At 35.9% G+C, this 72089-nt stretch overlaps 2 protein-coding genes across 2 annotated transcripts; one reads left to right on the top strand and one right to left on the bottom strand.

The window, feature by feature from the left end:
• The first annotated feature begins 12546 nt into the window (after positions 1 to 12546).
• Positions 12547 to 23324, top strand: LOC110683046 (casein kinase 1-like protein 2). The gene is made up of 14 exons (XM_021859384.1): positions 12547 to 13057; positions 13154 to 13194; positions 17696 to 17765; positions 17880 to 18028; positions 18113 to 18208; positions 18703 to 18773; positions 20546 to 20607; positions 20707 to 20770; positions 20847 to 20931; positions 21022 to 21148; positions 21302 to 21384; positions 21496 to 21562; positions 21731 to 21876; positions 22669 to 23324. Exons 1-14 carry the CDS (start codon positions 12982 to 12984, stop codon positions 22957 to 22959), a joined length of 1428 nt encoding a protein of 475 aa, XP_021715076.1. The 5' UTR covers positions 12547 to 12981; the 3' UTR covers positions 22960 to 23324.
• An 18580-nt stretch (positions 23325 to 41904) lies between these two features.
• LOC110683045 (diacylglycerol O-acyltransferase 1A-like) lies at positions 41905 to 58935 on the bottom strand. The gene is made up of 16 exons (XM_021859383.1): positions 57753 to 58935; positions 54382 to 54462; positions 54195 to 54268; positions 54011 to 54086; positions 53688 to 53755; positions 52325 to 52448; positions 51887 to 51973; positions 50595 to 50696; positions 50353 to 50489; positions 48775 to 48856; positions 48630 to 48650; positions 44574 to 44636; positions 44193 to 44240; positions 43137 to 43199; positions 42938 to 42991; positions 41905 to 42540 (listed from the first exon to the last, which is right to left on the bottom strand). Exons 1-16 carry the CDS (start codon positions 58143 to 58145, stop codon positions 42436 to 42438), a joined length of 1578 nt encoding a protein of 525 aa, XP_021715075.1. The 5' UTR covers positions 58146 to 58935; the 3' UTR covers positions 41905 to 42435.
• Positions 58936 to 72089: the final 13154 nt, after the last annotated feature.

Raw genomic sequence — 72089 nt, 5'->3', positions numbered from 1 at the left:
TTTACCAAATCTCTAGAGAATATCACTTACAGCCAAACATGAGTTTTCAGTATCCTTGAAGAAGAGCATGGCATCATCCGCAAAGAAGAGATGAGAGATAGTCGGTGATCTCCTTGAAACCTTCAAGCCTTTTATTTGGTTTATATCCTCAGCCAGGGTAAGCATTCTAGATAAGATGTCCATATTAAAGAGAAAGAGATAAGGGGAGAGGGGATCTCTCTTAATCCACACTTAGGGAGGAACGGGTTGGAAGTGCACCTGTTAATGACTGTTTTGTAGCTTACTGTTGAAACGCACTGAGAGATTAATCTTATCCACTTATCTGAAAACCCGTACAATTGAAGAACCTTAGTGAGAAAAGTCCAGTCAACCCTGTCGTAAGCCTTAGACATGTCAATCTTGACTGCTGTAAAGTTCGAGTTTTTCCTGGAATTTATCAAATTGATGAGCTCGTGACTCAAAAGAATATTGTCTTCCATATATCTCCCTGGGATGAAAGCATGCTGGTAGTCCGAAATTATGCCAGGGAGAATTCTTTTGAGCCGGTTTACCAGGCACTTAGAAATACACTTGTAGACTGTATTGCAGAGACTTATCGGTCTAAAGTGACTAGCAATTTCTGGAACCTTAACCTTTGGAATGAGGACGAGAAGTGTTTGGTTCCATTCTTTAAGCATATTACCCGATTTCATGAATTGTTGTACGCTTTCAACTACAAGTTGGCCCACTTCTTCCCAGTAGAGCTGGAAAAAATCAGCGGTAAACCCGTCCGGACCTGGAGATTTTGTTTTATGCATATCGAACATAGCTTTCCTTATTTCTTGGGTAGTGAAGGGCCTGTCAAGCCAATCACTATCCGTCTTATCTATAGGCTGGATATGAAGTTGCCGAAGTAATAAGTTCACATTCTCCTCATGATTATCCTCCACCTTGGGATTGAAGATCTCTTTAACCAAGTTGAGAACCAATATCCTCCACTTCATTCTGCCCTTCGATCCAAACCTCTTCACTATTCTTTAAGGTAAGAATTTCCTTTTGCAATTGCTTTTGTTTTTCCCTTCTATACATAAGACGAGTGGGGCAATCACCAAATTTGATCCACTTAGATTTCATTCGTTGTTTCCAATACTCAAAACTTACTTTGCATTCTGGGATGATGGAATTAATTTGGTCGATGTAGTATTTCCCTCCTTGTAGGGACTCAATGTTGTCTCCCACCGTACTCAAATCCTTAGAAATATTTCTTCAGTTTATGCCCCAAAATTTTTTGTTATCTAAACACCAACGTTGAAGGTACATTCTCACCTTACTTAGCTTTGTTGTGAGCCTATACATAGGAGAACCCTGGACCTCTCTTCTCCAACAATCTTGAACAATTCCTTTAACTTCCGAGTAATGGAGGCACCAATTCTCGATTTGGTATGGTCTATTAGCTTTCCTAGACATAGGGTTGGAATAGTAGGTGATTGCAGCGTGATCTGAAACTAGAATTGGCTCATGAACAACTCTTCCATCCGGGGTGTGATTGAACCAATCTCCGGTAATGTAAGCACGATCAAGTCTTTCGAGAATGAGTTCCTGTTGCATTCTTTTATTACTCCAAGTAAAGCGAGGACCCGAAAAAGGAACCTCAGTGGCGTCACTACTTAGTCTCCAATCAAGGAAGGCTTCACTTCCTCTAATAACACTTGCACCTCCAAGTTTATCATTTCCACTTTCAATTTGATTAAAATCACCTATAACCAGGACATTTTTGTACTCCTCTAAAAATAACCGAAGGAGTTCCCATACTACTTTTCGATTTTCCACTTGAGGCTCACCGTAGAGGAAAAGCACATACTTAATAGTTCCATTAATTTCTGATATCTTACAAAAGATAAAGTTTTTGGACGAGTACATGCAATCCACTACATCATTAGACCAACTTAGCACTAAAAGACCACCACTACTACTATCCGAGTCAAAACCAAAAACTGAAGTAGGTCTTAAACAAGCTAATTTACTAGCGACTTTAATATGAGCCATTTTTGTTTCTGATACAAACATAAACATAGGATTTTTAAAACTATAGAGCCACACTAGATATGGGATTGCAAGGGCGTGCGGGTCATTTAAACCCCTGCAATTCCAAGCAACTATATTCATGGGCCTTTTGGGGGTTGTTCTGGTACAGCCACCACACCTTTTGCCAAACTACTTGTTGATTCTATCACATCCACTTGTAAATCAATATCCATGTCCTCCTGGATTTCTCTAGGAGTTGAAGTAACTTCTTCACTCTTTTGTCTCTTGCATGACTCAGAAGAGGATGAAGAGAGTTCCTATGGCCTTTTCAGTTTGGCCCTTCGAGCTATGTCCTCATCAATCTCGATGCCAAACTCCCTCGCCATATTAGAATCAGAAATGGCCTTTGAAGCAAATCTTTTGAGCCCATTTTTGTCCCTTAACCATATGTTGAACCCTCCCCTTTCCGACCATCAATGCAGCCTTCTCAATCTCCTTCTCTCCACCCATGACTAGTCTAATCCACTTTGCCTAATAGAGTCACCATCACAGGAGTGCGGATTGTGCTTTATTGCCTCACGTATTCTCTTTCTAGAGTTAGCACTATCATCATAATTAAATAACTCAGTGAAGTTAAAGGAGCTAAAAGGAGATACCGGAGTGTTTGGAGGATCGAACTCTGTAAGTGGGAGGTTCGGTAGCCCCGTCAAATCAGCACTAGAAAGTCTCAGGAAAGGCTGGGAAGATGCTCTTGGCACAGGTGTTATGTTCCTTGGATCGTTGTCACGTGCATTTCGGATTCCCAAAGATAGAATTGTGCTTGCCTCAATCACGCAAGCATATTCCCTGTCATTCAAGTGCTCAGATTCCAGCCTACTGGTAGCCATTATTGATGAAGTTAACATCCCAGGTTGTGGGAGAGAAGAAGGGGGTGGAGCTTGAAGCCTGTTACCCGGACAGTTCGGGTTGTTGATGGCGTATGAAGCCGGTGTAGCAGCCCATTCAGAGATCCCCAGAGTATGAATGAGTGTTCTTGGTCCTCCCCCTTGTGGTTGAACTTGATTCCCTGCCGATGGTTCTCCAATTCTAAAGAGTGATCCTTCGAACCCACGTCTGTGTTGGGCAGCAGAAGTTTCTCCCACCTCATAAGTGCAGACCTTGTAATTGGGTCTTGTTTGGGGTGGGGGAGGAGCCTCTCCTCTATGACTTTGTAGTTGGCCAGAGAGTGAATCCAGATCCCTCTCATCTGAGAACTCAGCATATGGGTCCTCACCCAGTCCTAACCTCCTTCCTGGAGATAGGGTGAGATCCATTCTAGTGGGAGCGATTTCCATTTCCGCAATTTCCGAGTCTTCAGAAAAATCCTCTTCTCCAGTGTGAAAGCGTTCGTTGTTATCACTTTCAGGAGAGTATGGTGGATTTTCATGAAAACGAGCATCGTCAAAATCCATATTTTCATTTGGCATTCTGCGATATATGGTGTTATCTTCCGATTCTTCTAGAGTTCTCAAGTCAGCACTAGTGTTGCGGAACCTATAAGTGTCAGGCAAGCCATGAATGTAGTTAGTATAAAAAGGATATTTGTATGGGCCGTATAATACCCTTATGCCATCTTCCTCCACTTCGTCTAGCCTTCTCCTGACTCTTCTCCTTGCTGTTGTTGAGTGTAGAGTGCACCTAGCTGTAGAATGGCCTGCACACCCGCATAATTTTCAAAACTTGAACACTCCCTCGTACCTTAGGTAGACCCATATGACCCGGCCTCCTTCGAGTGGGATGAAGCAACCCGGAATGAGGGGGAGAGAGATATCTATGAGCATTCTTGCCCTTAGCTCAGCATGGATAGGAAGATTTACACCATCATGGTCCAACTCTTCTATATAGCCCACGTGCCGAAAAATCTGACGAGCCCACCCAATGGTCAAGTAAGCCAGGGGAAGCCCATAGACCCTCACCCATAGTCTTGTCATGGTGAAGCTCATCTGGTGGGGGACACAGCCAGAATGGTGTCTTCTAAAATTAATGATTCTGCCGTCAATGATTGTAGAGTTAAGGCGGATGAGGCCCTCTTGGTCTTCCCTATTCAGACATTCGAACAAGAAGTACGGCCCAGAATTGTAGACCCTAATAACACCTCTTCTAATCCATCGAGCATTAACGATATGTTGTACATATACCTCTGATGGTGGGTGTGAACCAACAAAAGATCCGATGACACAAGCATTGAAGTTAATAGAGTTCCAAGCTAGATTAAATTCAGGAGGAGGAGGTATGAGTGCCCCCCCCCCCTTAGATCCAGGTTATTGTAAGTATTTTGTGGAGAGTTTCTGTTGTGATTGCTCATATTTAGAGAGCACCAAAGAGTAATAAAGAAGGTTGACAGGTGAAGAAAGAAAGAGACAGAAATGGCAGGAGAATAAAACAGAAGGAGTATGAGTAATAGGGAAAGAACTGATGAGGTTTAGAAGAATCCTGGAGGACTCTTCGAATTTATAGCGTATTGGGTAGCCTTGGAAGCATAACTTAAGCAGGCATGGGGAGCAAGAGCATTGTAACTAACAAATAATTAAGAACGTAGCTGCAGTCTAGAAAAGGAACTGACGGCTAAGACATTTAGTTTGGCAGCTCAAGAAGGATGGGGATTGGCTTCTTTAATGAGCAACCCCAAAAATACTACAGCTAAGATGGGGCATTCGAGGGGATAAGAAAGGTTTATAACTTTTAAAGAAACCTGTTCGAATTCCGAGTAACAACGAGAGGCTTTGGAAGAAGAAAAGCAAAGCTAATCTTGGATAATGGAAAAGAGGATTTTATCCAAAATAGAAGCAAAGAAACCCTATCAAACCTAGGGGGAGCTTGAGGAGAACATAAATCTACGAGCTCCAGGGAAGAAGAAAGGCGGGGTACTACTGGAGACAAGATCACACACTGTTGCTTTGCAAAAACCCTAGATTAGCTAAGGGGGGAAACTCACCTTTGGTGAGGAAAGCTCACTTTCTAGTGAGATGAGCTCTCGTTTAGAGAGAGAAAGAAATACCAACCATTTAATATTTCATGACTACATACTTACCTTATTTCTTCATTACTTAATCACCATAATCTAGACTTTCCATAATTCTTTAGCTCTCTTCTCCAAGTAATTTCCTTAAACCAATTTACCATAATTCTTCCTATATTCTCCTACCATAATTCTTGCATGAGCTAGCATATAAATACCCCCTCATACCTCTCATATTATTCACACCAAAAACTCAATTCTCTTCTTCTCTCTTACTCTTCTTTTCCCTCAACCTTTTCCTACTTTTCTTCTCCTCTTTTCTAAAAGAAAATCAGCCCATATATTTTTAGAGCCAATTTTCGGGCACTTATGGTCTGTTTTGGGGTTTTTATATTTCACAAAAGTTGTTCCTCTCAAAAAAATCCTTGAGGTTAGGCTCAAGAATCACCCAATTCAGAGTTATATCGAAGGAGTTATGGCCTCTGTAAGTTTTGCCAATTCATTCCAATGCAAATCCAATTCTCTTTAATCCTATTCCTTTATTTTTTTCATGGTTAGTTTTATAAAATATAAATACTTATTTCAAATCTATAATTTTATATTAAAGTATTATTTTAAAAGAGTTTTATAGTCCATGCACATTAGATTTGGGTTTATGTTTAAAGATGTTGTGATAACCTTATAGTTATGTTAATTGCAAGGTGTATTCGTGATTGAACTTTGAAAGTGCGAAGTGTTGAATGATATTCGGAATCAAGGTACGTTTAGTTGGCTAGATACCTTTGAAATTGATTGGATTGAATAAGCATGTTTTACATGATTTTTATGATGATTGAATTAAATTGATTTAAATTATGATTTATGAAATAAAGCATGTTTTAAAATTGGTTTTGATAAATGAATTGGAGAATTGATTTTATATCATGTTTTGAAATTATTATTTTTAAAGGAGCTTGGTTTTAAAAGTATGTTGGATCGTTTTAAAAGAGTTTTTTTTTTTAAAAAAAAAAATAGATTTGATTTTAAAAGCTTGTTGAATTAAATACAAAAGGAGTTTTTGAAAAGTTTGATTTTATTCAAAGAGGAACTTAAAGAGGGTTTTATTAAAAAACTTTACAAGCATGATTATTATATTAATCCACACTATGCAGATTCATTGAAGACTATGGACTTTGTATGATCTGGTCTTTCCTCAAGATCAAGAATAGCCTTAAAATAGTAGGAGACTAGCTTGGGGGGTGTGCACACTTAGAGAGAAGATTGAGTTTTCGAAAATAATTGATTTTACTAATCATTATTATTGAGTTATTGAGTTTTCGAAAATAATTGATTTTACTAATCATTATTATTGAGTTTTTGAGTTTTTGGAATTATTGAAAATTGGTTTTCAAGAGAGGAATTGAAAAGAGGAAATTGGTTTTATAAATCGTTTTATCGAATTATTGAATTATTGGAATTGGTTTTGAATCATGAGTTTTGGAATTCATTGGATTAATTATTAGAATTGGTTTTAAAAGCATGTTTGCAAATAAATTGAATTTACTTATCTTGCACTTATAGTACTTAGCATATTTTGCTAATTCGTATTTCCTATTTGTTTTGGTTCGCCCTGTTTACCTTAATGGTAAGCACTGTTGACTATTTTCAGGTGGAGTCAATATTTGAGCAGATGGGTGTCCGGGATGTTCTTCACCTAGATTAGTAATGTTGGTCTTTATGAGTACTCTTGACAATGGTTTCCATTTATGTTTATTATTAATAAAGAAAGAGTTTGAGTTTCTGCTGCAAAGTATTGGTTTTGGTTAGTGGTTTTGGTAGCCTTGCGTAATCACGCGGCGGTAATACGCCTAAGTCTATCTCTATGGTATAATTATACGTATTATACTAGTATTTTCGTGGAGGGAGATTTGGGGGTGTTACAAATATGCTTCCTCACCTAAAAAAACTTCTCTTTACTTTGTCCCCACTACTCGCCATTAGAAATGGGTCGTCGTAGGGCCAAGACAAAGACAAGGCCAAACAAACATACAAACACACAATCAGCAATGCTGAGTACATAGCGTAAATGAAACACACTAACATGCTTACATCCTAGCATCACACAACTTCCCTTGTTACACCTGTTTACAAGCATAAATACAACATACAACTCAATCAATAGATTATTAAATTGCTTATTTAATTTGATTACGCATCAAACGTATAACCCACCAAATCCCTGCCCCAAATAAATTAAGGTGAACTACTCCGAGAGCTAATTGGGTAGGCATAAATGTCACTTGTGAGTGACGGACATCGTGCACATAAAATAAAAAGGAAAATACAGCGTCCTGTACTTTCAGTAGAAGTTATGATCAAATATAAAGTCACATAACTCCTCCCCCCTCCCCCATATGTTCATACTCGAGGTATATATGTTCCAAGAGTTTTGGTGCACAATCTCTTTCACTTTACGTTGTTTACATATTTTAGACTTGGTGATGACTCTCAATCCGCAGCATGCACAATCAATCAATACAATTCATTCAAGTAACCAAACATTCCAATTTAATACTTGAATAATTAGTGATCACCGATAATTTAATATTGAATTATTTTTAAACTACCTCGGCATTAAATAAACACCTTAAGCGCATAATGCACCGCAAATCCGATCCCTCGGTGTTTAGAACACCTTAAGTGCACTTAGGCATCACAATATATTTTATTCCTGTGTACTAAGACACTTAATAGCTCCAACCCCATGCTTAAAGCATCAATAAAAATTATATGAATCATAATAAAATTCCCTTTTTATATTCCAAATCAAATTAAACATTTAGTTTGATCAAATAAGCCTTTAAACATGTCAATAATAAAAGTATGGTTCAACAACAATATTCCAACATCACCAATTCCAGTAAATAAATTATTTCAACCAATCATGCTTCACACATATTTCACCAAAACCATTCCAAATCAATCAATCCAATTCCATTTACCAATTCCAACAATAAATACCGAGCATGATACTAATCTAAAATCATTAAAATAAATCCTAGCATACTTCTACACGCTTAAATAATATCGAGTACGTGTACGTACCTTGAATATGATCTCAAGATCGCCACGACTACACGAAATCACTCGCTTGGAAGTCTCCTACAACCCACAAATACCAAGAGACATTAATACCTATTCACATTAAATTTCCAGCAAAATGTACACTCTTTAAAACACTTTTAAACCTTCTAAAACATGCTGAAAATTAATTAAAACTACCTACTTTTGTTCGCAATTAATGGGTAATTAAAATCCTTTCAAGAACACTTTATTCTAGCCTCTACATAAAAATTCCAGCAATATAAAAACCCTTAAACTTGTTGTCATTTAGTTTAAAAATATTAATTTCAATAGTTTTAATCAATTACAGTTAAATTCCTTCAACAAACATCAATTTAGAAACCTAGGGTTTAAACAATTTGGGGCTTTTTCATACAAAACCAAATCTGAAAATTATGTACATATTAATCTTCATTAAAACATCATAATTTCATCACACACACCCAAAACAATAATTAATCAAAGCTAATTAAATTTTAAAACAAGAAGTTTTTTTTTGTTCGAACCGAACGCACACAGGGGAAGGGGAGGACGGTTGTCGCCACCTCCAACTCCCCACAGCTGCTACTGCTACTGGCGAGTGCTGGTGGCGGCCGACTGGTGGTAGTGGTGGTAGTCGAAAATCGTGTGGTGGTTGTGTGTGTGTGTGTGTGTGAGCAAAGGGAGAGGGGGAAAATTAAGGGAGAGAGAAAAATTAGAGGAGAGAGAGAAAGAGAGTTTACCTTTGGATATTCTCCACCTTGGGCAAAGTCTAAATTTGCTCATAGATGGGTATTTATACTCCCTCTCAAAACCCTCCTAACTTAACTTCTCCTTTTACCCTTAATGATTCTCACTTCTATTTAAAGTAGTCATTTGACTTTATTTAAAGTTCTTTTGACTTTAAAATTATTTTATAAATCAAATATGCCCTAAAGTTTCTAAATAATAAAATAAAATATTTCCTAAACCATATAAATAAATAATAAATTGGGTTTTCAAGTAAAATATACCTTTTTAAATATTAAAATGTTATAAATAATTCATTTCAAATTATTTTAATATGTCATAAAATACTTCCTCCGTTTTTAAATACTTGCTCATTTCTCCATGTGCGGAGTTTTAGGAGAAATTGGAGAATATAATTAAATATGGAGGTAGTGGGGTGGGTGGAATAATAAAAAAATTGTAAAAAACAAAAGTAGTTGAGAGAATTGGAGGAGAGAGACTATGAAATTAATAAAATATGATTTATGTTGGGTCCACTAGTTGAGAGAAATGAATTAAATATTATAAAAACTTTCAAAATAAAGAAATGGAACAAGTATTTAAAAACGCCCGGAAATGAAAAGTGGAGCAAGTATTTAAAAACGGAGGGAGTAATACTTTAAATTAATATACGTATAAAATACGGAGTATTACACGTGTCGTTCCCGGTGCCTGTTTTAGTATTATATTATTGATTGATAATCTCATTATGCTGTCAGTTTGCCTTCAATGGTGCCAATAACTGGTAACCTGCTGAAAGGGATTTTTTTTTGTGTGTTTTAATAGCCACGTGTCAACACATGATTGGTCAAAACTAAAAAAAACATAAGTAAAATAAAAAAAAAAGTAAAAAAAAACCCAAAATTCCCACCCACCCTTTTCCCCACCGTCAAACCCTAACCCCACCCTCTAACCTCAATGGAAACCACCGACCACCACCCCTTAACCATGGAAATCAGCCGGCTGGCCCTCTACCACCCATCTGACCCACCCTTGACCCCCCGAAACCACCCACCCAGCCCACCCTGACCCCCCAAAGCAACCCACCCCGACCCTCAAAACATGCCCTCTCCTTTCCTCTGATGCAAAAACCGCCCCTCCTTCCTTTCCCCACCCTCGAAATCGGTCGTTTCGACGGTGGGGAAGGGAGGAGGAGCGATTTTAGCGGCGGAGGAAGGTAGAGGGTCTGGTTTCGAGGGTCGAGTAGGGTTAGGTTGGTGGTTTTTGGGGGTCAGGGTAGGCTGGGTGGGTGGTTTCGGGGGTCGAGTTGGGTCTGATGGGTGGTAGAGGGCCAATTGGCTGATTTCGGTGGTTAGGGGAGGAGGTCGGTTTCCGGTGAGATTAGGGTTTGGCAGTAGGGGAAAGGGTGGCTAATAATTTTGGGTTTTTTTTTATTGGATCAATCACGTGTTAACACGTGTCATGGTTACATGTTATAACGGGTTGTTGATGGATTGAGACCATTGGAGGCAAACTGACAACATAGTTGGGATTATTAGATAATAAACTTTAGTTGGGATTATTAGAAGTAAATCGCCGATAGTTGGGATTATTAAATTGTATATTTCCTTTTAATAATTAAGAACCTAAATCGACAAAAAAAAAAAGGTTTGATGATATGTAACATAATTTTTGAAAGTGGGTACCGTTAAAAAATACTATGTACTACGAAGTACATAAAAACGAGACACAAATAAGTTCCAAGGCTTATCAAAGTCCATCAAGTCCAATCATGTGTAAAATAAGGTGAACATCACGGCTAATAAAGTCAGTCTATACGTATGTTTGAGTGAATAGAATGTAGAACCAATTGGTTGACGCAGTTCGACATCCAAATGAAAATTAAAATCATTGTACACTTTGGTGAATTCAAGTAACAACAATACAAGTAGGAGCATCAATTGATTATTATCGAAAAACAAACATCGATTCAATATGATTGTGAATATGTACAAATAACAATTTACAATCCAAATCCATAAATTGAATAAGCCTAAAATTAGAAAGTGAATTAAGAAATTAAAATTGATGGTAAATAATAAAAGAGGGAAATTAGGGAAGAAATACAAACCCTTGATTAATTAAAAAAAAGACGCAAATAATTGTTGGTTGATCTCCTAATCATCCATAATTCCATTTAACTCATCATCTTTGTCCTTCTTGATCTTCTCCACCATCCCCCTCTCTCTCTCTCTTTCATCCTCTTCTTCAACAATGTTCCTTTGAACCTACATCCCCTTCATTAGCATATGCTTTTTCCTCTCTTTCTCCATGACAAAACGAAAACAATGATAAAGGGAATTATCTACTTTGAGAAAATACAAATTTAGCTCTATATGACAAACTTGTAAATATATCGCAAGGGTATTCTAGTCATTTCTCACGTAAAAAAGGGGTATTTTTAAGAAGAGAAGCTAGCTCTAAAGCAACTTCAATGGAGATTAGAGAATTCATAAATGAAGAAGCTCACGAGCTCCATCAATGGTGAACACCAATGGGGGGGGGGAATCACACAAGCAAACGACAAACACTTTCCCTTTAAGGTTAACTGTACCATTCCCTTTATTTCTATATTTTTCTTAGGGTTTTGTTGGATTTGGCGATGAAGCCGCTGAAAATGGGGGTATTGAGGTTTAATGTTCTTTAATGCAGCGGCTCGAAGAAGAAAACGAAGAAGATGGATGTGTATGGGAATCGGAGGAGGAAGAAGAAGATGAAAGGTGGGTGGAAATCAGATTGAAGGGAGAAAAAGATGAAACCATGGAGTGGGTCACAATCAGCTTGGAAGTCGTTGTAGAAACTACAATTTTGAGCAACCAAAAACTATTATTGTGCGAAGGATCTTGCTAACGAACGCTCCTAAAAACGTTAGATAACCATTTAAAATATTTCCTATGATAGTATTAATTTAGGAATGCATGCCTAATTTATGTGTCGATCAGTGTAATTAATGTTCATTTCAAGTTAATATTTCTACTTTTAGTTATTTTAGGAAAGGCCTAGTTTATCATCATGATAAGCAAAAATAGTTTATTTAGTGGCATTATAAACAAAAATCGTTTATTTAGTGGCATTTTTGTAAATAAATCAACAAAATATCCCACTTAATACGACATTTTCGTAAATAAATCAACAAAAAAATTTTAGTCAGCATAACATATTCGTAAATACTTAATCATTTGTGGGACCCCCGTTTAATAAAAAGTTGTTGATTATTTATGAAAATGCCACTAGATAAATATTTTTTGTTTATCATGATGATAAATTTGTATTTTCCCGTTATTTTATCCAACACCCCCAAGACGTTCATTAGATTTTTCCTTGTGCAACTATCATTTTAACTCATTTATTTATAAAAAATTTCCCATCAGGTACTCCAAATGAGTTATGACTTTATTAATTTGTAACAAATTAATTCTTTATTTTCAAGAATATTGTTATTTGCCAGCATCAAAAATCAGATGTCGCCATAAGTTTTATAAAACTTAACCACACTACCAATGAGATCATAACCTATTGGTTGAGTCTACTGTCGATCATAAATTCAAATTCCTTCATATTATTTTTATGATTCATCTAGATAAAAAAGAAAAAAACTGTCACCACTGTCGACAAGAAGACCACGTATTGAACGCAGTATTCATTTTGCATCATTTTATCCAAACCACACTACTCTAAAAACTTTAGAGTAGAGAGAAAGAAACAATTTTCAATAATCTACATCACCTCTCCACCCACCCCACCCTTTCCTAATTCCAAAACTATCATTAATCTAACCCTAACCCAAATATTTATCAACTTTAAGTACAATTACTCTTATTCTACTAATACTATTACTAAATTTACTATTACTAATACTAATACATTTTTCTCTCTCTTCCTTTCTCCTTCCTCAAAGTAGTTGATTGATTGATTGTTCGTTCTTCACATACATTCTACTACTATGTTCATATTCTTTTCTCTCTTCAATCTTAGGGTTTTTCATCTTCTCAATTTCTATTCCCAATTTCGTTGATTTCTTCCTCTTTATCTTCCTTTTCTTATTCTTCATTTTCCCCCAATTTTCCCCTATTTTTTTTGCTGGTTTTGAGTTGAATTAGGGTTTGTTCGTTGCTTTTCTGTTGATTTTAATGGAGCCTCGTGTTGGGAATAAGTTTCGTCTTGGTCGTAAGATCGGAAGTGGTTCTTTTGGAGAGATCTATCTCGGTTTGCTTGTTCTTAATCTTCACTTTTTTTTTTTTGTTTTTTAGCAATTTAATTCTCAATTTTAGTTTTTTTTGACGTTTTGTTTGTTTTTTGCAGGGACTAATATTCAAACTAATGAAGAAGTGGCAATTAAGCTTGTAAGTTGTTCATTATATTTTGTTTTAATTGAATTTTGACTGCCTTTATTAATTTTTATATGATTCTTATTTTGAAGCTGATGCTTAATTTAATTGGAAGTAATTTTGGGATTACAGGGAAAAAATATTTAGAATTGAATTGGGTTTTAAAACTTTCTTTTTATATGATTGTGTAAATGTTTTGGGATGATGATTGATTTTGGAGCTGGGAAATGGAATTATTTGTAATTTGCTTATTTGTAAAACTTGTGTTTGCGTTGGTGTTAATGGAAATGATGCTAATTTAAAATGTTTAACTTTGAATTGTTTTGTAATATGAGAGAATTGTGTATGGCAGATTTTGGTTGATGTTTGATAGCTTCTAATTTAGTTAAATATGTATGAATCTGTTGTTTAGGTATTGATGTTTTCAAGTAATTGAGTGTGTCCTACTTTGGGTATTCATGCATGATATTAATTAGCATTGCTTTGCTTAGAATCATGATCCTCTCAAAGTTGTAGAACTACTCCTATGTTCTGGTGGGAAATGTTTGGTATGACCCTCTTTGCTTTTCGAAGAATGATTTTGGATACATCTTGCCCGCGGTGGATTGTTACCACTTATGACATACCAAACTTCTCATTTTGCACTTGGAGTTTCTGATTGTGACTTGATTTGCTTTGCAAGTACAGTTATGTATCATGCTTACTTTTTTTTACTTGTCCTCCGTAGGGTATAGGCTGGATACAGTGTGAATTTCAATGTACAATTAATTGATTAAGTGTAGGGTGTTATCCTTTTCCTTTACTTTTTTTTTTATTACACTTTTTTGAGAAAAAGAGCTAGATAATCAGCAAAAATCAATAATTGAAACCTTAGTCTTTGGGCTTTGGTTCCTCGGAAAGCATTTGGAGGCAAAATATGATAGAAGAAATTTGTGAAGAAAGAGTATAACAATTAAAAGGGATGATATGAATAAGGACTTCTACTTTTTTGGTTTATGCCTTGCTATCACTGAAACGGGTTTGAATTTTGAAAGAGGGCTGGTGCTTCTCACACTGTCGCACATATTATTTCCAGTTTAGGGATTGCTGATCCAACCTCTCAGTACCACAAAGATGAAATTATAAATTAGAATGTAAGTATCAAGAGCCTATCTAGTAGTTTATCTTCTCATACAAATTTCCTGGTCAAGCTGCTGTTACTGAGTACTCGAGGTCTGCATGGTGGGATAGTAAAAATAGGAAAAGGTTAAAAAGATGATATGAATTGAAATTAAGAGTATAGTTCATGTCCAGTTATTTTGTGCTCAGCTTAATCTTGTAGCTTCTGTGCCGAATTATTTAGCTCATGAATAAAATGGTAATAATAAATGGAAATGGTCAATTTTGTAAAAACATAGAGAAGAAGGGGAAGCATTGATTAAAAAACGTTGTCTTTATCTTTATCTTTATTTTCTTAATGAGAAACCAACTTTGTTTAATGAGATTAAAAGAAAAAACACTGAAGAATTCAAAAACCATCCCTACCCTTGATTAGTCTTTACACGCACAAATGGTATCTCTAATCCCATCCCGTGCATGTTTCTCTGCCACAAGAACCTATTTGTCAATGGGTATATAATATATTAATGTGAGAAACATTTTTGCCATTGATTTATTGACCAAAACTTCTTTGGTTTCATTATTTTCAAGAACTGATGTCTTATTTTTTAGGCCAATAATAATGTGCTGATAAAAGTAAAAGCAAATATTCAACATTAAGGGGAGCACGAGATGAAAGAATAATGATTTCTTACAAAATATTGTGACCGATAGATTACAGCAGTGTAATGCAAAGCTCCTGGAAGATGTGACTGCCAAAGGTCTTTCAGTGTAGGTTTCCAATGGCTAGATCTCTGTCAATGTGGCCATCGTGATTGGAGTGTGAGAGAGAGGGGCAGGGGGTTGGATCAAAAAACATATATTGGAGTCTCCTCTTCTTTTGAGGTTTTCAGGGCACAAAACATATATTGGAGTCTCCTACAAATTAAAAAATATTGAGCTAGACAATGTTTCCTGGTTTTCAAGAGCTTTGAATGTTACATGAGTTACCAGGTGTTTTGTGGTGTTTCATGTCCATTCTCCAGCTCTTCAAAAATGCCAAAACACCTATTGCTGGGCTTTTCTATGCTTCACAGGCACTTAATGTTGAGCTACTTGGATTATAAAATACTTATGCACGTAAAGGGAACAACTTGCCTAGAGGTTAAGCTTGGGTTTTTTTTTTTTTTTTTTTTTTTTTTTTTTTTTATATATATAAATTTATTTATTTATTTATTTTTTATGTGAAGGGAATAATCTTCAAAGAGTTTTAGCTTGTGAATAGGGTTTTATGTGATTGGGCGCCTCTACACTATTGATAGTCTATTCACCAAGAGATTTAGTAGCATTCTTTCTTGCTATATGAATTTCAGCTTTTTATGGGTACATTAGGCTAATTAAATATAAGAATGCTTTTCATATGCTATTAACTGGGTTCTTTCTTGTGTGAAACTTCCTCCGTTCCCCTAATATTGCAACAAGGGTGGGGCACACGGATTTTATGAAGAGGAAAGAGATAGAGAGGAATAAAGATATGGACCCATGTGATGAGGTTAGAGAAGGAGAGAAAACATGTGCCAATAGGGAAATGTTGCAATATTTGTGAAACTTCCTAAAATAGTAATTGTTGCAATATTTGTAGAATGGAGGAAGTATTATTCTTTTTTTTATTTTTTTTATTTTATTAAATAAAATATACTATTTGATTTCAAAAGGGTTATTTAGTAGGACATGGTGTCCTCACAAAGTAACTCAAAATGAATTACCCCTCTGTTTCGTAATATGTGTGGCACTAGGTGTTGCACATAGTTTTACACTTTGTTTGGATAGAAGGAAATGGAAGGAAAGAGAAAGGGTGGGGGACAAACTCTCTTGTTTGGGTAAAGGATTGGGGGAAGGAAGGCAAAGGAGAGAGAGGGTTCCATTTTCCCTCTCTCTTTAATAAGCATAATCCCTCCAAATTTGGAGAGATTTGGAGGGAAAATGGAGCTCACCTCTCCCCTCCCTTTCTTTTCCCTTCCCTTCCTCCTCTTTCCCTCCCCTTCCTTTCCTTCCTTATTTGCTATCCAAACAAATCGTTAGGGAAATTATAGGGTGAGGACCAAAAGAAGAGTTTAATGATATAAAGTATAGTTGGTAGGAGTATATTTAGTTGTTAGTAGGAGAGAGAAATAATAAAAAGTAGTGTAAGTGGGGTTGGTAGGAAAGAGAAATAGTAAAATATAAGTGGGTTATTAGACTCATTATCAAATAAAGAAGTGTTGCAATTATTATGTAACGGATGTAAAAGGAAAGTGTTACAATTATTATGATATGGAAGGAGTACAAATTAGCCTAATTCCTTAGTATCTCCCATTCTCCCCTAGAGAATACTTTTGGAAAGCTCCAGCTGCCTTAGCTCATGAAGAAGCTTGCAAAGTCACTTTGTATCATAGCAAATTAAGCAAGATTACTACCAATTTTTTTAACCCAAACACACCATTAGAGTGCCATCACTGTGTAACTAAAGCAACTTATATAACCGCCCCTGAATGGTCAAAGAGCCTTCTTCAAAGATAGTTAGCTAATTCACAGTGAAGGAAAACATGTGAACTAAACTCACTGTTAGCTACACATTTGGTGATGTGGCCAACTTTGATTCACCTTTTTGAAGCATATCATTTGTGTTGATCCTTTCCTAAGCTAGCTTCCAATTAAAGCTCTCACCTTAAGTGGCACCTTCACTATTTAGATGAAATTTGCTATTGGTATGATATTTAAGGGATCACAACATGACAAACTTGTTTGCTAATCCCAATATAAACCTCACCAATGGCAATTAGATAGGCCTTTTGTGAGATAAATTTCCAAGGTAAATTGTGAGGCCACCAGACAACACTTTGAACATTTATAACATTACATTGTACCCCCTTGATATTCAAGAGTAAACCTCCAGCAACATTCCACCAAAGTAGCATTTTTTTTAGACAATCCTTTTAAATTCCAATTCTCCTTTTTTTAGGACTACACACCAAACCTCAACTCACAGGATGATCCTTTCTCTCCATTCCCGACCACAAAAATAAGAGAAGAAAAAGGAGATATTATTTGGGTAGTGTGCCAGTGATTGTGATGGGGGCCAGCAATAGTTTCTGGGATGAGTTGGGGATTATGTCTTGGGATGGAGCCTTGGAACCTTTTGTAAACTGAAAGAAGAGAAATATGTTAGTCAATGGGCACATATAAGATATCATTTTCCACTTTGAACCAAACAAATTGAGTTAGCATATATATCGATGCCCATGTCCGCTGTTTATCACTTTATCCTCCCTTTGTCAGTTTATCTTCTTTTATTGTTATTTGGTTTGATCATGGCGTGTTGTGAAGTGATGTATTCATACTGTAAGATGATCCATGATTCATCTTATTGATGCATCTAACAGGATTTTTGTTGTTTTAGGAAAATGTTAAGACAAAACATCCACAATTGCTCTATGAGTCAAAGCTATACAGGATTCTGCAGGGAGGAAGTAATGGATTTACAGCATTTTATACGTGATATCATGAAATTCATTTAGTTCCTTTTTTTCCCTTGGTGTTATCATTTTTATGATATCTTATTCCCGGTACTGGTTCTTTTGCAGCTGGAATTATGAATGTGAGATGGTCTGGTGTAGAGGGTGATTACAATGTTCTTGTTATGGATTTACTTGGGCCTAGCCTTGAAGATCTATTTAACTTCTGCAGCAGGAAATTTTCGTTGAAGACAGTTCTCATGCTTGCTGATCAAATGGTATCTTTATCTGTCACGACTTTGACAAGACTTGCAATCATTATATTTTATTGTTTCCATATTAATGTTAGCTTCATCTTGCAGATTAACCGGATTGAGTTTGTTCACTCAAAATCCTTCTTGCATCGTGATATTAAGCCTGACAACTTCCTCATGGGCTTGGGTAGGCGAGCAAATCAGGTATCTGTTCTGAATTCTATTTGTCTTCATTTAGAGCTTTTAATTGGCAAATTGATTTCAGATTGCTTATATTACTGTCCGTCAATAAGTGTTACTCGTGTTTAAGGAAATCATTTAGTTACCTTTTATTTATTTATTTATTGTTTTTAACTTTGATTCCCATGTGACAAGTTTTTCCGGTGGAGTATAGGGGGGTAGTGTATCTGGGGTGTATTGATATTTTCATATGAGAAAACCAAAATAAGAACAGTAAAGTTTTTTTTGGGACACCTGACATCCATAAAAATGTGGCGTGAATTTATTTTGAGGACTGGGGATGGAGGAAAGCTGAAAACTGACTATATGCACTCTAGATAAGCTATACTTCTACCACCACCAAAAAAAAAAAAAAAAAAAAAAAAAAAATACTCCAGTTGAAAGGCTCTTGTAGAACTGGAAGAGATAATTTTCCTACTACATTTCTATATTTTAAATAGCTGTAATTTTGTTTCCAGGTCTACGTTATTGACTTTGGCTTAGCAAAGAAGTACAGAGATACAACTACTCATCAGCATATCCCTTACAGGTTAGATAATACTTCTGGACATGATAGACTTGATAGGTGAATGATGCTGGTGTTTACGTACCTAAATTTACGGAACCTGGATGAATCATTTTTGCAAAAGCAGAGTTTAGCCTTTGATATCTTTATTGCAATTTTTAGCTTGTTGAGATTGATGCTTTTATTCAGGGACAGATCCATTGTGTGTTTAGTTAAACCAATTGAATCCACAAAATCTGGTATATAAAACAAAATTAGGGGGGGGGGGGGGTGAATAAAATACAACCAATATAAACAATCTTTTGAATAGAGTTAGTTGATTGAAACTCGTGGTTCTGTGGTTGGATAAATTGAGTAAATCACGCACTACCCTTCCGTAGATCATGGTTTCGATTTTTCCCATTCATGATTCCTCTTACATCTGTCAGCTGTCTCAATATTCTTTTTTTCAAACTTACTTTTATCCCTTGCACTCGAATTTTTGTTGATGATTAATAAGGCTATGAATCGTTTTCAAAGTTATTAAAATAGTAAAGTGTATGTATAAATCATTTTTATAATTCGGATATTTAATGTTACCCAACGCATAAACCCCCTAGATGCTGGTTGCACTCCAAAATTTGGAAGGAAATTTGCACCAAAATAGTTGGATTTTGAATTATAGAATGGGATGTTGTAATATATCTTGTTGTTTTTGTGTTCAAAGTTGAAATGGCTTTGAACCTATGCGAGGCAGGGCTTCATCACTGCTTTTGTTTATTATGAAACTATTAGAAGTGCCTTTTCAAACTTCACTTCTCATTCGATTTCCAAAATTATGTTCTGGATCCTGGGCTTTGTGAATTTGGTTCATTCCCTAATATATTCCCGTTGTTTAGACGAGTCCTGAGTTTTTTTTAAGAAGGCATCAGAATTATCATTAGCCTTATGATTATCACTATTAATTCTCTCTTAAGCTATGCATATTAACATAAAAACATGGCTATGTTGATCTATATGGGCAACTCTGTTTTATTGGGGGTTTGCTGATCTTTGTATCTACTTCATGTCTGATTGGCTTTGAAGAGGGAGATATAAAGAAAGCAAAGAGAGAAAGTAAAAGACTGTAACTCTTACTCCTGATAAAGCTTTAGAGTTTGGACTATACAAACTTATCAATGCACTTGCTGAGGCTGTTTTGGTCACTACCTGTATTAGAAGTGTGTTTATTTGCGTGGCGTTAAATACTCCCTCTTTCCCACTTTAGTAGGCCACATTTTATTTCAAATCATCCCAAAAAAAATGTCAAAACTCATGTCTAGTAACTTAAATTATGACTTTATTATATTATTCTTACTATATTTTGGATTTGATGCATAGGTCTTAATGATGTGCTTGCTTTCAACAATTGTACATATTAGTAAGGATAATTTTGAAATTTCTAGCCAACTCCTAAAACATGACTTTTAATTAAATTTGGCATTTAGAGTGGGACAAAGGGAGTAATAAATTTTTGGTTTATCCCAAAGAGGTTGTCTATTTGTGAATTTGTAATACATTTCAATGACACACAAGTTTCAAGGCGAACATTCTTTGACAAAGAGGGAGCAAGTGTGAAAGGACAGTACCTGTGAAATTCACTATTAACAATGTATCATATAATGAAATGCAATGGAATCTTAATTCATTAAAGTGCAGGTCTAACAGGTCATTTGAAAAGACTGCTACTCTGCTAGTGGCTACTCAAAAAATTATAATGAGTATTTAAAAGGCAAGATTCTCAAATGTTTCTCATATCTTTCTTTTGGAAATTGCAGAGACAATAAGAACTTGACAGGAACTGCAAGATATGCAAGTATGAACACACACCTTGGAATAGGTAGGTTTCGTTGTGTTGTGATATAAGAAGCATTTGGCTGCATTTTGATTTCATGTCAGTTCTATATCATTATTTTTAACCTGATTTGATATTATTTAGAGCAAAGCAGGAGGGATGATTTAGAATCTCTTGGATATGTGCTGATGTACTTCCTAAGAGGCAGGTAATTGTCGAAACCCCTTACTGCATGTTATGTTCAGATTGATCAGAGGGCTCATGTTATAAGGTCTGTCATACAGTCTTCCTTGGCAAGGACTAAAGGCTGGGACTAAGAAACAGAAGTACGAGAGAATTAGTGAGAAAAAGGTCTCCACATCTATTGAGGTATGACCATTGGGTTTTTAAGGCAGAAACTTATTTTGTTACGTGCCTCTTTTCTCATATTGCTTTCTGAAACTATTACTTATTTGTCAGGCCCTTTGTCGTGGTTATCCAACTGAATTTGCATCTTACTTCCATTACTGTCGCTCATTGCGATTTGATGATAAACCAGATTATGCATACCTGAAAAGAATCTTCCGAGACCTCTTCATTCGTGAAGGTGTGCAGTTACTTTCTGTATTTTATAATTTCAGAACCTCATGTTTATTTCCCTTACCCTCTCTGGTCCATCATTCTACCTGATTTAATTTTCTAATTTGCCATTGTCTATTGACCTAATTTCCATTCTTTAAAATATGTGATATCGATGTAGGATTTCAATTCGATTACGTGTTTGACTGGACTATTCTTAAATATCAGCAATCGCAATTAGCCACTCCTCCTGCTCGTATAGCGGTAAGTGTTAGTGGGCTGTGCGCACGAGGTTCTTCTCGTGGTTGGCCACTACTTTGCTCCTCTATTTTTCTCATTTATGTATTTCCCTCATTTTGTTAATATGCATGCTAGGGTGCTGGTGCTGGACCTAGCGCAGGTGTGCCTGTTCCTCCAATAGCTAACGCCGAAAGAAATTTAGGTTGGTGTTTTTTTTTATAATCAATGCGTCCATAAGTTTTGGGTTAGATATATACGAAAGGAGGTTGGGGGTATATAAGTAGTGTAGCAAAAGATTGCGAGTATCCCATTACACTGTCGTATCATTTGGATGAACTATCAGGAAATAATTTATGTATGACCATTTCAGGTGAAGAAGAAGGCCGAGCAGGTGGCCTATCTACTGGAGATAGTTCTCGGCGGAGAATAATGTCTGGGGTACTTACGAATTCTGGAAGTCTATTGAAGCAGAAGAGTCCACTTGCAAATGATCCAGCTGTAAGCAAAGATCCTATGGTATGTTCCAAGGGCTAATTTGGGTGGTATATATAAGGGCAATAGACAACACGAGTGGATACAACAGATTCCTAATCTTAATATGTGATCGGAGTTAACAGTTTGCAATAATACAGTTGGCTTTTGATATCTAATTATTTACTCTTTATTTTAAAATCTACTAATGCTTAGGGCGGTGGAACAGATCTAAACCAACCTTTGTTCAAAGCTTTATCTCAACGTCTGTTAAATTCTTCTTTTAACCTATGTTGATAAATGATGGATTTTCTTTGTAGTGTCCAGCATAACTTGAGGTAGAAGGTGTTTAGTCTTCCTTCAGTTTGATGATTTGTTAGCTAAACTATTAATGTACCTTATATCAGTCTACTTATGTATCTAGAGCTTGTTATTACAAGATTATGATTGAAGGGATGTACTGAGCTTGTGTGTTTTCTTTGTGACATGTCCTATTTGAATGCCTGTGGTAGTGCACTCCTTAAAATATGATTTTCTTTATTGAATTTTATTACCTCTAATTACACCTCTAATTACCATCTGGCTAATGAAAATTAGTGATGATGCAGGTCAATAAATTAGAAACATATACTTGGTTGTGGAGATGCATTACCTTGGACATTTTGGAAATAATCATTTTACATTATGCTCTAATTCATTGTCCATACCTTATCTACCAAGCTGTCCATAAGTGAAAATTTTCATTTTGTATTATGTTGCGACTTCCTATGGTTTATAAGCATTTGAGATTTAATTATTGATCTTTTGTTTGAAAATAATTTTAACTTGTATTTTCAGCTGTCAAGCTCAAACCCAATGGGGAGGTCTAGTGGTTTGTTAAAGCGAGCTGTTGTTCCCAGTAGTCGTGAAGCAATTACAGGAGGGAATGACTCTGATCCTTCCCGTTCTCGTACAGCAGAGGCAAGCCCTGGCCCAGTGCAGAGGTTTTCAAGTGGCCAAAGAAGTTCACCTGTTGGATCCTCAGATGCAAAGCAGCAAGCCTCTGGTAGGATTACCAGCATCAAAAACTATGAGTCCACACTCAAAGGCATTGAGAGTCTGCATTTTGATGACGAAAGGGTCCATTAAATACACTCTTGCTCACACCACATCCATGTAACGATTATAATAAAAATGATATAATTGTGTGATTACACTAGTGATGGATCCCTGTATTTTTAAGTGACTGGGCATCGCTGAAGGAAGACTTGGAGTTCGAACCGTTTACGTTCAGAATGGAAGCCAAGAGAACTCATGCTGTGAAGGGAGGTAATGCTTCTATACAGGCTCTTCTCTATTTGTGTGTACATCTGTGTCTATTTGCTGACAGATTTACTCGTACCCTTTATGGGATTTGCCGGTGGTACACTGGACATGATTGTAAAACTGTTGTATTATTGTTTCATATTGCAGGTTATATTGGTTTACATCTAATGAGCCTAGGCATTTGTTCATTTTTACTAGGTTAAGCTGTATATGTTTTGAGTACTTTTCTTTGCTGAGGTTTCTCTTGAATTTCGTAAGGTTTTGAAACTTTAATTTGGTTGCTGGGTAATTCTCGGGGCATCACATGAATGTTGTAGGTGGCTGTAGCTACGTGTTCGCATTTATGTTGTGTGCTCTGTTAAATGGAAGTATGCTCTAACAGTCCAACATGTGAAGCTTTTGCTTAGTTTGAAATTTTGAATGTGTATTGTTTAAAGAAAAAAAAGGTTTGGGAAGGAAGCAACTAGCGAATGGGAGAAGAGTGATTACTAATGTTGTCTGCTCCTCTCAAGAGGTGACTCGAACGAAGGCATATACGAAGTACTAGCATTACGCCCCTTAATTGCCTAATAACATTATTAACTTTTTTTGTTTGTTGATTGCCAAATTTAGTGTGAAACTTGATACTTTCTGGCCATAAAAAATAGGTTATGTGTATTTGTAACATACTTTCTCTGTCCCACAATATAGTTCTTGTTTTTCTATTTAGAAGACCTAAAATGTTGTTCCTGTTTCTATTTTTGGATAGTATGTAAAGATCATTATCCCTTTATTTTTTTAATTTAATTCATTAAACTTCCTAATTTATCCTTAAATTATCCACTTGTATTGTATTTTTTTTCCACTTTCTCTTTAACTTTTGTCTCTAACTATACTTTTTACTCCCTTAAATTATCCACTTGTCTTGTACTTTTGTCTAGCTTTTTTTAACTTTTAATGTACTTCTTCCACTTCTCCTCCCATTTCTTAAATACTGTGAAAACAACACAATAGAACCTATATTATGAGACGGAGGGAGTATTAACTTTTATCAATAGATAATTAGAGATATTAATAATCAAAATTATACATTAAGAAGTCAATGAAATTGAAGGTAGTAAATTTTTGGCGGACAACTGTTGCAGATTTTATAAGTATTGCCACCGTCGAGATAAGGTGGAGGTTGCAGCGGCGGAATCAATTGGTAGGAGAGAGTATGTTGATATTCAAATTATGAGAGACTATCTGGCAGACGGCTTATTTTGTAATCTACATCATCTTGCTTTAGACATTGATATTCAAATTATGAGTCCCGCAAACCCAAATTTGCAACGCAATTGAACTCCCTGCAATGTTATGAATAATAATCAGTGGGAAATTGAGGAACAGAGGTTTTCAAAGCAGATTGTTTGATGGCTTCAAATCAACCCCTTCGCAAATCTGGGCAACTGCCATCTTCCAAAGAGCTCGACCATAACCGTTAGTTTCAGGACGCTGTTAGCTACCGCCGTCACTATAGTTCATAAACAGAGTTATAACAATAAAAAGAAGGGAAATTCTACATGGTGGCCTCCAAGAACTGAAAATTTTACATGAAAGACAAACTATTTTTGCTTTCTATATAGTGATCCTCTACATTTTAATAATTGAGTTGGGTGACCTTATTTGTGGTATATGTTTAGCCTTAGTTGTTTTTAAGTAACTTTACTAACTTACCCCCTTCATTTTCAACCAAACCACAACCCCCACCATACCCAGCCACCACTGCACTCTCCTCCCTCTTACCCTCCCCCTCTCTCGCCAGAGACCGACGGTGCCTAGCATTCCCTCCTTCTCGCCGGCGACCCAACCCCTCCCTTCCCCACCCACGACACCCCTACCCCTTCAATTCCTTTTCCCTATCCCGACATCCCCACCATGCTTCTGTTCCCCCCACCTCCACCAAAATGGCCCCAACACTCTGTCCCCACCTGAATCGACCACCCTCCCCTTCCCCACTCCGAACACTGCCCCCAAACCCTAAACCCCGACCCCAAAATCACCTTACTTGTGTTTAGGGTTTTATTAAGGTGGTTTCGGGGTAGGGGTTTGGTTTGGGGCAACGTTTATGGGTGGGGAAAGGGAGATGAGGTCGTTTCGAGGCGGGAGAGCAGGCTGGGCGCCGACGTCAGTTAGGGCTTGGATGTCGGTCGCTACAGGAGAAGGGGAAGGGGCTGTTTCGGGGTAGGAGATAAGGAGGGGTGGTTTTCGTGGTTGGGTTGGTGGCGAGGTGGGGTTGGGAACCAGGGACAGGATGGAGGTGAGGGTATGGCTAAGCGGCGCGACTGGAGTGGCTTAGGTGGTTATTGGAAGGTAGTGGTGGTGGCGGCTTAGGTGGTGGGCATATGTTTTGGTGTGGTGTTAATCAAGGGTGAATTAGTAATTTTGTTATATTTGTTAAAAAATAGTCATTTTATGGCTAAGTTAGCCAAATAAAATATAATTAAGGTCACTCAACTCAATTATTAAAATGGTGAGGATCACTTTATAGAATGTAAAAAAAAGTTTGTCTTCCATGTAGAATTTTCAAATCTTGAAGGTCACTATGTAGAATTTCCCTAAAAAGAATGTCCACGTCAGCAAGAATAAAATATGTAATATTAAATGAATATACTGCATAACCCAATGCACATAATTTTATAATTTCCACTGTATTACCATCTTATGTTTATTTATACCAAATATTAACTGGGCAAAGCTCCTCTGTAGGGTAAATTTTATATATTTTATATTTTATATTTTTTTTAAAGGTAAGGAGAAGTTCCCTGACCGTACCTCAACTTTCACGATTTTTTTGGTCTAATATTTACGGGTTAGATACTTTGAGAGTGAGGGTAAGGGATCCCCACCTTCAAAGTGTCACTAGTGGGGTTGAACCCCCAACCTCAAGGTTGGAAGGTGCAATCCTTACCTCTAGACCAAGCTTAGCTTGGTCTTTGCATGGTAAAATTAATATCACCAACGTAGTATTGAAATACTTCAAATATTTACGACGAATACACTTGTTTGATAATTTTGAGAATTATCAAACTTTTTTTTTTTTTTTTTTTGAAAGGTAAGAAGAAAATAGAATTAGGAAACCCTCCTCACGAGGCAATTCTTAATGTGTCAGTTTGGAGTATGGAAGCTAAATTAGAACTAGTACAATCATTAATTAACATAGAAACTGTCACTAAATGACCTACATTTGCTATCTAATCTGCTGCTCGATTCGCCTCTCTATAGACGTGTCTGATGCTACAGTTGTCGTAGTAAGACAACAAAATGCGAGAGTCATCAATGATGTTATGGATTTGTCAAGGGGTGGACCACTTGCCTGTAATTGCATTGACAATGAGTAAGTTGTCACCTTCGATTTCAATGTTCAAGGCACCCTGATGAAGCGCTAGCATTATGCCTTTGTGAAGAGAAGTTGCCTCTGCGACGAATGTCTTTGTATTCCCGAGGTTATAAGTTGATGCCAATAATAGAGCACCTTTGTAGTCCCTTATGATGACGCCTACTGCTACTGAATTGTTTCGAACCGATCCATCAAAATTTAGTTAGTAAAAATTTGGAGGAAGGGGTTCTCACACGACTAGAATAGAGGAAGGATGATGATGATGATGCCTCTACTAGTAAGGGAGTGAAGAATGGGGGGATCTCGTGATAGGAGATCCTGAAGAGTAGAAAGTATCGACAAGTCTTCTTTGTTCCCACTCATTGAACGCAAATAGCGCTTTGTGGTATATTCTTATGGGATCAAAACTATCAGTTTGGAAGATAATAACATTCCGTTCTTTCCAAATGCTCCAAGTAAGAAAATGAATTTCCATTGGGTGGACAGATATTTCTTGAGATAATATAGGGTATCGATTAGGCCTTGTGCGGGAAGTGAGCAGTTGAACCAAGCGGAGGTAAGAGGGTGAAGCCAAAATAAGGAAGATTTGTCACAATTTAAAAACAAATGGTCCATGGATTCCGCTTGTTGGTTACACAAGGGTGACAGGCTTTAGTCGTATCACCTAATCAAAAGTAATTCCTAAGTCCTCTAACTAAAGTAGATAGTGAAGTAGGGTCGAATCCACAGGGAAACAGTGTTCTTTTATTCCTAATTAAATATTAAAATCTAAATTATCGAGTAACCAATTTGTATTGTGTGAATTATACTAATAATTAAACTAAACAAACTAAATAAGGGAATAATCAATAATAAAAGGTCTAGGATATAGGTTCACCAATAAATAATACTCCAGGGTAAAACATAATAATCAATCATCAATGCATAAATTAATCAGATTATAAAGGGCTTTCGCTACGTATTATAATCACAAAATTAATCTACCGGTATTAAATCGCATCTCTCGAATCTTGACTTAACCATTTATAAATTAACCTGCCTATTGAAACTAAGCCTAAACATCAATTCTCATCTCTCGAATCTCGAATTTAACATTGCATAACTCATACAATTAAACCAGCGCTAATCTAATTGCATAGCAGTAAATCAATCAATAGGAAATTAATCAAACATTAACAATCAACAATAATAAATTACCCCTTTATATTATTTATGGATCACCACAAACCCTAGAATTAAACTACTCACACATAATTAAATCTCCACTAATCAAAGCAATAAAGCAAGACATAATTAAATCAAAGCAATTAAATTACTGAAAGTAAAGAGGGAAGAAATCGTTACCAAAAGTAAATGAAATAATAAATTGCATAAATCAAGGAGTGTAGAGAGAATAAAAGTATCAAAAACAAGCTTAAACAAAATCTGGAATTAAATATAGGGAGAAAAGACGTAATCGTCAATGTGTAAAAACGTCCAACAATCTTTGGCAACAAAAAGTATTTATACTAAACTAATAATCCTAATTAAAGAAAAAGATAAAATAATTAAAAATCCTAATAAAAACACGCGCCCGGTCAGGCGAATGCTCGCCCTGCCAGGCGCGCCTCCGGGCGAGCTCCCAGACAGACTTGGACTTCTTCAATTGGGTCGTTTCTTAGCCCAATTTGCATTTCCTCTTTGGGTTCTAAATACATGCTCCATTGCCTAGACTCTTCTTCTTCGACGAGCCCTTAATCACCGCTTTGATGACTCCTACCGATCCTGGGCCTCGGAATGTGGTCATATAAATGCGGCCTTACTCCAATGCTCGTAGTGGCTCTAATAAATCAAGGAAAATGTTCCAAATCTGCAATTTCCTATAAAACAATACCAAATCTACGAAAACACTAGAAACGCATATTAGTAACAAAAGTAGCTCCGTAGAGCTCAAATAAACACAATTATGACCATTGGGACGGGGAATAAAATATATATATATATATAATAGACTTATCAAAGGGGCATGTGTTACTTAGAATAATTTTTTTTGTAAACAGAGTATCACGAACACTAAGGCTATTATGAAAGATCTACCATAAGAAGATTAGTAGTTTCGAAGGGATATCCACTTTCCATAAGTAGCGGTGTGGCCAAGGAGTGTCATCCGAATCTAAATTATGGGCTAGCCAATTAGCGGATTTTACTGAAAATTTCCAGAGGGGGTCGGACCCCAAACTGGCTTGTCTTCAATATTGGTTGAAGGGAGAGGAATCCCTACAATTTGTGCCACTATTTCTTCAGGCAAAAAAAAATGCTAATTTAGTCTATTCCATTGATAATTTGGAAGAATAAATTTTTCTACTTTTGTATCTAAATTTAGATTGTGGTAATCTAGCTCTAGGATTTCAATAGACATTTGTTGGACACCCAATCATCTAACCAAAAAAGAATACTTTTATCGTTCCCTACTTTCCAACGTATGTATTCCTTTACGAAGGAGTTCCCTTTGTGCTTTTTTTTTTCCAAATGTAGGAGTCTTTAGAGCTGGGTTTATACTTGAAAAATGATGTATTACCCAAATATTTAGCTTTCACCATTTTACCCACAAGTTATCCGGGTTGGAGATTACTTTCCAACCTAGCTAGCTATGAAAGCTTTATATAAAAGTAGAGTTTTGCGGAGCCCCAGGCCACCTGTAGATTTAGGCTTACAAATATTGTTCCAAGAGATAAGGGGAACAACAATTTTTTCCTTTTGTTGTCTCCAAAAGAAATTTCTATGGAGAGCATCTAACTTTGCTGCAATGTCGATAGGGAGGAGGAGCATACATAAGAAGGTAAGGCTTCGAGGTTACTTTGAATTAGAATATGCCTACCGACTTTAGAAAGGAAACTAGCCTCCCATTGATTGATTCTTTACTCTATTTTTTGAAGAAGATTTGAGAAATCTCTTTTGAGAGGGTGATAGGAGCTAAAAAAGATCTCTAGGTAACGACCTAGGGTATCTTTTGGAGTCATGTTAAAATGACTTGCCAAACTTGTGCGCCTAGATAAGGGGATATACTTCGAAAAAACTGTGGACGATTTATGAAAATTTATAAGTTGGCTAGAAAGATTACAAAAATTGTCAAGTATGAGTTTTAAATTTTTACAGGCTATTGGAGTGGCTTTACAAAAGACAAGACTGTCATCAGCAAACAACAAGTAAGGGATATTAAAAGATCTTGGGGAGATTTTGAAGCCTATCCCTAGTTTATGATTAGTACTTTTAATGGAAAGTTTTCGGGTTAAAATTTCTATATGGATAATGAACAGGTAAGGAGAAAGACGGACTCCTTGTCGTAATCCTCTAGAGGGCTTAAACCACTTAGTTGTCTCGCCATTAATTTTAATGGAGTATGTTTCGTGACACATTCCTTGATCCAAAGTTTCCATTGATTAGGGAATCCAAATGCTTTTAAGCAAGACCACGGGAAGTCTCATTCAATCCTATCATAAGCCTTTTCCATATCTAGTTTCAAAGCACACCAACCCGTTTTGTTTTTAGGTTTTTGGAAAACATTAAGGATTTCCAACAATGAGGAGATTATCATGGATAGATCTATCAGTGGTGAAAGCATTTTGTAGCGGACTGATTGACATGGTGGAGAATTGGGCATAGACGATTTACCATAATTTTAGAAATTGCATTGTATAAAGAGTTAACAAGACTTATTGGCCGAAAGTGATTTGGCGTTTTAGGAATCTCAACTTTAGGAATCAAAGTAATGATAGTATGATTTAGATAATAATAGATATATTACTCAGTGTATAAACATAATTAAATAGAGAAGAGGTAGACATTCTCAAAAATAATACTTCGTATAACACGGGGTATGAAGTGTGTAGATTATAATGCTACATTATTTGTTTATCTCCATTTGTAATTTTTCGCTGTAGAAGGGACATACATGTTGGAAGATTTTTTAGCACTCTGCAAATAATATCTGTTACAACTTACAACTCACTCACATAATCTTGTTGTCACCAGATAATTGTACCACCTTATTGCTTTTGTTGTGTGCCTCTTCATACGGAGTACTAGTGTGCGATTACTATTTTTTCGGTTATTTTATTATTGTAACATGTAGGAGATGCATGATATTTTAAGTATTCATGTAACGAGAAGAGAGATTTAAAAAAAAAAAAAAAAAAAAGGCTAATTTGTCGATGATAGAAACTAAAAGAAGTCATGTTAATACAAGAAAATATTGCAAAATATAATCCTTTCATAAAATGAAAATGTTACAAATTTACAAAACTTGATGAACGCAGGAGATCCAAAGTCAAATTATTTTTTTAAAAAATACTAGTAAGATGGTTGTAGTTTGACACTTTGACCCATAGTCATGGTGGTGTCTAAAGAAGAGATCAACGAGCTAAATGCACTGAAGTCGTGGCTTTGAAATGTGATAGTAGTACTAGTCTTTTTCAACGTGCATATATTTTAATCAAGCTTTCCCACTGAAAGTTAAAATATTAGATCATACCGCAAATTTCTCAAAAAAGTAATCATGTAGCTAATCTATCACAATTTGTCAAGTTGGACTATAAAACTTTCCTTTTAGATACTACAGAGTATTAGTTTTGAATATGGCAAACTTTTAAAAATACTATCAAGATTTAGAATCAAATCTCATATACATCATTATACTTTTGCGACTTTTTCTACCAAAATATATACTTTGTATACATATAAATATTGTAAATGAAACGGAAAGGATTCAATTAAGTAAGGGAAAGGGTAATGATAAACATTGCATTTACTATATGTTTGGTATCCTAGTGAAATGGAAACAATTTGAGGAGATTATGATTAAGGAAACGTATTTTGTTTTCACTAGTTTGTCAAAGGTAACAAATTGGGAGATTATGTTACCCTCCGGAAACGTTATTTGTTACTTTTAACCCATACCAAACAACTAGAAATGAAAACACTTAATTAAATCCGTTTCCTACATCTAAAATTACTATACCAAACTCCCCCTAAGTATTAAACAAAACTAAGGTGCTCTAATAATCAAGCAATTTGTCAACGCCACCATTTTAGCAATCCACTAGATGTTTTATTAGCATATAATTCCCTTGCAATTTGCAAATATAAGAAGCATATGATTCTTTGGTACATGTGACTAACACATTAGTCTTCTTAATTAACGGACTTTTGTTAATGAAAATATGATGCGTTTAAGTAGAGAAAGTAAACTTTGCACCATTTGTAAGACCATTCAAGGCAGTAGAACTACAAAGTCATTAACGAGTTTGGCATCTCTAACTCAGGCAATCTCTAACTCAACCGCAAATAACACAACTCGACTCATAGGTTGGTCTCCTACCAATAACAACGAAATGAGGAATAGCCCAAAATCGACATAAACCAAACACGAATGTGACCCTTTCCCCAACATGTCAACTTGAAAAAAAAAATACTTCAATCTCAAAAAAGCACCATAATTAAGAAGAAATCTTGTTTCTAGGTTACTTGAGCACCGAAATTGAACCAAAAAGGCATTGCTTTGAGTATCGGATTCATTGTTCATTTGTTCCTAAGAATAGCATCCACAAGAAAAATTGGACACATTGTAAGGAATAAAGAGTTTAAATTATGCCAACCTTGTGCTTTCCCTTTCAAACAAAATCACAAACAATTTCTAATTTAGGAGGATAAGTCCAATGTAATTTGCTCGTTGCAGACCCTATCTAGTATGGCAGTATTGAGTATTCACCATGGAAATGTCTATCCTTTGTTGCATACCATGGCTGCATTCAACAACACGGTCCTTGACCGAGTTTAGAACACTGCTAACTTAACAAAGATGTCGATGTTTCTATCTTAAATTTAATTGGCCTAACGCCCTAACATAGAATACAGCTCATACTAGTGTCGAGTGTTGAGTCTTAGACACGGGTACTTAAACTAATCTAGAAACATTGTACAATAAAACAAGTGCACAATTACAAACAGTCTGAATCCTGCCAACTATCCTCAAATCATAATTTTTTTTACAAAGAAACCATACCAATATCAATGGAATAATAGGCACCCACAAATTTGATACTACTGAAAGATTTATGTTACATAAACATGACAATGAAAACAAAAGGAATTTCATTCACTTAATTTGGCAATTGAAGCCTTAAACATGCAAAACAAAAGCAAAAAAACAACTCCTGAATCTAATTCAGCAGCAGACAAAAAAACAAAGATCCACCACAATAACCAGAACTTACTCCTAATACTCCATAAAAAACAAAACCCATCTCAATAAATTAAAAATAAAATATATATAAAACAAGAAAGGATTAAAAGAATGATCACTTAGAGCTTAAAGCATTAAATCTTAAAGATGATCATCTCATAAATTAGCAAATACTGTAACCTACAATACTTCCAAAAGATACAAACAAGCTCAACAATAATATAAAAAAAAAAAAATTACACAACTTAATTTTTTTTCCCCACTTTCTTTTTCAGAGAATAAATAATAGATATACTAAAAATAGTAATTAATCATTAAAAAAAAGGGGTAGAAATTACCAACCCTGAAGCATATTAGAGTACCTATCTTTAATCCATCTAAAACTCTTAGAAAAAGACTTCTTAATTTTACCTTCAACACTATAAGCTTTATAACTAGCAACCCTTTTCTTCCTTGCCATTTCTGGGTCACTAAAACACCAACCAGCTTTTGATGATGCATTTACACTTTTACCCTTCTTCAACTCCTTTGGATTCTGCTGCTGCTGTTGTGTTGTTGTTACATAAGATGCACTGTAACATCTTAATTCATGTAATCCACCATTATTATAAGTATTATCACCATTATTTGATGAAATTGTTGATGTATTATTATTTGTGGGTTTTTCATTATTTTCACCATAATAAAACTCTATTTCCATTCTTCCATCTGCATATGACTTGGATCTGTAATATTCACCCATCTTTTTTTTTTCTTTTTCCAAAGTTTCTGGAAATTTTCCCTCTTTTTTTTTGAGATTTTTTTGAGTTGAGAAGAAAGAAAAAGGAAGAAAATTGGGAGAAAATTGAGGGTTTTGAATTTTGATATGTTTGTACCTTGGATTCTTCTTGGAAAATCAAGTGGAAAAGTGTGTTTTTATTTTGATGGTTTTAAATTTTTTATTTGGGAGGTTTTAATTTTTCCTTTTTCTTTGTGTTTCAGCAATTTGTTGCGGGTTTCGGAGCATTGGAGTTTGTAGTGGGAATTTAATTTTGATGGGTTTATTATAATAAAAAAAATTATTAATTAATAATAAATTAAACAAAAGAATGGGAAAAAGTGAATTAATTTTTTCAATAATGGGGTGCAGAGATGAATGGAGAGGAGGAGATGGGGTAGACGGTTAATCTAACGGTGGATATGAGTTGGCTAGGGCAGCCCATGTTAAGATAATAGTCTTTCGTTTTATTGAAAGTCAAAGCTCAATTTGGCGCTTTTTACCTTTTATTATTAAACCCAAAAAATAAAAATCAAGAAAAGAGATGATTTTTTTTTTTTTTTTTGACAAAGATCAAGAAAAGAGATTGACCATACAATAATCACCAATTTTGGAATTACATCTTCATTCCTATTCCGTCTTCATTTAATTGTTATAGCGCCTATAAAATCTGTAGTCTATACCACTTGGCGCTTAACTCAATGTTTGCAAAATGAATTAATCAAATTTGGTCAACATTAAACTATTCGTAACAAGCAACGATGACTAATAGTAAGGAAAATAGCATTAACCAATCAATAAATCATTTAAACCAAGTAAAATTTGGTCCAGTGACTAGTAGTAAGGTTTGTGTCTCTCAACTATGAGATTGTGGGATCAAACTTCACTAAAGGCACTTTAGGGTGAAGATTCTCTTACCCTTGTTCCCCCCCATTGACCTGTGAGAGGTTTTGGCCTTTTTCTTACCAACCAAAAAAAGAAAAAAAAAATCAACAAATCATTTAAATAACCCCCTTAGCATTTCTTTTGGGGCTCGAATTTCCCACATTTTTTTTTGAAGAAGTTGTAATAATATTTCTTGCATTTTTTTTCTTCAGTTGGTTAGCTCGCTTGTTTCTTCAGTTGCTTTTTTTTTTTTTAATTGTTACTAATTTTTTTTTTTTTTTTTTTTGGGGGGAGGGGGGGTACAATCTCTTTAATTGTTATTATTTGTGGGAAATGCAAAGTTTTGCTATAAAGTGCTAATGCAATGCTTTGATAAAAAAGGTTTTTTGTCTTTTTTTTTTAGGTGCATTTGGGTGAAATTGATTGCATTAAGATAGAGAAAAAAGGCAGAAAAGTAGAGCATTATAAGTTGCAAATTAGAGTGGTAATAAGAAAGTCAATTCCTAAACACCGCCCGCAAATCTCTATATAAAGCCTAAAAATTTTAGTTGAATTGACACTTTTGCCCTTATATGTAAAAAAAAAAAAAAAAAAAGTCTCACACACTCTCATCTTCTCTCTACTATCTCATCACCTCTCTAAAAAAAAAAATCTTCAAACTACAATGTCGAGGCGGCAAGGAATTGGCGGCAGCGAAGGCGGAGGAAATGCTGTCACACGGTGGCAAGGTAATTTTTATTTGAAAAAAAAAAAAAAAAAAAAAAAACTCGAAGCGGCGGGACGTCTGGCTGGGACGCCAGACCCACGGCGGCGGCGCCCAGACAGGATGCCACCACCGTGGATCTGGCGTCCCAGCCAGACGCCAGCCCAACGGCGGCGGCTGGGCAGGACGCCAGAGCCACGGTGGTGGCATCTTGGGTGGGCGCCGCCTCCATGGCCCTAACGTCCTGCCAGCCGTCGCCACCGTGGGGGGACGCTGGCTAGGTTTTTTTTTTTTAAAATTTTTATAATTTTTTTCAATTTTTTGTAATTTTTAAATGTTTATTTTGTAAAAACTGGAAAAACTTTTGCCCTTATATGTTTTTTGTTTATTTTGTAATTTTTTTTCCAGTTTTTAGTGTTTTTTTTGGTCAATTTGTTGCTATTGTTTTTGTTTATTTTGTAATTTTTTTTTCGCATTTTCAATGTGTTTTTTTTGTTTATTTGATATTTTTTTGGTTGGTTATTTCTATTTTTTGTTGTTTGTACTTAAAAAAATAGATTATTAATATAAATAATAATAATAACTATTGCTATTATTTTTCGTTACTTAAATGGAGTTAGGTATCGTATTTTCGACCTGGTGTGGGGAAGAGTATGGACGTTATTAGAAGTAGAAACTATTCAATGGAGAGCTCAGTCCCAGACACATTAGATCCCGTGGTATTTCGGCCTCGGCTCGCAGAGAACGGGTTCACTATCCTGAGGAGGATGAAGATGAGGAAGATGAGGAGGAGGAGGAGGACGCAGATGAGGATGTGGTGCTTAGGATGGATGATTAGAGTGGACCATATGATGATTACGGTCCATTCAGTCAGAGGCTTGATGATATATATGAAACGCATAGGGTAGATGTGCGTAAGAGTAGAGATGGTAGATTTGTTAGTAGATCTGGCATGTCATCTGTGTCCACTATGTCTACGGTAAGCAGAAAACGGTCGAGGGCCGTTAATGATTCTTGGGTGGTGAGGGTTGAGGTGGTTGGGGGACCTGTAGACAGGAGTGTGATTTCTAGCTTTTTAGGACACATAGCTACCCGTATCTGGGAGGACCAAGAGAGGGCTTTGGATACTGGCATTTTGAAATGCCAAACCCAGGAAAGGACTTGTAGCTTTTTGTGTAGATGGGCTGAGGCTTAGCCGGAGGAGAACGAGATGTTCGGCCGCTTGCAAGGCACTAGAGTGAGTCACCTTCCTACCAGCATGCACGATAAGATTGACTCAATGCTGATCACGGCTTTCGTTGAGCGATGGCAGCCGGATACGAACTCTTTCCACCTTCCGTTCGGTGAGATGACGATCATGCTGCATGACGTCAAGGCCATCCTTGGGATTCACACAGAGGGAAAACAACTTTATGTTGTGACCGATGCGGATCAGACAGATTTGCTGGCGGAGCTGTTGGGGGTGGACAGGGCTACGATGTACACTGGGGCTCTTGGTGTTTGGGATGTGAAGATCGCATCCGTTTTACAGCGTTGTTTGCACCTCACTACACATGGGACGCATGGCACACAACTGGTTTCATATGTTTTTCTTCTCCTCGGGTGTACCTTGTTTCCGGATAAGAGCGGAAACAAGCTCAGGCCACGCGACATAGTTGACGCGTGTGAACCCGACACAGTAGGCCAGTTTTCTTGGGGGTCGGCTACGTTGGCGTATCTGTATCGCCAATTAGGATTATCCAGTCGGGTTGACGCTACATGTATCTGGATATACGAGTATTTTCTTGCATTTCGACCACACTGCGACCCGGTTCCTATTGGTGATAGGATGCCACGTGCTTGTACGTGGAGTCCACGGTTCGAGAAGAAGTTTGTTGACCAACTCCAATCGATACGGTTATTGCTTGACAGAATGTCCCCCTTAGAGGTAAAGTGTATAAATTATTTTTAATTTTATATTGTAATGAATTTATTATATGAATCTTACTAATTTTGAAAAAATGTGCAGGTGAACTGGATGTTTTCCGGCCAGAACCCTAGTAATAGGGTACCCAAGACCCTCTACACGAGACTGATTCAGTATCGTGAGATCGTAGAGGCGTACATGCCCTAGCGCTGTTATTGACGATATGGAACGGGCCCTTATGCAGTGGCAGCGGGCGTCAAAGAGGGATTACTGATCTGTTGGCAGTTTATTTATAGAACATTTTGTACATTATCATAGTAGTTTGTAAAATCTGACATTATCATTTTTGTTTGTAAAATTTGACATTATCTTTTTAGTTTGTAACGCGCAAATACTAATTAGTATGCATGCAAAGATATAAATTTAGTCAACATTAGAATACAAAAAAGAAATAAATGGAATAAAAATAGCAATACAAATACAAGGTTACATAGAAAAAGTATACGCATGAAAAACTAAAAGGCAGCTAGGTTGTTCCAATGACGCATCCGGTCATGGTACAGCACATCCCAACCCTCTACGCTTGGTCTGCGAATAGTGTACCATTTAGGTAAGATCGGTGGCACCGGAAAATCGGATGACAGGTCCAATCGGATGAAATGTCTGTATGACGACCCTAGAAATTCAATAACGAACTCTCTTATCGATTTGGTGACGGTCGCATGCGAATACCAAAGGAGAACCGTGCAACATGGAAAATAAGCTCGATTGTGCAAACCAAGCCCGAAATGCATGACTGCACACTTGTATATGTTTGTAATGGCAAAGAAATCAAGTGGCCATCAAACCAATGATTTTTACCGCAAGGTCCTCCTCCCCACTGGATACACTCAAGAGAACTTTCCAACTCCTCGCCGTACACATGACGATAAACATCTCGATTTGCGGCAATTTCATTGTACATCAACTGACGCACTAAAGCATAGTTGTCTTCACCCATCTGAAACACGTCAGCCACAACCCGAAATCCACAGTTACCATCTGCAACCACATCATTCCACCCGTCTAAGTATTCCATGATGATGATAGGGATCATTCCCTTATATGGAAACTAATCAATATCCACTCTTCTTGTTGCTCATATCAATAAATACAATTAACAAGTCAGCAGTACACTAAACAAACATTCTAAATAGTAAAGTAAAGTACTGTACCGATTCCGGGCATGTTCACCAACGAAGAAGATCGACCACGACCAGACGAACGACCGGATGACGATGAACGACCACGGCCACAACCACGACCACAAATGTACTCAAACCCACTCCTATTCCGGCGTGGTTGTTGACCTCTAGGTCACTCGACCCCTTTAGGTTCCTCGTGATCTGTCCAAGCATGACAGGTTGAACATGTCATGAAGTACGTGGGTAGCATCAAGAATGATTGAAGGGTGACTAGAGGACACTCAGTCAAACATCGAACGAAACTGTTCCAATTCCTCCTGTCCATGGTCAACTATCTGTGGGCCAGCATGCTCTCCAATAACGAGCGTCCGCCAAAATGGATGAACCTGATCAACATGTAACGACGCCCTATCTTGGGTAATTACGCAATGAATGGTGCATGCACAAGGTAGTCCATGAGTCAACGATATAGCACATCCGCACCGAATAGCCACTTCATCACCCAACTCCTTCATCCTGTTGTGCTCGCTCAGAATCAACCCCAAGCAGTAGTGTGACACACTACCATGGAGAATCTTAAATATGAAATGGCAATACATCATACCATGTCTCCGTCTAGAGTCCTCGAGAGAGTTCTTGATGCTATTCTTCTGAGTATCAATAGCCTTTTTTATTCTCTCAAACAGAGCAGAGGTGGAAGAATCAATCTAGTCCTTCAAAGCTCTATGAGTGCTCTCAACTCTATAGGTTATAGTGATTCCAAAATGAAGAACTTGGTTTGTCCAATATATAACAAATTTTTCCCTGTGAGGTATCAACTGCTGCATCACATAATTTACCACTGCCGGACACTATTGGTACGCATCCTTGAAGTTATCCAAGGCTCGATCGTACTCTGCCTCTGTGGTAGCTTGCAGGATCTTCCGCCACTTACCATTTAGCAATCTCTCTGCTGAATGTAAATTCTTGTTGAAAATGTGGTAGGCTTTGACTTTCACACAGTTGTTGATGTGCCATGTGCACAGTAGATGCTTCGATTCCGGAAACAGCTCCGCTATAGGGGCAAAGAGACCTCCCTCACAATCACTAACGATGGCTGATGGCTGAACATTAGGGCCGATGTAGTTTCTCAACTTCTCCAACACCCAATAATAACTCGCAGCCGTCTCATACTTGATGACTGCATAACCAACCAGAAAGTTTTGGATCGTTGGAGCCATCCCAATCATCTTAACCAGTGGGAACTTGTGCTTGTTTGTCTTGTATGTTGAATCGATCAAAATCACATATGGCCAAGACTTGATCTTATCAGCACAATCAGAATGCACAAAGAATAAATGAGTCACCTCGAATGTCTCTTCATCAGAATAAAACTATAACAGGTAACCACGTGCTTGTGCCTGGTGTAGAAGCTACTGTATAGGGTTCCTTCCCTCTGACCGTTCAAACCTCAATTTCTGTTTAACGTTGTAGATGTGTCTTCGGTTTAGCTGGTCTTCAGGAAATTTTTCTAACACATATGCTAATATTTTAGCAAGCTTCACTTGAGCATCACTCATTTTTTTAACAACTAGTTTTGCAGCAGGTCTTAGGCCGCTTAACTGTCGATGACCCAATGGATATACAATCATCTCATGGTTGTGATACCCCATCTAGAGTAACCCTTCACTTCCCAACCGTCACGGCTTCGGTGTTGTCGAACATTTACTCTAACTCACACCCACAACCTTTCTGCTTTGTATCAAACCGAATCGCTGTACTGAAATCTCGTTCCTCCCTTTTGCAATAACGGTCGCATCTCAAAATGCGATCCATTCTACCATCCCATTGAGATTTATGAGTTGCTACTACTAAACAAAAATCAGATCTAATTGCAACCTATTTTGCCCAATCAATCGCTTGTTGAGCATCTTCGAATGGACCATCATGTACAAAAATTCCACTATAATCATTTCCGTCTCTACCATAATCCTGCAATAATGACATATTATTTTTAAATACATAAAATTATATAAAGATTAAATTAACACATTTAACACAAAATTAACACATAATTAATTTCTAAATTTTTTACTTGTAAATTTAATTTCTATATTTAACGCATAATTAATTTCAAAATTAACACAAATTGAACACAAAATTAACACATAATTATGTAAAAGTATTCATACAAAATTAACACATAATTTTTTTTTTATTATTAACACATTTAATTTCAAATTAGTATCAAAGTTCAAAAACCAAAAAAAAAAAAAAAAAAGAGGAACTGCTCGTGGGTTCTGGTCGGGCTGCCGCCACCGTGGCGGTGGCGCCTGGCCGGGACGCCGCCACCGTGAATGTGGCTTCCCGGCCAGACACCACTGCCACAGTGGCGGCGGCCCGGCTAGACGCCACAACCATGGTTGCGGCAACCGGGGCAGACGCCACCGCCACGGTGGCAGTGGTCGGGCCATATGCCGGCCAGCATTTCCTAATTTTTGACCGAAAAGTACCTCTCTTTCCAGCGACGACGACGACTCTCCGATGTCCCTCGGCGATCCAGTCTAGCTCAACATTTTTCGTGAAAGAGAATTACGTTTTGGGTAAAAAAAATTAGAAAAAGGGCAAAAGCATCAAAATAAAAATAATTGTGGGTGTTAAGTAGAGATTTATGGGCGATGTTTAACAAATTAAAGCTGATATAGTGAAAGAAAGTTAAGAATGATAGATAAGTGGTGAATGGTGCAGTGGTTGGGTAGTGATGATAAGAGGATACAAGAGAAGCAACGTTGCTTAAAATATACGAAGTAAAAAGTCGAAAATAAAATAAAATGGTATAACAGATGGGGTAAACAAGAAGCTACAAGCCCACTACCATAACCCAAAGCAAGGTTTCATCTTAAAATCAATTAATAATTTGAGCCTTTTAAGGAGTAGCACACTTGAATTATAAACTGAAAGCTATTTGCTCTACCCTCAATTTTATCAATTTCATGCCAACCAAACATAACATGTATTCGACTGTTCGAGTCTTGCTCTTCCCTCTATTATACTTGCAACCAGACAAGCACAAATGTTTAGCGGAAAATATTGTTATGGGCACTTATGAGAAAACGGGTAGAAATTAGGGGTATTTTCAAGCTAAGAAATCCCTACATAAGGTTATTTCCTAACTAACTCAAGGATAATACAGTACAATTTTTTGCATAATTACTAAATTTCTTTTTATGTGTGCATGATCTTGCACCTCTAAGAATCTTAGCATATGATCTTGTTCATACTTACAATAGTTTCTTAGTCACTGTCACTTATGCCATGCTCACTTGGGTACCATCCATAAGACTGAAACAATCTAGACAAACTTTTCAACTTCGTTGTACTCTTATGGGAATTACAGAAATTCAAAGCCACATGTAATGCAAGGAGAACCACATGACTTCTAGTAGATTTGATCTACCCCGATATGTGAGATGTCGGTACTTCAATCAACATCCAAATATCAAGGGACCAAAACATAATAGAAGAAGGGGAAACTGCCAATATCAAAGCTAGTTACCTTCAAAATTTAACTCCACGTCTAGAGTTGCGACTTACTAGTGTTAGATACTTTGCTTCAGGTTCTACTAGAAAACGGAAACTTCTGTATCAATCATCAAACTAAACTAACTTTACCTTCCGAATAAAGCAACAACTCATCCACTAAACAAGATGAAACCATTCCACATCTGAAGGAAGAGACTTAGATCAAATATACTAAAACCAAGATTGCTCAGGCGGGGAAAAGTTACTACTGAAATTTCTTTATCAACTTCACAATAAGTAGAGAAGCAAACACATACCTCAGCTCCTAGCTTCGACTACACCACATAGCTCCATTACAGACAATAATTTTGCTTAAATATATTTTACTCGTAACTTTATTTCTTGTGAGCACCCAAGATAACTGAAAGCTACCCAGAATCTTACATGATATCTTCAGATGAGATTTTAAATTTGAGCAACATGTGGCTCAAAAACTCAAAAGGAAACAGAAACAAAAACACACATGTACAGCTTTTTCCAGAAAGTTTCTGCTCCTAATTCAATAATTCATCTACACTACTGTATTAGAAAGGGTGCATGTAATTTCCAAGTCAAAATTGCTCACACATAATGAAGTCATGTAATGACTCACTTGGCATGAGGAAATAGCAACGACCAACATTTACATGGCATCTTGAAATGGAACGACAGCTGATCTCTACATTGTAGCATTAACTCTATCGCTTTTACGCAGTTAATTTGCCTTTTCTCAAGTTATAAAAACTTCATGATGATTTGCCTATGCGATTCATTAGATCATGGTAATATAGGAGAACGCACATAGGTTGGCCAAATATGCTGAAGATGAACCAGAAGATCATGTTTCCGACCTGATATAGACATAAATTAAGGTAGAATTAATATACAGTAGGACGTACTGAAGAAATGATCCTGTACATATGGACGAGAATATGTCAATTTGAAGAAAAGCAACAGAAGGTTCTAGCTGCTGGGCATTGAATAGCAAACTTGATTGAGAAAGTGCGGTAACGAATACGAGGATGGTATAGGCAAGTGCAGCTACCAACTATAAGAGGTTGCACTAAAAGTTAAAAAAGAAAAACTACATCGATCACTAAAGACACTAATGAAACATTAAACCCGATCCTGAAAAAGAGACCTCATCTTATCTATTCTTTAAGTTTCTTCTAAACAATGTGATTTGGATTAAAAGAGTTTCCAAAGTTTAACTCCCAGCAGAAAACTAGAGAAGCTATATACACATACCATGGAACTCTGGAACTTCCTCTGCAGAAAATTTGTAAGTAAAACCAAGGGAACCTGATTCAGAAAACATGTACACTATCAGCAAACAATGTACATATATCTTCAAAAAGTATATAAGGCAAGGAGCTATAAAGTAGTCCTCCAAAGAAAAGGAATTTCAGAGAGGAAAGTGCAATACACCTTTGGCAGCCCAATTTACCTGAAACATAATGCCAAGAAAAGCCCAAAGTTTGAACATTTGGCAAGGGACAGCAATGCATAGCTGTGCAACAAAATAGATTTAAGTCACGCCCAAAAATAAGATCAACATAAACCACCAATATATGAACACATCCATTAGACAGCAGCTCAGTATACACAAAGAGAAACAAAATATTACTTCGTAATATCAAGAGCAAAATTTTCTAAAGTTAAAATTTACATAAAATATAATCCAGCAGACAAGCACCCTAAATACCAGGTATATGTCTATTCAATTGCATCAAAGAAGGCAAAAGATTTGGCAGGACAACCCGAATTTGTAGCATTAGAATCTAATATTGGATGCACTAGTTTGTTGCAACTCAATGTTTCAACAAATGACCATCATGGCATTTCCAAATACCGATCTAATTATACACATACAGAAAGTCACCTCAATATGAAGAAATCCAATGACATATCAGTATCCAACTAGATAATGAGCACAAATCATATACTGAAATTTAATAAGATTGCCTTTCATTTAATCAGAATCCAGCACTAGAAAACAAACATTAAATTCAGTAGATCTGACAGACTTGCAGGCCATATAAAAACTGACATTCATATGGAAATTTTTCCAACTGACTTAGACCTTTCAACATTTCACTCCGAGTCAATTCTTGCTTTCCAATCACAATAAGCAGAATTACAATCAGAAACCTCATCAAATACAAGTTTTTATAGCTATTTCTAAGATTTGGAGTACTTCAACAAGGGTACAACTTCCTGGACAGAGGTACTGAAAGCTTAGGTCCAGCTAGATCGCCTAGATGTTGCAAAGGTAGATACCTCTTTTGATAAATCAAATAATTTCTTCTTTATATAGGAATCAGTCTATGATTTTCTGAAGATGAAGATCTAAAAGAAACTATTAAGCAAAGTTGTTATTGCAAAAAAAGCATGCCAATAATGAAATTTTCATGATGACAAAAAAAGCATTAGGGTTTTAGACAGTAGTATAAAAAAATATTATTAATGCAAGAGAGCTTTAAAGAGTGAATTGCTGAGATACCTCATGAAATATGGCAGATATGAGGAAGGCAATCAATACTGCAACTCCCTGGACGAAAAAATTAATTGTTAAGATCAACATAATGATAAATGACAAGGTGTGTTGAAGATTTTTAATTGCAATCCTAAGATGCTCTGATGAGATTATATTTGCAACACATTTTATTTTGCCTTCCAACAAGTTATCTGTCAGATAAGACTCATTGTCTACCAATTAATTAACTGTGGATGACAGAATAAAGGTAACAAGGAGACCATCTTAAAGCCAGTCTGGTTCATGGTAGGAAGACTTGCAATATATCAAGTATCAGCAGTATAAAAGGGGCAGGCAGTAGGCCAAAAACTAACCAGAAAAAATTTATATACAGATAAATGACAATACCTTGGGTATTCCATTGCGCAAGCATGGAAAATAAACATGGCGAACCATCCATTTATGTACAGGCTGTGGAGGGAAGATATAATTTAGTGAGAAGAGAAATGAAAAAAAAATAAATAAAGAAAAATCAAGTTAATAAATACAATAACAAACATTGCAGTTACAAAGTACATTTAACACAGCAGCAATGTTAGATCTTAATTATTATAGACTTCAGAGTATTACACAAAGTCCTAACTCAATGACTTAAAGATTTTGAGAACTACAAATAATAAAAACACCAATAAGTAATACTTCTGTATGATTGACAATGTGTCAAAGTAGTCAAACTTCCCTATTATTCATTTAATATCTGTTATACTGAATTATAAAGGCTCTTAAAAATTGCCACAAGGTCCACAAAAAAAGATTCCGTAGTCAATAGTAGACCTGGCAAAAGAATCAATCGGCTCGGGTACACGTCAAGTCAAATTTGGGTCGGGTCATTTCGGGTCAGCTAACATTCGGGTTGGGTCGGATCAATTCAGGTTTCGGGTATGCTTCGGGTAGGGTATTTTCGGGTCAGATCAATTTCGGTTTCAGGTCACGTTCAGGTCATTCTATTTTGTGTCGATAGTGTGGATCAAGCTCAAATCGATTATTTTATATTTTGCTATTGTTATAATAACTTAATAAGCACTGTCAAATTGTCAATTCGGCTTGTCCATTGGTGAGTTCGGTTACGGTTGGGAATGAAACGGTTTGAGTCATTTTTGGCACCAGACATGTTTAGTTCGGGTATAAAATAATATTAGTTCAGGACATTTCGGGTATCGGGTCTATTCTGGTCAAACAATTCGGGTTAAAAATCAGATAGGGTCAACTTCAGGTCAACTCCACTTTTGGGTTAGGTAGATTCCGAGTTTCGGGTCAATTTCAAGTCGATGAATTCGGGTCACGTTCGGGTCACGGGTTGTGTTATTCGGGTTAAGTTGGGATTGCCATGTCTAGTCAGTAGTTACCAAGGTGTACAAGAGGAACAAATTAATGGTCATTTCTTCCGATAGAAATGCAAAATAAATGACCACTTAGTCACCAAAATAAATGACATAAAACCAAATTGGTTCTTCAAATTACTACATTTCCTTAATCTATGTTCAATCAACCTCTCCTACATTTACATGTACAACTGATAAGGTTCTTACTGGCGTTACCGCCATAATTTAATAATCCTCGGCATCTTCTTTGTTTTTATAAATAGGTACCAGAGTGCTTTTCGTCCACCTTTCATTGTCTTGTTTGTCCTCCAAATCTTGTTATATCAATTTGCCAATTAATCAATACCAACTTTCCCTTAAAAATAATACCTGTCCCGACTGCTTTCCATATTACCATTTTCGTCATACATTATGTAACTCAACTTTTTAGAATCCTTCTCATGCACTCCTAGTTGAATTCTTGAGCCTTAAATGAGACGTCTCTTGTAACACCTACTTGACCTTCACCAAAAAACTTAACAAAATACTCCTCGCACCTATCCTTTTTCTTTACAAGAGTCCTTTGTATTTTACCCTTCACGCATTTCACAATGCAAAGATGCTTGGTCATTAACTCATTACTTGTTTCCTAGCTATCCTAATGATCTCTTTTTCACCATCCCTTGAATCTAGCTTGTCGTAAACATCCTTATAAACCATAAATTTAGCCTCTTGAACACCTTTTTTTTCTTACCTTTAGTATCCATGTTCTTCACAATAGTTTCATCGTTAAATTTTGCTAAGGCAAGTAGAATAATAATTTTTTGGGTATTTATCAATGGTACACCCAAGATTCGGGCCTTTCTCAATGGTACACCTACTCAATTATTCTTTATCAATGGTACACCAAAGGTTTCACACAGTTATCAGCGGTAGCGGTACACCTACAGTACCCTTTCCGTTAAAAACACGTCAGTTTTGGCTTTTTTCGCTTTTTTAACTTAAAAAACTGACACGTGGCGGCCTGTGATTGGTCCAAAAAAATAAAAATAAAATAAAATTTTAAAAAAAGTTAGATTAATAAAATAAGATAATTTTTTTTAATTTTTAAATTTTGATAATTTTTTTAGACAACATATATATTTTTTTTCCCTTTTTTTTCCTACCTCCTTCCTTTCTCTTTCCTCCATCCTTCCTCCTCCTCCATAACTTCCGGCAGCCAACCACACATCCCACCCCCCTCTGACCACCCCTCCCCTTCTCTTTCCTCCTTCCTTTTCTCTTTCCGGCAGCCCACCCAGACATCCCAACCCCCTTGCCCCCCTGTGCTGGCTAGCCCAAACCCTCCTCGCCGGCTGCCGCCCCCTTCCCCAACAACCACTTTGCCGCCCCTCCCCTTTCTCGTAGCCACCATCCCCGAAACCACCTGACTCCCCCACAAAACCAACAACACCACCACCCTCCACCAATTCACGAACCCAGCAGCCGCCCTCATCACCGCTGCTCCATTTCAACACCCACCATCAGTGGCCGACAATTGTAGAAGCTGTCCACCGTCCGACCACTTTCGACCACCATCAACAACAAATAACATACCCAATAGCAACACCAAATCCCCTGCACCCAATCTCCACTTCGCGCCACCACAATTCGCCACCCACCATCACCGTTTAATCCACACTTCGCGCCGGATTTGGTTACTTGTAGCAGGAATATATGGTGGTGGAAGGGAAGAAGAAAGAGAAAGGAAGGAGGAAAGAGAAGGGGAAGGGTGGTCAGAGGGGGGTAGGATGTCTAGTTGGCTGCCGGAAGTTATGGAGGAGGAGGAAGGGTGGAGGAAAGAGAAAGGAAGGAGGTAGGAAAAAAAAGGGAAAAAAAAAATATATGTTGTTTAAAAAAATTATCAAAATTTAAAAATTAAAAAAAAATTCTTATTTTATTAATCCAACTTTTTTTAGAATTTTATTTTTTTTATTTTTATTTTTTTAGACCAACCACAGGCCGCCACGTGTAATTTTTTAAGTTAATAAAGCGAAAAAAGCCAATACTAACGTTTTTTTAACGGAAAGGGTACGGTAGGTGTACCGCTGATAAAGAATAATTGAGTAGGTGTACCATTGAGAAAGACCCGAACCTTGGGTGTACCATTGATAAATTCCCTAATTTTTTTCTTAATTGCAGATTTCACATCCACATTCAATCATGTAGTGTCCTTGTGCTTAGGAGGTTTTCATCCTTTAACCAATTAGAGTTAGGGTCTAAGCTTACTCTAAGGCCAATCTAACTTCTTTGACCACTTTTTCAACCAAAACCTTATAGTTAGCTCCCATTCAAACTCTACCATCTATTTCTCTAACCCATATCAAAAAGTTTTGACACTATTTACAAATTCTACTTTGACTAACTTTTGTGATCTATAGATAAGAAAAATCATAACCATGTAGGATCTTGATAGATTTGTCTTAATGTGTATTTTCAAATCATCAACTTTATCAATAATTGAAAATATTAATGGTTAAATTTGTGCATTGGAAAATGTAATAAAAGAAACGTCTCAAATGAAAAAAGAAAGGAAGAAAAGATAAAAACATGTCAACTAAAATATACAAGTATAAAGTATATATTTGGATTGCTCTTGCTCGTTGTCAAATGGGTTTAACTCTTGTTGAAATTAAGTATTAGCCAAAATCAAGTCATAAGATTACGCAAAATCCAAACGATCTCTCCTTAATTTTTTAGAGAGAGAGAGAGAGAAAAAAAAAAAAAAAAAACCCATCATTTGTCACTCAGAAGTTAGAAGAGGTAGTTAGGTGTAGAAAATATTGAAACCTAAATACTATGGGTGGTGAGATAATGTCAATGAAGAAAGATTATTTCTTGTATCTGAAGTCATAGTCATTCTCTTCCACATTTATCGTTACGTTGTTTCTTCTACAATATACATTACTGAACTCAATCTTCCCAAATTGGCTCTTCCTAGACAACCCAATATATGATCATTAACCTAAACTAGATTGAATATTATACACATCAAGGAAAATGACTTAGCCACTAATGCCCTATAAATGAGAATAAAACAGGCATGAGTTTACAGGAAACATACCATATTCCACATCCTCCAATACTGATGGAAGTCATCCATTTCACGAGCAAATAGAACATAAACAAGGGGGACAAAATCATTAGCAACAATGTATACACTATTGACATGTAAGAGCTCAAAGTTTTATCTCATAAATGAAGTCTACCTCTTCGAATGTTCTTGCATTCCACCAATCCTTGTAAAACTCACGGTCACCAAATTTAAGAAGCTCAGCCAATATGTTTAGCCTGAAAGTGAAAGACATCCATGTATTAAAAAACATATAGTAATATGGTAAAATGGCAAATATCTAGATAATTTTAATTGTGGCCAAGGTATACAATAAATAACTTAAATTATGTGTCAAAGTGGCAGAATTCAGTGTTTGAAGCACCAAGTACCCAAATCGGCAATTGAGGTGAAATGAAGGGTCTAATTAACATAGATCTCTTTTTTCTTAAAGAAAGCAGCTTTAGCACACAATATCCTATAACTTCATTCCATTGAAAAGCAATTATACATAGTCAAATCCATTATCAACAAGTTCAAACAACTCATCGGTGGGGCAAGCTCTTCTATTCAGGTTCATGGGTTCTCTTGGTTATATGGTTCATCTGGTGGAGAGATCGAGCTTCAAGAAATAGTAAATGGTTATCATCAAGGAAAAAGCTCTGATCAGCCACAAAAAATATTCCTAATTCTTCCATTTGCAAATTGGATTAGCCATCCTTTATAAGACTATAAAAAATAGTGACTTGCTGGAACAGTCTTTAGTTGATACAGGACGTGGGACGTATAGGCCATTCCAAAGTAGTCTACATTAATCATTTCATGGCAGCTCCATCTATTGTTTCAATAATTGTTGAAATAACAAGATGTTTCTTTTGCCCCATCTAAGCGATCAAAATATTAAGAATTGGTTAATGTATTCAAGATAATTAAGTACGGGGTATCTACAAAATACCGTCTTCATACATCTTATTTCATCAGATCTGGAAAGAACAATAAAGAGAAAATTACAAAGATAGCATGGAGTTCAAACTTCACACTACCCAAGCTAGCGCAGCATAAACCTACCCAGAGAAGCTAACTTCACAAGAATGCTTGATGTATCTACCAAACGACTTAATTCACACCAATGAGCATGAAGTCAAAAATAAATGAACAGGCGAATGAATAGTTATTAAAACACTTCCATGCTCCTCTGGCGCGTAATTACAATAAAAATATGATTTTCAGTTTCAGATACTAAGTTTCTGTTGTCTAATCAACCAAACTGATGCAGAGATGATAAGGCTGGTAATAAGGGGCAGTAAAAGATTGATGTGGCTAATACAGGTGACATAAAACTCATGCTGTTTCAATTACAATCCTCTACACAACACCACAACAAAGTAGCACAACCCTTTCTGTGACTCAGTGACGGTGACCAGAGCCTCAATTATAAAACATACTTTGCAACAAAAGCCCAATCCAATAGGACATGAAGTCAAGGCTTTTGTACGAATTCAGCTACAAGAAAATAGCTTAAACAAGAAAACGTTTCTTTTGAGAAAAATGGCTGACTATATGTGTACATCAAAGAGGGAACAGGTTTTATTCAGAATTGACATTCTGATGTATGGTAATCAAGTCAATGCCAGAGAGACAAAGAGAGCATTGGAGGGGGGAGGAAAATTCCAGCAGATAAATAGAAAATAATTGGAGAACATGTAAACAGATTGAGATGTAGCAATCAACTCACCAGAGGTGGAAAAAGCAATAGAACATGCACAGCCAAACATACAAATTTGGCACTGAGAGCTTCAAAATCCTTTCAATTGCATACAATAAGTTTGCTTTCAGAGGATGCTGTGAATTTTGTACAATTGGATTGATATACTACAAAAATAGCAACAAGAAAAAACAAAAAAAATATGTCAAGATAACGTCTGAGATAGGAAAGCAGGGGGAAAAGATGAAATTTAATAGATAAAAGGAACAGACTTGTTCAATGATAAACCCCATTACTCCAGTAAATATCACCAATTTTAATACTTGTCGAGCCACCCATCCTTTGCGAATGCATGCAGTCCTAGGATAGCTTGTCTGCAAAATAGAACATAGAGTCCAAAAGACATGAGCACATTTTTTGATGGTTAAGTGAACACACTCCATTAGGCACTGGAAAAAATTTATATGTGATATGCGAGCTCCTACTGGTACCCTTAATTCATGAAAATAATTTAAATGCAACAAAGAACTAATAATGAGAGTGGGCAATATTGGGGTAGGTTAACGGCACATAATATGCACAACATACAAACTTTAGGAATTAATAAGCAGTCAAGTTGCACTTTTACATACTGATGAAAAATCATCAACGCAATCTACTATCTATAATTAAAGACACAGTTTCAAAAGTAAGGACTCATGGTTCACAGAACACCATAATTATTCATACTTTCATAGTAACACCCAGAAACACTTGGATAACTTTTCAGATGTGAAGAAATCTGATAGCTAATCAAACTTGGAACATTTAAATTGCGATAAAGTATGTCTCAATTGTATCTCCCGTAAACATCACCTATCCGAAATATGGGTCGATAAGCATTTTAATCAAAGCTAATAGTAATAATATCAAAATTTTATGAGTCCTTTTCCCAGCGAACTTAATAGAAATGGAAAATTGATTCCCCAAAATCTAACATCAGCAACAAAACTCTCCCAGTGCTTTCAGAATTGATCCCACCTCGAGTGGGGAAATGAAGGCTAATACATAACCCCTGCATTAACAGAGGAGCTGTTTCCGAGTGACCATAGTCGACAGTGCAACACCCATAATCTGCTGCTTCATTACATAGAAGCAGCCCAAAATTCAGCAAGACCTTTTAATTATCCACTAATTAAAAGGTCAAAGACCAATAATTAACTTCATTAATGCACATAGATAACGAAGGTGGAAAAAAGCATTTTCTAACTGAATGACTGATTTGAAGAAAATCGCATATGACAACTTTAATGGGAAAGTATAAGCAAGTCACACTTATTCACTTCAAAATGACAGTCCGTAGTCAACTGCCTTCCTGCTGTGACCACTTCACTTAAATAATGCTACAGTACACAGAGAAGTTACAAAAACACTCAAAGTGATGACCATGGAAAGGTTTAGAAGCAAAAGATGGATGAAATCTTCGAGAGATAGATGTACCAAAATTCCAGCAGAGGTGGAAAGAGGAAAGCATTAAAAACCACAAGCATGATCTAATATCAAAGTGGGTTAAATTTCTAAGTACCTGGTAACATAGTGTTGGAGCAACCATGAAGTACACCAGACTTTCGATGCTGACATCATATGGGAGTTCCATTAGTAGTTCATCCTCCTGAAACCAAACTACAAATCAATAAGGGAAAGCATAAATACTAGAGTATATCACAACAGGATATAATTATTTTAGATGATGAATCGTCTTGAAAAGCAGGAATTAAGTAAGCTATCTATGGGAATTGCAAGTCCCCAACAGCTAATGATACAAAGGATATATAATCATTTATCTAATTTACAAAGTAAGCTATGAATCTATGCTAGAAGTTGAGCTAGGAACTCTTATATCAGGTTGTAAAGCAGCAATGGTAGAAGTAGAGCTGTAGCAGAATTCTACTTCAGAGTTACACCATAAGGAAGAGAAAATTGAGCGATAAAAGAAGATAAAATATGAGACCATTTCAGTTACCTTAATAGATGCTTTGGCAATCGCTCTCATATCGTAGTTTGTATGTGCATATGATACCAACTTTAACCACATGGTGCAAGCAAAAAGCATCAATATGACACCAGAAAGAACAGCAGAATCACATCTGCAAAGATAGTATGGTTTTATGATTATTGATAAGTTAATTTGACCAATTTTGTGGAATGAATTTGAAGAATGCATAGAGCCAGTATTAGATAGTGGACTACTGGATGAGCCACACATGAGACAACAGGTAAAATGATATTTGAGAACATCATTGCATGTAACCTACATGCCACTCATAATTATCATGACTGACTACAAATGACAATGACTACAGAAGACAAAATAATAATAATAATAATAATAATAATAATAATAATAATAATAATAATAATAATAATAATAATAATAATAATAATAATAATAATAAAAATAAAAATAATAATCATTTTGAGCTTTGCCAGTGAGCATATTTTTTGCAGGTTTTTTTTTAACTAAAAAAAAAGTCTGACAAGATTGATATGATGTGAAACATGTATATACTCTATCCCTCTGAATTTAGTTGCCTAATTTCCTAAAATTGGCAATTGACACATTTTTGGCTCTCTCTCTTATCAGTTACCAGTTACCAGTTCCTTCTACTAAAAGCTAGGGGGTCACACCCTCTCTTTCATTCAATAAAATAAAAACCCCACTATCTCATCGCATCACCATTTTATTACAATCAATCAATAACTATATACTAAAAGACACACCAGCAATGACACATGTCATCACCTGGTGTGTCTTGTTTTTTTTAAAAAAAATTTAAATGAAATTAGAGATATAAATGTTATAGAAATATATATCATGATTATCTTTTCTAAAAATATACTCCTTATTCCTTAAAAATAATATTTCCTTCGTTTTTTTTAGTTGACACCATTTGACTTTTACACTATTCACACATTACACTTTGACTTGCTTTTGTGATTTATAGATACGATAAAACATAGTCATTTGACATTTTGTTTGAATCGTCCCGATCTATATTTTATTAATATCCACTTTTTATAATTTTACAATGTTGATAATGAGAGATATTAATCGTTAAAAACATGCAAAAAAAACAAAGTATGACATACATAGTATCTTTTTACAATATTTTTTTGCCAAATTTTCTAAGAAAATATTCTATGTATGTAGTACAATATTATACTTAGTAATATTTTATTAGTAAACCCCGTGCAATGCACGGGACCTAAACTAGTAATAATTAATACCAAACACCCAACTTTTTCCCTGAAACAATGCGTCATGATAAGTGAACACATTTAATTGGGACAGAGTGGATGATACATAGAGGTTTCAGGAAACCAACCTGAGTATTACAAAAACTGGATATAAGATGGTAATTGTGGAAATCAGTATATGAAGCAGGACAACAACCTACACAATCAATCAGATGATTAATACATAAATATTTTGCAAAGTTTGAGACAAGATCAACTAATAGAAAATAGCACACAGACAGCATTTATATATTAACTAAAACTATCTTAGCAAAATAAATGACGAAATCCAATAGAAAGGCTTCCAGCAACAAGGTAAGAAATACGGAGGAATACTTCAAAAGGAGACCCAAATCACATATTAGCAACTGAGGATAACATTTTATTGCATTTTGAATTTTTGATAGCTTACCGGATCAGAAATACGCCTTCTTTGTGCCAACTTCTCTACCAAGAAAGCAGTGAATGGAAAAATTGGGAGTGAAAGACTGCATAAAAAACAGCAAAAGTAAGTACATAAGCAAATTCAGGATCAGCATCCATGCATACAATAGATGACTTGTCAGTATAAGGTATTCATACTAAACAATAATTACCAGCACATAAATATAGGCCAATCCCTAAAGGACTTTGAGCTGAACCAGAAACCAGCTCGTATCAGCAATCCATACTGCAAACATTTTCATGTTAGCAAAACATCAATGCAACCTGCAGAACTGAAATGAAGCCTGGCTATTCAACAAAAGGGATAAACAAAAACAAATGAAATTAGATGGTACTAACCTTCATGAGATTTTCTATAATAAGACGGCTGTTTACAGCAACAAGTACTACTACACAAAGATTGAAGAGACCAGCGTGACTCTGCAGCAAATGATTTGATTGGTCAAGATAACACAACAAAAATGGACGATAGCAAGAAGATGTTGCTTACATAGATATTGCAAGAAATGTTGCCCAATATGACCTAATCCAAGGGCCCTCAATCTCTAGCATTTAATAGTTGTTCATGAGCAAATTGACATCTTTATTAAAATCTAACACCTACAATTTACTTGGGACAACAAATTCAGTTTATAGACAACCAACACGGAAAAAAGTGTGGCTCTAGATATGGTATTGATCTTTGACTAAAAGAAACCAATAGTCAGGCCGTTACTACACCGGTAACTCAATGCTGATAGTGAGGTTTGGGGTCAGGACATGGTGTAGGGAGGATAATTACAAAAAATATATTTATCCTTTAACCCAATACAACCTGATTAACCCACTAATTCTCAACAACTGAGCAAGGAACTTCATCTAACAACATTTATCACTCTCTTCATGTGCATAACATTTTCCAAGTCAGAATAATGTTAAATATAACTGCCAAGATCATAGATTAAGGCAAGACTACAGAAGACTGTCAGCAACAAGGGTAAATGAGCAGAAGAGCTGGTTTAGATCAACCACGCAATCCACTAGAAGGGAAAGACTGAAAAAGGGCCCCTTTTCTTTTCCTTATTTTCATGGAGGATCATCTTTCAGATCAGAACAAACAAATCAAATAGAGTTCTTTGCACATGCATTAAAATGAGCAAGTTGACAAATATCCAGCACATTGTCCATTTCCAAAAAACAACATATACACCTTCATCCACAAAACATCTATGATTGACAGAGTAGTATCCATATTTTATACGAACTGATGATGTGAACAAAGGGAAAACCAATTGACTGGCAATTACAGGAGGTACTAGACTACATTGATCCTCTTTACCTCTACCATATCCATGAACCAGATGATTCCATTTGGTCCAATTTTCAACATCAAATATTACTACATTCAAATTGGAAAGACATACTGGGAAGGATTTTTTTTTTTTTTTTTTTTTTTTTTTTTTTTTTTTTTTTTTTAATAACAACCTTTAAATTGCATTTGCACAGAATGATATGAGACCACCTACGACCAACCATATGCATAAGTTCTTGGGATTCCAAGGTAACTGCAGATGCAGAACAGTGTCTGCTTTCTGGAAAAGGTAACCTAATACAGACGCAGATTAATAGACAACCTAATACACCATCTACTCACCAAAACTGGAGTTTCTTGACCAATCTGAATTTAGATACCATTGGAAATAAAAGGAATCTAGGTCCAATAAGGAGAATGAAAAACAAAAGTGTTGGGCAAACAAAACCTGGATCTGTTAATAAAACAGGAAAGAAAGAGGTCACGAATACTAAGATCACCTTCACAATCAACTATTTCCCTTCTGAATCATTTAGCTGAGAATATTGCCCACCAAAAATGTGTTGGACTGTGTTCTGTACTGGCAAGTATTAATGAAACCTCAATCTTCATGTATGCCTATATTTCACTGTCAAGGTCATAGGTTTCCTTTTTCTTCCGAAGAGTAAATGAATGATATCATTGACTTGATCTAGAAAATGTGTACACAACATCATAGAGCAAAAAAAATAAAAAGTTGAGGCACTTTACAGAGAAAAAGAAAAAGAGTATTAGTACTCCAACCGCTGTAATTCTAAAATAATTGAGAAACATAGTCAGTCAAACTGCTGTCCCCATGAATAGTATCTACCTCCAAAAACTACCAGATAAAATTTCCAAAATAAAGGGGTCTCAGCTTACCCTTACAAGTGCGTGAGCTGAAAATCAGTAACAATCAGGTAAAAGTACATTACTGAGACACTGGTAGAATGAGAAACTGGTCATGGAGAAGTTACAACTGCAGCCAATTTTCAAAAATTAGTAATTGAGGGAGATAATTTGTATGTAATTATACATATCCTTCAAAATTGGCATGTCTGGAATATAAGAAAGTCATGGATGATTATAGAATGGACCTTCAATGGGTTTCTCTGTTTCTCACTGCAAGCGAAAGATAATTGGGCAGCTGACTTTATGGACAATCATGAATACAATCACCCTTTTTTTCTCTATAATTTGATTCTAATTGTCTGAAGTTACATTCTATTATCATAAGGATGAATAACGATCGGCCTATGCTAGGAGAGTAGGGGTCTAACCAAGGTTTTCTTTCCAGCACTACAATATAAAAAGGGTATTATTTAAAGAATCAAGTTACAGTGGCCTCTTTGTCATTCATATCTTCTCAACGAGTTATGAAATTATCTTTGTGCTATCAAACCGGGGAAAAGGCAAGCCTTTCTCATATAAATTGAATACATCAAATTGAATACATCATAACACCTTTCATACGGGTCAACATCAAAGTTAATAGAGGATAATATGCCTTAAACGAGCTTTACAAAAATTCGATAGTTAATAATCTCATTATCTCGTGTATAACCCCTAGAAATCAGTCAAACTACACATCCTTAACACCTAAGTTTTTGTTTTGTTGACGCAACCTTAACACCCAAGTTTCTATTATCTTACATAAGGAACCAAATGTGAAAGACTAAATGTTTGTATACGTAAAAAACACACTCTTAATTAGTTTAAAACTTTTTAAAAACCCATCAACATGTTCACAAGAAAATTCCTTTATTCTTCACAGCTTAGTCTTCCCGGCACAATCTCCCCCTCTCCCCCCAATACCTTCTTCCTACTATTCTTTCCATTTCACAATATCTATTCCAATATTTAATATTGCCAATTAAAATTGGTTAGCTTCTTAAACAATGTACACAGTACACTCATACTTTACACCAGGTTCACTAAACTCTTCAACAACAACCAACCTTCTGAAATAATTAGTTATCTGAAACTTTAAGCTTTGTCAACTAAGTAGATGACATTGGCACCAACCATTACCGAAAGGAGCAGCAGAAATCAAAATGTATGCTTCTGTACCTCCTCATCGCGAATTTAACATTAAATTAACCAAACGGTGAATATCACATTACAACTCAAGTCAAGGTCCATAACTAAAACTTCAAATCGTCTAACATCGAAGATATTTACATTCATTTCACAATAATTGCAACCCAACTCAACTAAGTTCGTTCACAATCATCTCACAATATAAAATTGTAAACACTAATTTCACAATTAAAAAAAAAAAATGTACTTCGTTATAAGCTATAGCAACAAATAAAATTAAAACAAATATAGCAACCTTTATGCATTACAATAAAATAAATTTTTTAAAAAAATAAATAAAAAAAAAAAAGGAAAAGCAAACCTGTCTGAAAATGGCGTCGGAGCTAAGAGGGCTCTCCTTAACCTTCCGATGAGCAGGAGAAGACGGCCGATACGAGTACCGAATCGCGGTTTCAAAATCCTGAGCTCCACCGCCATTAACAACCTTAGCTTCACCTTCACCATTAACATTCTCAGAATTATTCCGTTCACTATCATTATTAGCAGCGCCATCAACAATTCTGTCACCAGATTCGCCATTAGAGACCTTCTTCAAATCCTCCGATTCTTCCGCCATTGAAGAAGAAGTAGAAGCTTTAACACTCGCACCACCAGCTGCACTAGCCCGCCGACGAACAGAATCGCCATAGTCCGCCGCCATCGCCGTCTTCATCGCCGTCGCACCGATAATCTCCGGCGATTCTGAGATCGCCATAATAGAAAAACTCGATTTCTAGAAATTTCTTCAAATAATTATCATGCAAAAATAGAATCAAATTGTTGAAGAAAAACTAAAAAATGAGAAATTGAAGAGAGAAATAAGGAAATTTTGGTTAAAATTGTTGTGATAATTTATAGTATGAAAATTCGTTAATAATGATTAAAGTGTGGTTTTTGGTAGAAATTGAATCGAGATTCTTCTAGATTGGGTAAGTTTTGAATATTGATCGTCTTTGGATACTTGTTGTTTTGTTTGCAAATGGTAGGAGAGAGAAAATGAAAATCAAAGATGAAATGAAAGGGGTCTTGAAATTGAAACACGAGTTTGAGTCTGACAGAATTTGCAAAATTAAATGAATTTAATTTAAGTAACATAAGCTCTTCCCACGTATGGGTCGGTGCACCGTGGACATATAAGGCTTTGCTTATGTTTTTTCCGGTTGTTTTCTAGTGCCGGAGAATGGGGAATCTGTCCGTCTCATGTGTTTTTTAAGTGTTACCCTATTAAATACGGTCGTTTTTTTTTTTTATTGTTATACTTATTTCTAAGCAAAAAGCTAATATATCCTCTATAACTAATACTCTCTCCATCTCATAATACTTGATGCAATTATCATTTTCGTCTGTCCCATAATATTTGACACGTTACTAAATATAAAATGGGACAATTAATAAAAAAATATTTCCTATACTCTCTTTGGGACTACAAACCCCAAAACTCAATTAAATCTTACATTTTTACTCTCCTCACTACCCCCACCTCCCTCACTTTTTGTTTTCTTACAATATAAAAATACAAAAGATAATCCTTTATATAATAAACAAATGTTTTAAATACACCCACTTGTAGTTTTTTTAAACTACGTGTCCACCCCATCGTCCCAAGTATTATGGGAGGGAGGGAGTACTATAGTAGTAATTGCTGACAGTCATCTTTTTACAAAGCTGTACACGGTGGAGCTACGTCATGAAAAGATTTCCCGCTCAAATATTAACCCCATTCAATCTTTTTTAATTCAACTATGGTTTATGATAATGCTCTTTTAGCTAAAAAAAAAAACTGAGTGCTACCCTTATTTTCGTTGGAAATTTGAATGAACTGAGTCTAAATGTGGACTACATGCACTCCCCTAATAAATACCCTTCATATACTAAATAATTTCATTGGGTGTTAATTACTTGTTAATTTTGAAAATATATTACTCCTTCCTCTCCATTAAACTCATACTCTCCTATGATTGCACGTACAACTGATTCCGCATCAATGATGGTGGAGGCTGTAGTCATATCTTATTTCCACTACAAAGTTTTTTTTTTAATAAATTATTTTCGCTATTTTTGGGTAGATTTAACATCAATTAGATGAATTCTATAAACGTTTGATTAATTCCTTGATTTATTTTTGAGTAGATTCCGCATTGATGACGGTAAGTTTTCTCCTTTTCTCAGATACAATTATTTATGACAATTCGCTAAGTGGAACGCTAAACGTCGCCCTTGAATTTCCAACTAACGCCCGCATTTATAACCTGAAATTACGTTCTTACCCTTGTTATAAAAAAATTTAATTTACCTTAACTTATCGCTTTCACCGTCCACAACAATTGGATAATAATAATAATAATAATAACAACAAAACTAACACAATAAGAAATTGAGAACAACTATAATAATAATAATAATAATAATAATAATAATAATAATAATAATAATAATAATAACACAAGAACTTTATGTAAGCATATTTTGAATATATTCATTTTGAGTGTATATATGTATTTATTTTAGTATGCATTCAGTCAACGTATTCCTAGCAAATCAGTAGCAATATTTAAGGTTAGTGTATATTTAGTTTACTTATTCCTAGCAATCAGTGAGCTGATGACAATCTGCCTAACATTCCTCTAATAAAATGTATATATTGCTTTGTCTTGATTGGAAGCACAGAATCAATTTCCTTGACTTTACCCAAATATGAAATCAAAACAGATTCAAAGCGTCCATTTTTTCAGCAATTTCATGGGGAAAACACCTAGATATTTCTAACCACCACTAGGCATTCAAAATTTCTGGGCGTTTCTGCCATAGTTTTCCGGAAAAAAAAGGGCGTTTTAGCCCATATCGGAAAATTAAAAAAAAAAACCTTGCCTCAGGCAACACCATCGACGACGACCTTCCCCTTATGGCCTTATCCCTCCTCAACATTTCCGTGCGAAAATCAAGTAGATCTAGTAGTGGTGGTGGTAAAAAGAGACGGTGGTGGGTGGTAAAAGGAGGAGGTGGTGGTGGTTGTGGTTTAGAGATAAGGAGTGAGGGTGGGTTACGTATTATGATTGCGATGGTGAATTTCTGTTTATATATGAGGGGAAATTCGTAAAATAAATTTTATTTAGTGGACGTAAACTAAGGAATCGAGGGCGGTGTTTAACAACCCCTTGGCTAATAATGACATTGTCATTTTTAAACTATATAATATCCTAATCAATGTACCTTTTTAGAACTCTAATATGTTTTTAAAGCTCCATCTTTTACTGAAAATTTACGAAATATAATTTTCTCAGAAATTTGCATGTTTAATGGAGGATTGTTTACTGGTGGTTAAAGGTGGAGGAGAACCATGGTGGAGTCGTGGAGAGAGACAAAATTATAGGAGTTGCTATCTACTTAATCAAAATGTTTGTAATTGATGAGGGTTTGTTTTGTTGCTAATATGGAGGAAGGGTTAGGTTAGGTGTATTAGTTAATGATTTTGTGAGTCTTCAAGGATGTGATTGATAAAGTAATCACCATCGGACTGACCGGCTAAATAAATGGATATTACATACTCAATTGTTTTGCTATCAATGGATAAATGGATAATATATTTGTGCGGCAATTTTAATTTTAATTTATTTGTTTGCGTAATGTGCTACATGTTGATGTTATTATGATATTCTCATATATAATCAATGATAAAGGATAACTTCATGTTGAGGTGATGGAGTAGTGGTATCGCTTTTACCTCGTATTCCTGAATTATAGGGGATCAAATCTCATGAGACTTATTTCAGATATTTTCCTTATCTCCCCCCTTAAATAAAAAAAAATGATTAAGGATAAATTCATGTGATATTTATCATTGATTCTCATATATAATCCTTCTCTTTTACTTCAAAAGATTTTAGATTTATCTTCTCTTAAATATCTATGAATTTATGGGTGATTTTTTAATTATCTATGAATTTATGAGTGGTTTTTTTTTTATTTATTTTTTTTATTTGAACGAGTAGTTTTGTGGTCCTCTTAATATATGTTAAAGATACACTATAATCCATTGTTAAAACCGTGCATCGCAGGGGGCTAACCTAGTTTTAATATTGAGAATATATTGTGTGCTGACTGTCGTACGCATAATCACGTGCGGCAGGCTTGGCTGATATATTTTATTTGTTAGCTGATATGTTTCATTTGTTGGCTGATATGTTTTTTGTGTTGGCTGATATATTCCTTTTGTTGGTTGATATGTTTTTTTTTAATGTTTGATGTGTTTCTTTTGTTGGCTGCTATCAGATATCAGTTGACTGATATGTTTCTTTAGTTGGCTGATATCGTTATTTTGTTGGTTGATAAGTATATTTTGTTGGCTTATATGTTTTATTTTATTGGCTTATATGTTTATTTTGTTGGCTTACATATTGTTTTTTGTTTATTGATTTCATCCTTTTGTTGGCTGATATGTTCCTTTTGTTGGCTAATTTGTTCCTTTTGTTGGCATATATGTATCTTTTGTTGGCTGATATGTTCTTTTTGTTGGCTGATATGATTTTATTAATGTCTGATATGTTCCTAATGTTGATTAATATCAGACAATAGTTGGCTGATATATTCCCTAATTTGTTGGATGATATTTGTTATGATATTTGTATTTTGTTGGCTAATCTACATAATTAACCATTTCATCCAACAAAGTAATTATATTATACAAGAATATAAAACAATAAGAAAAAAAAAATACAGCCCACGTAGGCTCGGTAATATATTTGGGGTAATTTTTTCTTTAGAGACAAACCGCTACCTTAAGTAGCGGTTATAGTCTAAAACCGCTACTTAAGGTAGCGGTTTGTCTTTAGTACTCCAAGTAAAGATACGGAGTAGCAATTTATAAAGGTAGCGGTTTGTCTTTGGTACTCTGAAAAAAAAAAAAAAAAAAAAAAATAAACTTATCCAAGCCTATGTGGACAGTAGTTCCGTAATTAAGTTTGACTCCGATGCAAAAGTGTATATAAGTTTTAAAGTAACTATAAATCATCGTCTTTACTGCATGTGAATAATTGTAACACCCTAGAAATTCCTTTCCTTTAAAAAACCTGTTTTGCCCTTTTAAAATACGAAATAGGAAAATCTAAGACATTACCGCCACCGTGAAAACGGCTAAGGCAAAAATCAAAGACACACGCGCAGAAGACTTTCTTTAAAACTATCCAAAACAAGTCAACTCAAAAGTCAAACCAAAACGAAAGTAAAGTCAAACAAAATCAAACAAAGTCAACCTACAACTTGGAACCATTGTAGGCCCTTAAAACCAATCAATATTGAAAAGTTTCACGTTAGTCTCATGAGCATAATAAGATAAATAATATTCAAAGCAAATAAAACACATCATATTCCTATGGAAACTAAGCATGATTCGCTTTTCACTCATGCCCATCATGAAAATGCTTCATCACCTGAAAAACTCCTCTCTACTTGTCCCCACTACTCGCCATTAGAAATGGGTCGTCGTAGGGCCAAGGAAAAGATAAGGCCAAACAAACATACAACACACAATTAGCATTGTTGAGTACATAAGCATAAATAAAACACACTAACATGCTTTCATTCTATCATCACACAACTTACCTTGTTGCACCTGTCTACAAGCATACAACATACCAAACGACCAACCAATAAAAAAATAAATTGCTTATTTAATTTGATTACGCATCGAACGGGTTTCTCACCAAATCCCTGCCCCAAATAAATTGAGGTAAACTACATCGGGAGCTAACCGGGTAGGCAAATGCCACTTGAAGTGATTGGACGTCCTGCGCATAAAATAAATAAAAAGGAAAATGAAGCGTCTTGTACTCCCAGTAGAAGTCATGGTTAAATATAAAACCCCATAACTCCCTCCATATGTTCATACTCAAGGTATATACGTTCCAAGAGTTTTGGTGCGTAATCTCTTTCACTTTACGTTGTTTACATATTATTATACTTGGTGATAACTCTCAAACCATAACACAATCAAACATTATACTTCATTCAAACAATCAAACATACAAATTTAATTCTTGAATAATTAGTGACCACATAAATTAATTGTTGAACCCTTTTTAATCTACCTCGGTGTCAAAGGCGCCTTAAACGCATAATGCACCGCATATCCTATCCCTCGGGTTTAGAAACACCTTAAGTGCACATAGGCACAACAATATAATTTATTCATGTGTACTAAGACACTTAAATAGCTTTTTCCTCATGCTTATAGCATCAATAAAAATTATATGAGCCATAATAAAATTTCATTTTCAAGTTCCAAACCAAATTAAACATTTAGTTTAATTAAACATGCTCTCTATCATGCCAATAATAAAAGTGTGGTTCATAATCAATATGCCAACATAATTAATTCCAATCACCAATACATCATAAATAATTCATACATCACAAATAATACACCAACATCAATCATACAAGAAATTCCAACCAACACTTATCATGATACTACTTGGAATTAATTAAACAAAGTCTAACATGTTTCTACATATTCAAATAATTACTAAGTACGCGAACGTACCTTGAATATGCACTAGATGAAAAAGCTAATTTGGCATCGGTTCAAACCCCCCCCCCCTAAGGCACCGGTTTTGAACCGTTGGGGATTTGAGGGGTGCCAAATCCCCAAAAATTTGGCACCGGTTCAAAACCGGTGCCAACTAAAGCAATTGGCACCGGTTAACCGGTGCTAACTACACACTTTGACACCGGTTAACCGGTGCGAAATGTAAATGCGCGCTGTTTTTTTTTTTAATTTTAACTTCAATTGGCACCGGTTAACCGGTGCCAATTACGCCTTCAAACAGTAAAAAAAAAAAATCTATTTCAGCATACAATTTATTCATCTTTCCAATTTATTCATCAATCCAATTTATTCATTCAATCCAAAACTTGAAATCGAACAAGCTAAGGCTATATTCATCAAATAAATTGATATTTTTACAATTTATTAAAAAAAAACAGAGAAATTGCTGAAAAATAAATTACAATCCAAAACCCAGAAACTTCGAACTTCATACTCAGCAAATTCACGACCTTCAAACCTGCATCAATTAAAACAATATAATGAGATAAATTCAACAAAAATCGAACAAATAAACCCACAAAATCGAACAAAAATCGAACAAATTAACCCCAAAAAAATCGAAAATCAATTGAACAAATAAAACAAAAAAATCGAACAAAATTCGATCAAAAAAAACCCCTTACAAACGAACGATTAACCCAGATAAATTCAACAAAAAAAACCAAAAATAAATAGAACAAATAAACCCCAAAAAAAAACAAAAATAAATCGAACAAATAACCCCAAAAAATCGAACAAATATCGAACAAGGCACTAAGATTCAACCCAGATAAATTAAACCAAAAAAACAAAATATAAATGGAACAAATAAACCCAAAGAAATCAAAAGCCAATCGAACAATTAAACCCAAAAAATCGAACTCAAATCGATCAATTAAACCCCATTAAAAACGAACGATTTCGCACAAATACACCCACAAAGATTCAACCCACAAAACCCAGAAACCTAGAGGAAAAAAAAACAATACCCAGAAACCCTAAGAACACAGAAAAAACCGAGCAAAATCGTGAAAAAACCCAGAACCTAGAAACCCGAAACCCAGAAATTACCCAGATTTAAGGCGGCAGCGATGTTTGTTGTGGTTCACGGCGACGGCTTGGTTGTTAGGAAGGAGAACATGCAGAGGTAGAGATCGAGAGAAGAAGAGCATGAGAGATGAGAGATTAGGAAGGAAAGCATGCAGAGCTAGAGATCAGAGAATAAAAACGAAGAAGCTGCTTGTATATAGAATGAAAGGTTGAATTGAAAAACAAAGAATGAATTGAAGTATTTGACGGAGTATATTAAGGAAATGAAACCCGGTTTTATCTCATAAATGGCACCGGTTTGAACCGGTGAACCGGTGCCAACTCTCTTCCATACCATTTTTTAATTTTTTTTTTAGTTGGCACTGGTTTGAACCGGTGCCAATTACAGGATTTGGCATCGGTTTGAGTTCGAACTGGTGCCAACTCTCAATCTTTCACTCCCGCCCATTTCTTTTGGCACCGGTTTTCAAGAACCAGTGCTAAAGGGGGGGTGCCTATTTCATTTTTTCTACTAGTGATGATCTCAAAATCGCCACGACTAAATAAAATCACTCACGTGGAAGTCTCCTACAAACCAAAATTACAAAGAGGCATTAATACCTATTCCACACAAATTTCTATCAATATATACACTCTTTAAATCACTCATAAACCCTCTAAAACAAGCTGAAATTTAATTTAAAATCCTTACTTTTATTCCCAATTAATGGGTATTCAAAAATCCTTTCAATAAACATAATTATAGCTTATATATAAAAATTCCAGGTTTATTAAATCATCTAAAATTGCTGTAATTGTGTTTTAAAACACTTATTCCAATAATTTAAATCACCCATAAACAAATTCCATCAATATACATAAACTTAGAAACCTAAGGTTTATAATTTGGGGCTTTTTAATTCAAAACCAAATCAGAAAATTTATATACAAAATACTTATTATCTAACATCATAAAATCATCCCAAAACCCAAAAACAATAATTAGATTAAGAGTAGATTTAATTAAAATAAAAAAGAATATATTTTTTTTGTTCGACACCCACGGCCGACACCACAGCAAGGTTGCTGTCGCGAGCCTGCTGGTGGTGCCGTTGCTGTCGCCGGCGCCTGCTGGTGGCCGGTAGCGTGTGGTGGTGGCCGGCGTGTGTGTGGGTGGTGATTGAAACAAAAATAAAATAAAGGGGAAGGGGAAAAATTAAGAGAAAAAGAGAGAAAATAAGAGGAGAGAGAAAGAGAGTTACCTTTGGGTATTCTTCACCTTGGGCAAAGTTTAATTTGCCCATGTGATGGGTATTTATACTCTCTTTTGTAAAACCCTCCTAGACTTAAATTCCCTTTTTACCCTTAATGATTCCTTTCCTAGTCAAACTAGTATTTTGACTTTCTTTAAAAACTCATTGACTTTAAAATTTCCTTTTATAAAATAATATGCCCCAATATTTCCAAATCATGAAATAAAATATTTTCAAGATTGTTATAATTCTTTTTAAATTAATGAAACACCATAAATAATTCATTTTGAATTATTTAAATACTTTTAGAAATATTTATTTAAGTTAAAATACGTATAAAAATACGGGATATTACAATAATAGAGGACATATATAGTAATTAATCTCCTCTTCATTAATTACTAATCCCATTTCCATATTCTCTCTCCTTTGTCACTAGTCATTAATACTTTCATTCTGTAGTTCTTCTCTGGAGATGCTCACAATTGGTGACCTCCTTAACAACTCAACTTTGCTTCTTATATCTATAAATTATAAACTTATGTGAATTGTTCTTCATTTCTGTGAATTGTAGCTGAAAATCCCATTTCTAAAACCCTAAATTGAATTAATCTCTTTTTTTTTTTTTAAAAAAAAGAGGTTGGACGAAACTAAGCTGCTGAACAACGCGGAGGAAATCGGCCATGGAAAGAGCTGAGGAGAGAGAAATGACATCGACTATGGTCGGCACCGGCGCTGCGGGAAATCGTTGGAGAAACCATGCACCATTAATGGGGAAAAGAGAAAGTAATATAAAGAGTTCAACTTGCTTGTTGTTTGTAGTTGCCGCACGAAACATTGGGTGTGGACTGCCGCACTCAATAGTTTGTGTTTAATATTAAATCTTCCTCCTCTCATGGTTCCATTCAAATCCACAAGCTAGCCACAACTACTATTTTTTTTTTTTTTTATAATTTTTTTTTCACATTCATTAATTTTTAATAAATTATTAATCTCACTATCTTTCTTTTACAATTTTTTAATATTACAAATACCCCACATACCTCTTATTTTATTTAAGTCAATTAAATTGCCTAAAATCATATGTTAGTCAAATATAACACTTAAAAAACACATAGGATAGTTAGTGAATCTTATACTCCTAAGGAGTAAAGTTTTCTATATGCGAGTATTATTTAGATTAATCCATATGCTTTTGCTCGTCGCCATATGCCAAGAATGCTAGGTTACTTCTTCAGTGTAGGATTAGTTGTATCATATTTTAAAAAAAAACCATTTTATATCAGTTGCATCACTTTTATAGTAAAGTGTAATACCCCACAATTTTGAATATTATTTTCTTAATTATTTTTATTTAGAAAGGGTATTATAGTAATGTTATATTATTTGAATATAAGAGTCAAGTTAAGCTTTCAAATTTAGGCGCCAAAATATTGGAGTAGATATAAATATTTTATCACTTTTAGATTATAACGTATTTAGTTATATTTGGATTTTAGTGTCTAATTTTATAATTAATCACATAATAATCTTCCAAAATTTATTTAACTAAACTACGTAATTTAGTTTAGTGTTTTATGAATTTATTTTCAGATTTTATTTATTTAATTTTGGATTTATAGATTAATTAAATCTAATTGTTAATTATTATCTTAAAAATTCCGGAAAGTAATGATTAATTATGGAAATTAATTTTCTGATTTTCAAAGTTATTTTATCTTTGAAATCAATATTTAATTAAATATTTTGAATTATCTTGAGCTTTTTACAATATTTTTACCGTGTAAGTCAAAATTAATAATTTCCGGTTTATAAAACTTATCTAGCTTCAAATTCTTGTTTATGATAATTATTAAATTATATCATATTTATCATAAATTTTAAGATTTTATAATGTTATTTCGGATTTTTAATTAATTAATTATCGAATTTCCGAATTAATTATGATTTTCGATTTTATCATTATAAAAAAATATATATATGATAATTATTAGGTTATGGCTGCCAAATATTTGATGTATTTAACCAGATTTTTAGTTGTTATTTTACCTAATTTATTAAATGATAAACTCTTGTATTTTCCTAATTAATTTTCTAAATTAAAAACCAATGTAAATCCTATTTTTTTCACACTTAAATTCATCTCTTTTCACACTTTAAATTCTATCTTTTCACATCTTAGGTTATTAAATGATAAACTATTGTATTTTCCTAATTATCTTTGTAGAAATAAAAATATGTAAATATATATATATATATCAATGATAATCTTATTTCTTTCACACTCTAAATTCTGTCTTTTGCTATTCACAAAACCCTAATTCCATACTCCTAAACACTATAAATACCCCTCCTCACCTCTCATTTTTCATGACACCAAAACTCAATTCTCTTCTTCTCTAATAATTTACTTTCCCTAAACCTTTCCTTACTTTTCTTAAACTTTTTTGTAGAAAAATCAGTCCGTATATATTTAAAGCCAGTTTTCGGGCACTTTTGCTCATTTTTAGCTTTTTACTATTTCACATAAAGTTGTTCCTAGGCACAAAAATCACCCAATTCGGAGTTATATTCTAGGAGTTATGGCCTTTACAAGTTCTGCATATTCTTTCCAACGCGAATTCAATCTCTTAATCCTATTCCTTTAATTCTTCTATGGTTAATTTTCTAAAATATATATTTCTTTTCAAAGTTATAACTTTATAAAGTTTTGATCTTTAAAACATAATTATAATGTTTTTTTAGGAGTTCGTTTATAATTGTAATTGGTGGGATAATAATTCTTTAAGGATGAGGTACGTATAGATGGCTAGACCTTTGATAAAGGTTTTTCTATATATGTATATGTTTGAATCATTGTTTGTTTGAATAAATTGTTTAAAGGATTGATCTTGAAATCATGTTTGAATTAAATTGAATTTATTTATGATTAAGGGAATTGAATTAAATTTGCAGCTCATTATGGGCCTAAGTATTTAACATTTATTGTCCTATCCGGGACTGGTTAAGTGAGACCATGAACTTTGTATGATCCGGTCTTTCCTCGAGTATAGTCTTACTTGTTTGGGGGGTGTGCACACTTAGGAGATGAATTGATTTTTGGAAAGTTCTATCTTTAAATATTTCTTTGCTAGAAGCCTATATTTGGAAAGTCTAATTTTGGAAAGTGATAAATTTTGGAAAAGTCATATTTTAGCGTTTGAATTGTAGTGTAACTATTTTGAAAGCATGTTTGCCTAATAAAAGAATTTGACATGTCTTGCATTTATATGTACGTAGCGTTTTTGCTAACACGTATTCCTATTTGTTTTGGTTCGCCATGTTTACCAATTTTGGTAAGTAGTCGTGATTTCAGGTGGAGTCTATGTGCTGCATCGTGCATCGGGAGTGTTTCGGGGTTTTCTGATGTCCTGCGGGAGAGTTACAATTCCGAGACTGGAACCGGACGCCTGTACCTGCAAAATAACGGAGACTCCTGAGAGCTCCGCCTCCAACGGTCAAATTAGTACCTGATTAAGGAGTAATCAATACAGAAATTAAAGTAATGAGATCTCTCTAGGTGAGAGTGCTTAGTGTTGGTAATCTGCGTCGTTAGCGAGATTAGCCGGTTGTTAATAACTCTGTTCTTCTCTGCTTGATCTCTTGATTATTCTATTCTGTGATTAATGAGGATTAATTAAGTATTTATAGCCTTAAGAAGCGTGCAACTCTCTAGGTTTAAGGTAAACCTAGGGTTAATCGGGCCTCTAGACTGGATTGGGCCTTGGTGGCCGGTTTTCCCATCTGGCATGGGTGGACACGTGGCGTGTCTATAGTGGTCCGTAGAGGACGTATCTGTGACTGACACGTGGCAGGCTCCTGTTGTCCTTCGTGAAGGACACGTGGCGGAACCTGGTTGGTCCACTTGTCAGAAGGTGATTGGTGGATAAAAATCCCCTAATCATTTGCCCCTCACAGGTGGCACGTGACTGGTCACGGGTCGCCTGTGACAGGTGTCGCACGGTGACAGGCGACGGCCTGTTACAGGTGTCACCTTGCAAACGGCCGAGAGATTTTCCCGCCCAAATTTTGAATTTGGAAGCGACCCTTCGCCTTCTCACTTTGCCTATAAAAGGAAGTGCTGACTTCGGTCATTTTCACATTTGAGAACTTTGCGAGAACATTCGGACCCCTGAACTTGCTCTGACATTTAAGACTTATTCTGCCTACCGCCTGTTCTGACAAGCCGACTGACCCGAACTTCCAGGACTTCATCAACCGTCACTCGTTCAGGTAACTCAGTTCTTTTACTCTTAATTTTCTTTTTATTTTTTGAAATGGCACCATGGAAGCACACGACACGCCCTAAGTTAGTGATCAGCCGGTCACCGGGGACGGCTGAATCTAGGACTAGGAGTGCCGCCTGCCCTTTTCTGGACCCATCTTTGCCCTTTATACAAAGTCCGACTGTATCTGTGTCTATGCAGAACGTGATGGCCAGAACAAAAAAGACTGCTATGATATCAAACTCAGACGGCTCCTCCCAAAGGGTGCTCCTTAGTGAAACATCTGACCAGGCGCCAGATGTAGAACGAGGCGACTGTCAAGCCGACAGTTCTGAGAGAGGGGCCAAGGTGTTCCCTTCCCATCTTACCGTGGACATGTCTAATTTTCCTTCTGCTCCTTCTAAGGGAGAGGAGGCGGGCCCCTCTAGGAGAGGGGAGGAGTCGTCCTCCTCGGACTCGTCAGAGGACGAGTCTGAGTCCAGTTCTTCTGGCCACAGTTCTCCTGGCTCAGAAGAAAAACATAGCCGCCTACAAGAGGCGAGACGTTCTCATGCAGTTGAGAAGGGGGACAATTGGGCGGAGCCGTCCGCCTCTTACAGAGAGGAAAACGCCCCCTACTACTGCAGGGTACCCCGGGGCCGGATCGCAACCATGCAAGACAATGTGGCGAGCTTTATTGCTAACCACAAAATGGGCCCGGAGTTTTTACTGTTTGTGCCGGATCCAGAAGATACTGTCGTCTGGCCGGCTGGTACCAGCTATGGTGACGGCTGCTTTGGCTGCTATGTGGCGGCCATCAAAGCTGGACTGCGCTTCCCATTACATCCGGCTGTTCAGCGGATTTTAGATGGGTATGATCTGGGGTTATGGCAGTTAGCCCCCAACTCTTGGGTAAACGTACTCGGCTATGTGGCCGGGTGCGAACTGAACGGGGTGGAGCCAAGCTTTGAGGCTTTCGCCCACATGAACTATCTCAGCCGGACCCCTAAGTCGGGAGGTACCGGCTGGTATCAATTAACAAGCCATAGGGGTTACCTCATGACGAGAGGTAAGGCAAACAAATGGAAGGATTGGCGGAACACCTTCCTTATTATCGAGGGTTCAGACACGGAGCTGAACAAACGCTTTAACAAGTGGAATAGGGATCCGCCTCTTCTCGCAGGCGGCCGCAGCATGCCGCCTGTTCCCCCAAAGGCTAAAAAAGAGATCCTAGACAAAGGACTCTTCAAAGTAGAGACTAGGGTGAACTCTACTTCAGGGGTACGAGAGCAAGTACCCCTAAACTGCGTCCCGAGCTTCAAGTGGCTCTATGACGAGTACTTTTTGGCCGCCTGTGGCCTCAGCAGTCGGTGCTCTAGAGGTAGCCGGCCTGACGAATACTCTGTTTTTTCACGCCTTGTTTACTTGGGATTTTTACTAACTTTGCTGCTTATTTCTTGCAGCTGACGCCATGAGTAAAATAACAGCATCTAAGACTGCGGCGGCCATGCTGCGGGTCTCGCTAATGAAGCAGTCGTATGCCGACTCCC

Source organism: Chenopodium quinoa, unplaced genomic scaffold (assembly GCF_001683475.1).
Source record: "Chenopodium quinoa cultivar QQ74 unplaced genomic scaffold, ASM168347v1, whole genome shotgun sequence".
NCBI lineage: Eukaryota > Viridiplantae > Streptophyta > Magnoliopsida > Caryophyllales > Amaranthaceae > Chenopodium > Chenopodium quinoa.
Note: the sequence above shows the minus strand (reverse complement) of the source record. Positions and strands in the feature narration are given on the sequence as shown.

Coding starts and splice junctions, on each gene's coding strand:
- LOC110683046 (XM_021859384.1), top strand. CDS start 12,982: ATGGAGCCTCGTGTTGGGAATAAGTTTCGTCTTGGTCGTAAGATCGGA. Junction 13,058..13,153: donor TTTTGGAGAGATCTATCTCG/GTTTGCTTGTTC, acceptor TGTTTTTTGCAG/GGACTAATATTCAAACTAAT. Junction 20,608..20,706: donor GAACACACACCTTGGAATAG/GTAGGTTTCGTT, acceptor GATATTATTTAG/AGCAAAGCAGGAGGGATGAT.
- LOC110683045 (XM_021859383.1), bottom strand. CDS start 58,145: ATGGCGATCTCAGAATCGCCGGAGATTATCGGTGCGACGGCGATGAAG. Junction 54,463..57,752: donor CCGACGCCATTTTCAGACAG/GTTTGCTTTTCC, acceptor CATTTGCTGCAG/AGTCACGCTGGTCTCTTCAA. Junction 52,449..53,687: donor CCAGTTTTTGTAATACTCAG/GTTGGTTTCCTG, acceptor CTATCTTTGCAG/ATGTGATTCTGCTGTTCTTT.